Source organism: Ischnura elegans, chromosome X (assembly GCF_921293095.1).
Source record: "Ischnura elegans chromosome X, ioIscEleg1.1, whole genome shotgun sequence".
NCBI lineage: Eukaryota > Metazoa > Arthropoda > Insecta > Odonata > Coenagrionidae > Ischnura > Ischnura elegans.
The window spans coordinates 19,410,976-19,483,064 of record NC_060259.1 but is presented as its reverse complement, the minus strand read 5'-3'; the positions used below and the strand labels follow the sequence as shown (position 1 = coordinate 19,483,064).

Here is a 72,089-nt window from a genome sequence, read left to right as displayed (position 1 = left end):
TTTTTTTAATGCCTTTCCGCAAATAAAGAGGGGAAAAAATACTTAAATTGACATCTTAGAGATGATTCTGGACTTCAGACCATTTTATTGCCCGATTAATTCAGAACTAAGGTCATCGGACTATCATGGCCTTAAAATTAATGAGTTTAACGGAATCTACTTAACGTAAGAATATTTTCTGTTAAGAGAATATCGTTAATGTAGAGGGAATATTCTGAAATCAAGAATATTTTTGGAGACCACCACTATTGTGAGATCCTCTCTTAAATTAAGATGATATTCTGGGCACCTATTTAAAAGAGCACTTCTTAAATCAATCGGGCGACTTTTAATTCAGGAAAACCTCTTTTTCGATATTCCATGGAGGGGTAATACTTATCATGCTTTACCGTAAACGTTGAAAAAACTAATGCTCAATAATCGATGAGCAGGCCTCACGAAGCATCAAGTTAAGTCTGAACACTGTATGAACCAAATTCACTCGATAAATACCCGAACGACAGCATATTTGCTATTTCTATGAACCGTGCAAGCCTATTAGGAATAATACATTTCCCATACATCTATCCTGTTCTGCCGGCCAACAACATTGACGGTAAGTACTGCGTGTTGCCTAGAAATCGCCTGCGGTCGTCATCATGCGGAACACGCCTCGCTCTTTCTCACATTCACGCCTAGACAGGATTCAATGCATATTTCGGAGATTCAAAACACAATTTAAGAATCAAGAAGTATGACTTTGTTTAGTTTGAAGCCTATTAGTATCATTATCGTTATCTATTGCGATTTATCTAACAAAAATGCAATGAATATGAATTGATTATCATAGCTGTTCGCATAAATTATTCAAATATTATTTTTATGCTTTGACCTCATGAATCACAGAGAGGTCAAATTGTATAGTCATACATCGTCATAATTTCAAATCAACTCCGTTTTCTAGTGGTCTCTGTTTTCTAATGTATAACTTTTCCAGCTTCCATTTTCTGAACCACGATATAGAATAATAAAATTACCTTGTTCGTAGAAGTACAACTGGTTTCCATAGGAACGGTCTTTTCGCACCGTTCACATTCATAATTGAGAAAAAAGAGGTAATTAAAACCAGAGATATTTCATAGATTCGTATTAACAAGTTCACTACCACTTCGGTCATTATGATCGAAGAATTAGTCACTTTTTGTGGCCTCTTATTTGCACGCCGTTGACCACTTCGATTCTGCGTAATTAACGTGATCGACACGGTTCACGCAGCCGAATGCACACGAAAACTTAAATGGAAAGTATTCAAGTATTAAAGCGAGTGGAAAAAGGAATACACTTTGGCGTAATAATAGTAATAATAATATGCCTTTATTCGGGCGAGGTTGAGACTAAGAAGTCCCCTCTTCCACCTAACCCCTAGATGACGTCAATTCAGATATATTAAACAATGGTATTTAAACCTTTACAATACAAAAGATATACAGTATACACTATCAGTGAAATGTCAAAAAAGAAAAACAAGTATGTGTGCCAATTTTGTGTAAAAAGGATTTCTGTTTGTAGGAAAAAACATGAGGATAAGGGTGTATCCTTCAGCGAAAAAACCCATAAGTTTAAATTTCATGACATAAGTGTGGAAAACATAGTCCGTAGTAAATTTTTGGAGAGGAACGTAAATTGAACTTTCAGTACCCAGTTTTCCTGCTCTAATCGGACTTAAAACCTGGAAAATTGAAGGTAATAGAGAAATAATTTTCTTGAAATTTCCATTTGCAAAACGTACCAAATCCCACCAAAATTGGCGCACGCCTCTCGCTGGAGGAGAAGAAACGCCGTAAATTCTAATCTAGACGCAGTGCACCCCGAAATAAATGTTCCACCAATCGAGACTGATCGCCAAATTTTAATTATCAGTTAAAATCATTTATATCCGAGCAGAGATATGCGTGCAATGTCCCTAATGAGTGCCAGGTGCACTGCCATGGGCAAGACAAAAGGCACGAGAAAGGGAGAAATAATACACTTTTATGCGGATCAAGCCTTCGATTTTCGTCGGTTGTAGTCATTTCTCTTGTGCAAGAAGAATGGATTTTTATTTGAAGACCGGTTGGAACAGAAGCCCTCGTTTATTCAGGCTTTGTGTTTCCTTTTTAGTTCTTTCTTTCCCTAATTTACAACGTTATAATAAATTTATATTTTCTATATCACACGCGTATTTATTTAATTTTAATTACATCACTAAATATTAGCAAGTTATTTACCAAGTCCTCCGAGTTTCCAACGGTCCTTTGGTCTTTATTACTACTTATTGGATCCATGGAGGCTTTTTTCATGAAAACCTTGCAGATTTCCGTATCATCATACAAGATTGTGCATTATATATTGATGGTTTATTCTAAATGTGCAGCTATTGTACACATATTTACTACTTATTTATGCTTAGCTCCATCTATCTCCAACTTTGAAGTAGAAATTAATTTTTAAGCCTTAACTCATATAACATCGATATCACTATACACTTCCATGCCTTAGTTGGGACGAAACAGTGATCAGAATAAAAAAAACAGGCGAAAATCAGATAGAATTACGGCTTTGAGTTCCTTGACTAGATTTTAAAATTTTTCCAATGGTCCTTCACAGCGTCATGTTTTATGATAACATTCAAAAAAGAATATCACGGTTATTTAGACCAATTTAACTCAGCTTGATTCAATAATGACACATGACTTAGCTAAAAATTTCAGATATTTGTTTTTGAGTCTTCCATAGAAATAGCTTTAGCCAAGAATTTAAGTGAGTTTTGCAGGGCCTGCTAGCAGGAAATCGTAATAGGGTGAAAATTGCGTAGCTCTGAGTGAAGAACAATTTAAGGTCACTTACAACGCGTTGAAGCTTTATTCCAAGCACAACATTTAGTCCGAGGAAGTGGTATTAATCTATGTTCTAAAGATGGTGGGAGTGAGTTAGATAAGAGACGCTAATGCTTATTTCGATTGGAAATTTCATTTTCATGAAATGTATTTCCTGGGAGAACAGAACATATGAATCAAAATTGCCTTGTTGTATGTATAGTGGTATGGCCATGTTTCCTTAGGTTACCCTCTACAACTTATTGTTATGGTATGGTATTTGGAGGAAGCGTCCGATAGTTAGCTAGTCCATTTGCGCTAAAGGGACATTGATGGAGAGAAGGTTGGAGAGAAACCTGGCGTCTGCAATAACCTGCCACTAGCGAAAGGCGCGAAGGGGACCATGGCTTAACATCCCTCCCGACGGACGGAGTGCAGTATATGAAGTGCCCTCCAATAATGTACTTTACCCGCTATGAAGAAACCCTGTGCAAAAGAATTACTCAAAATAACGAGGAACTCTTAGTGGAGGATGCTAACAAAAGACGTCCATATCACTGCAATCTCCGTTGAAGTTGAACTGACCATATGAGAAAATAGGGAAATATTGACATTTTACAAAGATTAGGACAATAATTCGCTGAAAAATATGACCGTTTCTTTCAGGATTGGCATTGAAATTTCGTTTTCGCAGCATTTTTTTAAGCAGAGGCCTCGCTTTGGTCCACCAATGTTCCTGGTAATTCTTCATGTCAGTTTCGTACGATAAAAATGATATATGTCATCAAAATCAAAGAGTATCTCATTCATTTGTTCTTTTACATGAAAATATCCGCAAGTTCACTAATGTTTTCGTCAGATATACTCGTATAGTCACTTTCAAAAGTTTTAGGGCAAAGTTTGTGGCACCGCTTCTGCTTCTCACGGAAATTTAATATCCTTTACTCCTTTTGTAGTTTTCAACTGCGCTCCCCATATATTCCGCTTGTGAGTGAATATATATGCACTCAAAGGGACAAATTATTTTATAACAGCAAATTTATCGTTGTGCTCCTATTTATGCAGGGTTTAATGATTATTTCGTGTGTATTTACTGCGTACTGGCACCGGTTTTCACCCTTAGTTTCTATAATGCCTATTATTGGATGTATTATATGTGACTGCGGTGGCCTTGCTGGGTGCTGTGGTAGTTATGATCAAAGGAGCGACACTGTTTATCGTAATATTTTTCAGCTCGTTCTCTCGTTTTTCTACTCATTTACAGGTTTTTTATCATCGTAATTTCGCTGCCATTGCTTTATGTGATTATATTAATGGTAATGCGGCTTTTTAAAATTAGAAATTGGGCAAGAGTTTAGGTTTCCTTTATCCGCATGGCTACATTTTAGGGATTTGCGAAAGTGGTTCACCTAGTGCTAAATGCAGTGGATAAAATTCCGGCGTTTGGATTTAACATACAGTTTAAAGTCTGGCAAAAGGAGTCACACATTACATTTGATTGACAATTATTTTGTTCGTTTAATGACGGTTCAAACTATTTGCTAGTATTCATTCAGTACGCACTTGCCTCCGGTTTATCTGCTTAGATGTAAAACTTGTAAAGTTATCCGTGTTTATGACTTACTATGTGTGCTTCTATTTATAGAACTGGCGGTACCTCCCAGTGTCAATTGTGCTTATTTCTGCTTTTTGTGAGTAATACAATAGTAATTCCTGGAATACAATTTTGAGTAATCATGCGTTACCTTGTAGTATTTGACATTTCATTAGGTCTACGTCGATGCCACTTTCCGTTGCAATGGTTAGCTTTTAATGCGCAAGATAGAAACAAAGAGTGAAAACCAGGGCAAATATGCAGTAAATACACACGAAATAGTCATTAAATCCAACGTATATTGTAACAAAATGATCTATTTGCAATTAAAAAGTAAAATTTCCCGTTTAGTGCGTATACATTTAAGCACACACGAAATATTTTCGATGTGTGGCCTAAGACAACAAACGGAGTAATGGAAACTAAATTTCTTTGAGAAGCGGAAGTGACTTACATTAAAATGGTCCTCACATATTCTATAAAAACCTATTTCTGAAGGAATATGCTGTTTCCGTTCAGCGTTGTACCACCGCGTTCTTCGGTCTTGGTCGTTTGGCACAGCTGAAAAGTACTTTTCTGGTGTTTTACGAGAGGTATATTCACATCTCGGGATCCAACAGTATGCGTATGGTTTTCTCTCACTCATGTAAAATTCTCCGTTTTATCTACTATTCATTTATACTCGAAATAACGTATATTTCAATGTGCTCCTTATGCAAGCAATGCACATATCATGAGGTTCACACGTCATCAATATGGCGTCGCCCTAGAAATATGATTTTGGCGCGGAATTCAAGTTGAAACTTCAAGCTACTCCAGTGGCGAAATTATTCATCGCTCAGTGGTAAAATTTGACGAGAGCCTTTTATACAGCCCTTGCATTATAAGTCAAGCATAATAAAAAATTAAATTGTATATAATATTTGGTAAATAATCCCTTCTATTGCTGACTAACTCATATGCTCAAAAGAAGTGCTCGTTCGGAGGGTATTTTAACCAATTATTGCACCAAAGCTAACAAGATACGATGCAACAAACATTGATCAATTGACTATTAACTATCATTCTTTTGAGACCAAAATATTCTGGAGGAGATTCACGTTGGAAGGAGGAAAACTAGGATTTTCACTATGTAAATACGTTGAAACTGCTGTTTGAGATCGCGTCACTTTTCATGCATAACAATCGCAGTTGAATTTTTGTCATCTTTGCTTTTTCGTTCATGGAAAAGGGGGTCAAATTTCACTATAATATGAACCAGTGGCGCAGCGAGGGGGGGTTTTGGGGGATAAATCCCCCCTAGAGCTCAGAGAAATTTTTAAGTTTAATCCATTTCACTTTATTGGATTAATATTACTTATAGAATAGTGTAAATATTAATAAAATGTCCCTCAGAAGGCCGTAAAACTCACCGTTTTGAACCATTTATCTTAAAAAATTTCTAGGGGAGGGCCCCCGCACCTCCCGCTTACCCTGGCGGGTATTCTACACCCTCAGACACCCCAGTGTTTTGCGCCTGAAACCCACCCCTAGCCTTAATTCCTAGCTGCGCCCCTGATATCAACTGCCCAAATGGTTAGAGAATTCAATAGGCATGCGACATTAGGCCGGCACTTATTTTCAAAAATGATCCGATATAAGAATTCGTGTTCTTGAAATGTGCGTCGGCCTAATATCGCATGCCTATTGAATTCTCTAACCATTTGGGCAGTTGATAGTATAATGAAATTTGACCCCTTTTTCTGCGAGCGAAAAAAGCAAAGATGACAAAAATTCAACTTTGATTGTTATGCATGAAAAGTAACGAGATCTCATACAGCAGTTTCGACGTATTTACATAGTGAAAATCCTAGTTATCCTCCTTCTTTTCGCTTAAAAAGTAATTTTATAAAATTGCATTGACAAATGAAATATATTGTCGCCGGATTGTCATTAATACTCACTCTATATCCACTCCACCAGCATGTAAGGGGAAGGAGGGAAGATCCACGGGACTGAGGAATGTTGCGCGAATCGAGCAACACACGACGCGGATGGTGGCAGGGAGGCGGGGAGGGGGTCGGCGGACGCCATTGAGGCAGCGTTTCGGCATGAAGGAATCGAGACGCGACAACACGGTTCAAAATACTTGACCAAATGGCAATAATACATCATGTTTACTCTTGGAAGCGTTGAATTCGGTTAGAAAAACTAAACATTCAAAGTAACTGCATTTAGGTCCTTTCGGCGCCTCAGGCACGGCTATCCGACGTCACAATTAGGCTTAGAAATTTTTCAATAATTTTTTCCTCACCAATTAGCACATTTTGAGACTAAGAATAGTTGAAGGATAGATGTACGGGAAGAACGGCTAAGGAAAGCCTCGGATGAGATGCTTAGTATAGTATATAATAATAACATGTGTGAAAATAACGAATGGTATTGTTATTTATAAATCATGCTAATATTTTAAATATACTTTGCTTCAGTAGAGTCCAGCAGAAGGTATCCCTCTTACTTTGCCATTATCTGCTTGCTGTACGGAATCACCACATAATGAATTCTATTAGATTGCGCGCGAACTTTTATAGGCTGTTTTTATATATTAAAAAATTCCATTGGATATTAGAAATAAGTTCCACAAAGCACACGGTGATACACTGCGCATTTCTGGTACAGTGCTGCCGCGAGGCAAGACTAGGATGAGGCTGGCAATTGTCTCCCATTCTCGAGACGAGATAAGAGACGCGAGCCTCGCGGCATTACTATTCTGGAGGCCGATTGAGTACAATTCGCTGAAAATATTTCTCTCCGTCCCATAAGTTCCAAAATACGCCATTTACACTGCCCTCTAGCGGGGTATAATTATCAAGTGGCTATAATCGCGCTATCTTCAATAAAGTTGTTATTTGAATGTTGTTTGGTTGTCTGAAGTAGGTTCCTGTGTTTACTTTTACGATAAAGTCCTCATTGCCGCAAACAAAATTTTACCCATCTAATCCTGTTAATACAGTAAGATATTTATAAATGATATTGTAAAAGTTTTTATCAGATCTGTATAACGCAGGAGTTAATTTTGCAAGTTCGCCATTCCGTATGATGTGCTTCCTTACAGATTAGAATGGAGCAGTTGTGGAAGCTGTTGTTCTTTATAATCATCCCTTGGTTGTCATTTTTACTGTTATTAATCACGTCACAGAGTCATGCTACTACTGGGTTTAATGACCTCGAGTGATTATCTCAGATAAAGATTCTTCAACGTCATGAGCGATGAAACGCAGCCACTTGTAAACAGCTTCAGCGTGCATCGGATCTGCTATGGAACTCATTCAGAAATAGAATTAAGACACATTTGAACCATCTTATACTAAAATATCGAGGTACATACATCATGAACCTTCATTTTAATTATGGATCGGAAAGAGTTGAAGTGATTCGATACTGAAGGGAGTGATATGAATTAAGAGCTACGTTGCCATTTACCTTTCTCTGCTTTCCCTATTTTCTGAACATAGATTAGGTTAACTGCGGGTGGACTCAGCAATATAGTGTAGTCATACAAGGGCGTACCCAGGATCAAAACTGGGGGGCAAGCCGTGTTCGCTCAAGTTGTCACATTTTAGCTCAGAAAAAATTAATGAAACCAAAATTTCAAGAAAATTATGACAGCATTTTATTGGTTATTATTATTATTACTTGCTTGCATAAATAATGATTTTTATTTTAGTTCCCTGTTTTATACTTATATCATTTTATTCAAAAGAAAATTTGTTCAAAATATTCGTTTTGAACTAAATTTATTTTCGCTTCTAGGGGTGGAGCTGCCCCCTCCTTCTCCCCCGCTGGGTACGTCCATGTAGTCATAGTAGCTACTACTTGTACAGATAATAGTCATAGTTTTTAATTGGACGAAATAATAGATGACGTCCTCTAGTCGCCTAATTGTGGTAATTTACTTGGCTTGGTGAAAGTTGCATCCATTTTAGAGCGAAGGTGATAGCTGCTGGCCTATGAAATAGTTGCATGCTCTCTTTTGGCTAGATATAGTTGGAGAGATTAAAAAAATAAAGTGAAAGCTGCTCACTATTTATTTCGTTAATGTAGCAATGGTAGTTTGGATTTGAAATCCAGTAAATACATTTTACCCTCCAAAGGATTAATACTTTTCAGCCTTCTCGAACGAAATGGCCAATTTGGGCAAAACACAACCCTGGATTATTATATACGGTACCAATTCTGAGCATACCGAGCATCATTGAAGAAAACTCTATTGACACTCAAGCTAAAATATTGCCTTGCTGCTTCTAGGGACTCCCAGTTCGCATTTCGAATCTTCCCTTTCCGCTGTGCCTTGCAACCATTTCTTTTAATCAAACGTCGTCTGAAGTCAAATAAATGAGACGCGTTGTAATCACATTCTTTCAACCATTGTAAATCGCTAATTTTGGGATGTAAAAATTATCGAAATTCCATTCATTCCTTGAGAAAGGTGGCTGACAAGAAGAAATGAACGTTGAACGAATTTTCAGTCCATTTTCCTTTTTAATAGGAGTTTGAGATTATTATTAGTATTGATTACTGACACCAAATACAACGGCAGCGATGGTGGATTTGTTTCTGGAAACGATAGAAGTTGTAAATAATAATTCAAGTCGCTGGGAATGTACAAATTTCGATTTCTTGTGCTGCCTTTTTCCATAGTTCAACTACTGTATTCGTATTTAGTACCTTAAACATCTACATACAGTGTACTGAACGTAAATTAAAAAAAGAAGTGACCATGGTTGAAGAGTCACGCGTTACGTAGTAAATCCTTCCATGATTGATTTTTACGGGCGCTCCCACCTCTAGCACCACGCTGGTCGAATGTTGCCATCGCAAGAAAGCTAGTCGTGGGAGCAAGGCATTAGTAGCTTGGTCGCGGACCATAAGATTAGCCGCATGTTCATTGCTTGAGGTAATGACTCTAACGTCCGTTGCAGGCACCGTGCAAGAAACCTCTGTCTGGAGGAACAATGGAAAGGAGACGACCGCCACCTGGCCACCCAAAGTTTGCCGCCAAGAGCAGAGAGGTGAGCCCTTGCCACGAATATTACAATAAAGGACTCTCCAGTCGGCCTCCAAATGTGTTGCCACCCAGCACGCATTGAAATGGGTTTACAAAAGTCGTCACTCGCGTCGCTGACGGGCAAAGCGATTCGAATTTCATGGAGAAACGAACTATAATCAGGGATATAATTTATATCCATTATGGTATAATCTATAAAAGTCATAATTTTTCAATGCTATTGCTCACGGTTGTATTTATTGAGATTAAATGCATCGCTTTGCAGTAATCGCCGCGCTGAGGACACTTTTGAAAATCGATTAAAATGCACCCTGCGAAAAAAAATCAAACTTGAACGGGACGAACTGGTGCCTCCTGTATGTAGTGCCCTTGGCCCTTGAATTAAAACCCGCTTTCCGCTGCTACTTACCCGCTCCCTTAAGTTCTCATTCGTACACGTTAATAAGTACAGCCATAAATACACCATGGAGGCAGTTGGCCCCAATACTAACCCGGACCGGACCACTGGCGACGCGTCGCATTTTGTGTATATTTTCACCTGAGGGGCTCAATCAATACATGGTTTTAAGCAAGCTTTGACGAAGTTGAAGAGAAAAGTGGAATCCGACGGCCATGTTCAGGCAATATATTTCCATTGAAGCGTGTACTGGAGGGGGAATTACTAAAAGGTAGGGAACTTTGCATCATATTCATCACATCTACGAAAGTCAATCGATTCTGTCGCTCAAAAAATAGAACAAATAAATGCAGTCTATATTCCCATTGGGCTATATTTCTCCTCCCAGTTTGCTTAGGCGGTGATTTTTGATGGCGAAGAAAAAATGGTGAAGCTTGTTCACCATTTTTATATTTATACTTTCTATTTTAGAGTTTGAATACAGATAGACATTCATTTTTCCAGTTATCGATCAGTCGCCTTCATCTCTAGCCATTTTCAGCGAAAATTCAACCGCCTAAAACATTTCGCGGATAAGTTGATGATATCACGAACTCTTTTCGAGCGGATCGAGGAATCTGAGAAGAAGCGGAGGAGCAAATCAATGATGAAATATGATCTTGTTCTTTCCTGGCGTATGATGCTGGTGAAGTCTTCTCTGGTTTTCCACCGGTTGAGTTGACTGTAGGCCGACGTTCCGATTGCTGCCTCTGCCATCGTCGGGACATTCAGACAGAATTCACCTCTTCAATGCTTCTCCGCAACTCCACGGCCTTGCGCATCGATCTCCCGTGTCTCCTCACGCTCTTGTGAGCGATTCCTTCCCTCGAAGAGCGGTTCTCCCTGAACCAATCAATGAACCGTACTTCTCATGACGTCACCCAACCCGCGAAAAGTGGGCGGCAACTTTCGCGCTTCTCGTTAAAAATTTGTGCGAGACCGGCAGGAGGAGGAATTTTTTTCGTCGCAATTTATCTTTCCCTTCCCTCTCCCAATAAATTCTTTTAATGAACTGCGATTTCGGGTTTGAGTCTACAATCCCATTGATTAGGTTACGATTGGTTAAAGAAAGAGATTAAGGCGAATTTAATATTTCCTAACCACGAGAATATGCTGGATGCTGTGGGGGATCCATTTGGATCTTCATTACCTCTAGTTGAGTGCACATTGATTCATAAAAATGAATGTGGCCATGCTACTGGAAGTCGACGATTATCTTTAATCCGAATTAAAGCAATAGCTATTCCCTTTACGGAATTCGAATCAATTATTTCAGGACACGTAGGCCAGTACCTTGTAACGCCTCGAAATTCACTTCTGCAGCCAGTTTCCGCATATTGTCATGTTTCGCGTATCCGCGTTCAAGGAAGTTATGTGCGATTCGTTTTCGCCTTCTTTTATTTATTTCCAGTGTTTAATGAAATCTGCGCTGATATATATTGGGTTCCATGTTCGGGGCAGCTTTACTGCTCTAACGCGAGTTTAAGATGTGAAAATATAGCTCTTGTGCAGCTTAATAAATAATCAGGCTGTGTTTTACTGTTTCCTTGTTTCAAATTCATTCAGAAAAAGGAATCATTCTGTATTTTGTATCCTAGAGGTTATTTTCAGTTTTTCGCACGCTATATCCTGCGAAATGAGAAGATTCATTTTAAAAACTGTCCGCAAAATCTAAATTTGAACCAGGAAATAAACTATACTCAAGAAAACTCTCATACTTAAGTTTTGCTCGATATCCATGGATGATTATTAAAAATTTTGTATAAACAAGATGAAAAAACATGGTAGCGAAAGGATTCTTGAACGAGGATTCTAGCAGCATTGTAATATCTCAGCGGATCGTAACACCCGTTCATTAGAAGTATTATCAGAATTATCATTCCATTTCCATTTAAACCAGGGTTCCGTTATCGAAAATGATTATGCCTCGAAGTTGCAACGAAATGTACCGGGGGCGGTACATGTCAGGAACAGCGAGAAGCAGAGTGGTTTAATTATATCCAATTTCGATTCTGACTAAAAGAGTATTTTACGCTTCAATTACGCTTTCGTAACCAATGTTATTCCTGGGAAAAATAAAACATGAATATTTTAAAGAAGAATTTAAAGTAGAAAAAATTAGTTAACACAGTTGAAATTAATTGAAAAGTCGACTAAAATAGAAATTTGGCCTATTAAAAAATTAATTCGACATTTATTGTTCAACCAGGCATACTCATTTCTTCGGAAATTTTAACTATTTATCGTTAACAAGGCATTCTGAAGATAAAAATCGATTGAATTATCTAAGGGAGATAAGTTATTGTCCTTTTTGAAGCAAAATAGTGATCAATTGTTTTCCTTTTTCAAATTTTAAAATTGGTAATTCGAAAAATATTGAAGCGGTGAAATAAAATGATGGCCATTTTAATTTTAGCGCTGAAAAGCACGCAGCACGTATATAGGTGTCATTTATCAAAACACTGGATGCGTAACTATCGTGGGCTTTAATTAACTATGGAGAAATGGTTTTCATGGGGACATGAAAAAAACGATATTTTTCAAATGAGGCTGCAGTCCTAATGTTTCTTCGGAGAGAAACCTTCGCCAATAAAATTGGTAGGAAATTTTATTTTGGTGAATTGCGATATGAGAATTAGGGGCTGATTTCGGGGGGGGGGGGTCATAGGGGTCATGATCTCTCCCTAAATTTTATCAAATTTTTATTAATTTAATAGTATATGCATCGTCGTAGAGGGGTAAAGGGAGTGTATGTGCAAATGCATGGCTACAAGTCCCAAATATGAGAGAAGTTTGAGCTGCATTTATCGTAGGGCGTAGCACTTCCTACAAAAAAAAATTCGAGGGAGAATGCCCCTCTCTCCCAGGGGGTATTCCATACTCCCCGGATCTAGGTCAAGACCCCTCCAAATTTGATGCTGAATCCGCCCCTGAATTAAGAATTGACTTGTGCATAGTTGTCATTTGCTCGGGAGTTTTTAGCAACAAAGATAAAATTCTCATAATTTTTGGCCTTTTTCGCATTTTTTGCAATGTCGCATCACTCATTTTTGTTCGCAACCCTCAAATTTGAATTTTGCGACCCAAAAACCGGAGAGAGGAAGAAATCAAAGCTCCCCCAAAACTTGGTAAAATGAGACTGCAATATTTCCACTGGGTTTTATTTTTACACGACACGTTTCGTTGTTGCAAACAACATTATCAAGGTAAAATAAAATCCAGTGGAAATATGGCAATATCTCATTTGACTAATATTAAGAACTTCCAGCCCCTTATCTTACAAGATATCCCCAAAAACTTTTCGGGTTAAAATTTATCGGGTGGATAAAGGTTGTTTTGGAGGAGGTTTCATTACTTTCCGCGGCGCCTTGGTGGTATCCGTTAGCTCTCAGCGGTAATCTGTCCGAGGTCTGATGGACATATCAAATAGGCCTATGCGTAGACAAGTGGCATTCATTGATTCTTTTCACACATTTTTAGTCATAGCTGGTGAAGTAACAACTTTCCTTGGAGAGCCACCTTAACAAGTACAATCTTTCCAATTTTTTCACAAATTATGAGGGTGAGGGGTTGGTAGGAAATTCTTTTCATTTAAACTATGATACGAGAATCAGGGGACGATCGGCCCCCTTTGATCCACCAATGAAATATAATTCAGTAATGGTCCTTACCACGGCAAACAACAGTCGCTCACAGTGGCGTAACCGGGGGGGGGGGGGGGGGGGGGGGGGGGTCCGGAGGGTCCGGAGGGTCCGGACCCCCTCCGAAATATAAAAGCACAGTTATTTTCCTTCATAAAAGAAAACAAAATTTTGAAAAATCATGAATTTAAAAACTGTTTTTTTTTAACAAATGAAGTTTTTTTGATTATGAAAAGTATTAAAATTAGTTGAAAACCCATTACTTCGTACCTTGTTTTTAAAAAAATTTTCCCCCTGGTTTTGCCCCCCCCCCCCCCGAACGAAATTCCTGGCTACGCCACTGGTCGCACCTTAACATTTTCGAGTTTTTCCGAGCAGTCGTTAGACGCTCTGGGCCCTGCCCGCACCGAATGGCTCCAATGGCTATCGGTATTGGGATTGGTTACAGGTCTGCGGCTACTCCCTACCCAGTCAATCATAATTTCAACCAAACCTCATTTTTCTCAGGCCCCTCAGAATTCTCCAACCTTCAAAACTTCCAGATTGCTCTTACTCGAGCTTGCGACACACCCCAAGAAAATTCTAGATCCGCCCTTGAACATGAGCTACGTGCTGATTACTAAAGCTTACTTTTCGCACCCTTAGGCAATGTTGTATTTGGGGGTGTTTTTCCCACCTCTTTCTCCGCCTTAAACATTTTTGTGTTGGTCCTCTGATAGTGGAGGTTTAAAGGAAATTATAGAGGCATAACAGTGGAGGAGAGGAATAAAGGGAAAAAGAGAATGGGAGCCGGGGGCAGTGGCGGATACAGAAATAACTCAAGGGGAGCGCAAAAGATATCTTGAGCTACCTTTAACATTCTTTATTTTTTATCGTGATAAAAAATGATTAAGTCAAATGCAAAATTCAAGGACTTTATATTTAAACTGATTACACATATGGGGGAAGGGAAGAAGGGCAAGGGACGGCCCCGAATGAGTTACATAGGACAGGTCATAAAGGATGTAAAAGATAAGACGTCACTGTGGAAAGGGAAGCGGATAGGAGAGAAGAATGAAGAGCCGTGTCAAACCAATCTCATAGTTGCTGGCTAATAATAATGATGATAATGAATACACATATATAAGACAATTCCATCTTTTACTATAAAAAGTTTGCAATTATGGTTCTGCAAAGTGGTGTGTTCTACGCTCCCCATATGCATTCGCCACTGTGGGGGCCTCCGCTGGGGTGTACTATTGATACTATAAGATTAAATGGCAATTTTGCTCGGACCTCCACTTACTACTGGGAGGTTTCCCCCAAATCCTCTACCCAGCCCCCCATGTCCCTATCCTGTATCTGCCACTGATAGAGAATACCTCCATGAAAGGGAGGTGCTCTCCCTCTGGCTGCACGACTAAATTTAAATGGGCTTCAATACGGTGTCATTCAGGCCGATATATGTTTAATGCGTCTTCCCAAACCTTCTAACTTAACATATCATAACTGTTTGTTACCATCAGAATAAGCGATTCTGAAGCTATGAGTTACATATTTTCTCTATTACTGAGGGTGAAACTAATAATAAGTATACCGTCATCAACCGAAATTGATCGCTCAAAATAAATTGAAGAATCCATTTCGAATTTTTCGTTTAATTTTGAACCAATCACGTTGCCTGTTTAATGCTTACGTCAGGTATGCATGGCTAATGTCGTTAAAGCGGTAATATAATTAAGAGTAAAAAATATCATTTTTGAGTGATCACTAGGTATTACTATCATCATTTTTAAGTCCTGATACTTACGATGTGCGTGCAATTATAATATTCGTGGTGCTTGCAAGCAGGAAAGCAGGTAAAGGGGGTAAAGGACGCTCGGTACGCTCGATGGCTCCATGGGACGCATGCGACATCTATTGACCAAATTTGGAAGCACAACAAGGTATTACAAAAAGACAATCGAAATGTTCAATGTTTTGAATTTATCTCCATGGCAATTAGTGATGGGCAAAGTCGATCATTTTAGTGATTCAATCATTTTGACTCGAGTCACATAAGTGATTCAATCAATTGATTCAATCACTATGATCGAAAAGACTCAAATCAAGATTCAATCACTATGATCGAAAAGACTCAAATCAAGATTCAATCACTATGATCGAAAAGACTCAAAGGAGTCATGATTGAAAAGACTCAAAAGGAATCATGATCGAAAAGACTCAAAAGGAATCAAGATCGAAAAGACTCAATCAATGGATGTAATAAATCACTTTGAATAATCGAATAAATACTGCCTCATCTGCTAAGAGCATTGGTAACGCTGATTGCTATCCATTTTATCATTTCATATACTATTTTAATTGTGAATTCCTAGATGAGTAAATTAGATTGCAAAAATGAAGGAAGCAGTGTCATGAAAATATTTGGGAAGGCGAAACTGCCACAGTTTCTTAACACTAATAAAATAATTTCTAACTATAGTTGATCAAAATATAACACAAAATACACCACACACTATGCATGAATCTGATCTGCAGGATAATTTTATGAACGGCACAATAAAATATAACCAGCTTTAACTTCTACTTCTTAACGTTCTCCTACAGGAGTCATCTTAATATTTTCCTTTTACGTGTATTGGTGTTATTAATTCTGATAACTGCTGGAAAACATTTAAGAAAAAGATTACACAAGTATTCAGTTCTTCATAACATAGTATTTAATTTTATCACAACTATTTCTGCCCTGACGAAAAGAGATTAAGCATCGGTCGTTCCAAATTTTGAATCAAACCGGAAACCGAGATGATTGATATGAAACCGGAAGTCGGAGTGATTGATGATTGATGATCGACTTGTTTAACGAAATGAATCATGAGTCATTTGATTCACCTAGTGATTCAATCTTTTTGATCGAATCGTTCATGATCGACCCATCACTAATGGCAATTACAAAATAAGTCTTGGGCCTAGTGGCCTGACAATTGTCTGCTACGGGGCCGTGACTGCAAAATATGCGATGTGGAGCACAACTATAGTTTCTCAAAACAGACCAATTGATCGTAGTAAGGTAGTATCCGTTGTACTGGTGTTGTCATTACTTATTCTGACTGAAGGGCAATCAGGATTTTGAATCTGAGCATATTCAGGAAAAAATCGGTTTTAAAGGCACAGCCTTCATTTTTTACAGTTACCTCAACAATAATTGAAGTAAAAAAGAGGTATTTTGGTGAATATCTCATCATCAAAAGATGCAAAGTACTATTTAATGTATTAAGTGTTAAGCTTATATATTGATATACTATATATTGATTACTAATCAAAGTTCTCCCTATTGACTTTTTCGATTAAATGATATCCCATATGCTATTGTTGTTATGTGATATGCGTTAAATAATAAGTTCTGGCTGAAACCACATATTCAGCGTGTCTGTAGTCACAATATCCATTTTACAACAGGAACTTGTTGTTAAAAATTGTATTTTTTCCATATAAATTTTGCTGTCAACAAACTCCTTTTCATAGGCCAGTTTGAAGACACCCATCCGTAGAAATCCTACCTCTGCATCTGAAAGCAGTGCAATGGATGACGAAGTAACTGCAGAAACTATTCGTTTGAGGAGACAAAACCAGGAACTGAGACGAACTCTGGAAGATGAAACTGCTATTTACAAACGTCGACTGGACAGCTACCGTCAAGCACAGCAACAGCAAGCAGCTTTGGTGGGAAGGTTGCAGGCCAAGGTGTTTGAATAGTGATTGCTGTTTTTGGATTTATTTTCCTTCTCTTTTACATTTGTTTGTTGATCTTATGTTTGTGAAATAATTCTCTCAAAAATGAAAGTAAACTTATATATCAACATTAATAAAAATTACTTGAACATTTCCATTTTAGGTACTCCAGTACAAACAGCGATGTCTTGAGCTTGAAGGTAGACCAGGTGAGAGCATACCAAGCACAGTCACCCATGGAGTTTCAAGTACTGCAGATACGGTTCCTGGAACTTCATCACCAGAGCCAATGAGACACTATCGGGACTATGGAGATGAAGGAATACATGATCTTGAGACTGCATTGGCAAAACTAGAGGAAGAGAGAAAAAAGTTAGCTTTTTTCTAGAATCCTGGAGTTTTAACCATGTATTGTTTTTTTTTAAATATTTCCTTTGTGAAAATGGTTACTTCTATGGGCAACAATAACGTTTAAAGGGGCTACACTATGATTACCTTAGGCGGGATTGAAACCCTTATCTCCCAGCTGCCAGATAAGAATGTTACCACTTAAATTTCCAAGCTATTCCTCCCTGCTGAATTTTAGGTTAAATTTTCCCTGTTAAAACAAGTGTTTTTCTTCTTGTTCAGAAGACGTAGTCTGAAATTTGATTTGACGGTAGATGCCTTGGTGATGTAACTTATATTGTGCCTGACCAGCAAATGGGGAGGTCCAGGTTTGAACCCTGGCTTTGGATAATGATTTTTTCTTGGTGAATCTCATTCTTGGTGTAAGCAATCTTGCACCTGTGGGAGTGATTATATGCCAATTAACGTGTTGCTTAAAGTTCATTACATTTGGTCAATTTTGCCACCTGAGGGTGAGCATCTGGGAGAGGCACTAGGGCTGATGTGTGGCTCCTCCATACTCTATGTCAATGTTTGCTACCATGATTGAATTGTCTTGAGACTTTGTTGATGAAAAGTTTTAATTTTTTATTACATTATCAATATTTTTATGCGATACAAGAATGCAGTTTTTCAATCTATTGCTTTAATTTTTAGAATTTTTAAAAACTGAATGAGTAACTTCATTTCTTCTAAGCATTTTCATTCAATGTAATGCTTCAGTTGATGGCTTATCCAACTGAGCCTAAAGTTCAGAATGACAGAAAACTGCATCGCCAATCATTATTGCTAGCCAGTATTGACAAATAAAAGATAAATTTTGTAGAAAAGGTATTTTAAAATGTGAATTAAAAATTCATGATTGTGAGCACACTTGCTGATCACTTACGAAGCGTCTGTGTGATTAGGTGTGATGAGGTCCTTCGTCTCAACGCGCGTTTGCATGAACGCTTGGAGGAGTCGCACCGAAGTGGTGAGGCATTGGCTGCTGACTTGCAGCGGCTCACCAATGACTGGGATCGGCTGCGGGACGAAACGTCGAGGCGGGAGGAGGAATGGCGGGAGGAAGAGAGGGGATTCAACGAGTACTATTCTGCAGAGCATGGTCGCCTCCTTGGCCTCTGGCGTGATGTTGTCTCGGTTCGAAGATTATTTACTGAATTGAATGCTGCCACTGAGAGGGATCTAGCACGGCTTCGATCAGATTTGACTTCTACCTCGAGGGAAATTGGTACAGCTTGCTCTTGCCTGCTTTCAACTATTGGCCCTATGGATGTAGACAAGGTACCTTTCGATCAATTTGATTTAAAACAAGGTTTTTACATTCTTGGAATGAGAAGACATTCCTTATAAGTGTAGTCAGGTGATAATTTAAAAATGTAAAAATTCCCATTCATCGAGGAAAACTCTAGTCATGCTTGCTGTTAAGCCTATGGCTATCCCTTGATACTCATGATAATATCCCTTGATGTTATGACTCATACTTGAGAGCATTTATTGGGTACTTGCTTAGGTGGTTGATATCATTATTCTCATTTAATATGGCCATTAACCTTTTCCCTACTGTACACCTATATATACGTGTGGACGTTTCCTTGCCCGGGAGACGACGGTCGTATATTTACGTGTGAGATTTTCCTGGCCAGGAAATCGCAAGCCGTATATATACGTTTTCTAGCTCTCCCCCTTTTTGGACGGTCGCGGGTTTACGCTGTCTTTGTCTCAGGGCCCAACGCTGCGGGGTTTAGGTTTTACCCTCGGAATCCTGGAGCAGTTACCCAGACCCCTTGTCTTTTATAACCCCTCTTAGTAGTAAGGGGCAGCGGTCTTACAATTGTTTATCCAGTCAGTTTTCCAAATAAATATTTGTTTATTTCTCAAGAAAAATAAACTAAGAATTGAATTCTTTGTCTTTTAAACAGCATTTGCAATTTTTAAATGAAATTCTACGATAAATATTAACTTATATCTCGAGTTATGTATAAGCATCAACATGGAAATTGTTGCAGCATTAAATGCGTTAATATTGACCTTAGAACTTCGCTTAAAATTTGACAATGCTCAGAAAAAAATTAGGAATTCAATTCAAAGTCTGCAATTTATGTGCAAGCAACAATTATCCATATGCTAAATACATATAAGCAATACATAAGTTGACCGCGAACACATGCCGCAGGTATGGTCGTAAACCCGGAAAGGAGGGAGCACAACTACTCTTGTAGTCCAAGATAATGCGAAGTCCCTGCGTGGAGGGGTCGAAAAAGGTTCAACGAGACCCTTCTTTGCGAATGCCCTCCAAAAATGCTCCGTACCACGAGAAAGAAGTCTCTTGGGGCTCAGTACAGCAGTCATGCTAAGACGAAAACTCCGTCGTCTCGAAAGGGTTAAAATTTTTCTAATCATTAACAAAGTTTCATTTGAACCCATGTCTTTCCTATCGAGGAATTGATGACTTTTTGGTATATTTCAAGCTTGCTGTGTGACCTGCTGTTAAAATCACATTTATTGCCATGAGAAATAATTCTCCTGAACCAGTAATTGAATCACATAGCTTTGGCTTTCTGGGCGACTGCACAGACCACTACACCATCCAGGTTCTTCCATTCACATTGAAATTTTATCGAGATTCTCGGTGCTAGGTGTTAGACTTGCAATCCATCAAGGGTGGGAATGCAAGGGAATATAGGCTTCAATGAAGCTACTTTCCAAAGGTGAACCACATTCCAGCATTTATGCTGTCCATGGTGGTGAATGCAGTACACATTTAAAGCCTGCCACATGAACAACATTGAAATTCACATAATTGCCAAAAGAATTTCTGGTCCAGGGTAATTTTTTCCTTGTAAAATTGATGGTTGGTGAATTAACTTTGTGGAAGTGTTACATGATAAAATAAAATCACTTTGTACTTTCCACACAGTTTCAATATTTTGCAACCGGCTTCGAAGCGTTCTATGTCATTTTCAAGCTAGACTGCCATCCTCAAACAAGCCAAAGTTCATTTTTATAATGCAAGGTGTGGGAGGGGGAAGTAGGTAATGTGGAAAGGAGGTCGGGTGAAGGTTGGTGGTTTGAGTGGTGAAGGTCATGTACTAATGGAATCCGGGTGTCGAATTGGGAGGTATTGATGGGAGGGGGGAGGTTAACACTGAGGAGGGGTGACAACAAGTGGGCAGGCACAATGTCATTGAGTAATTTATTACCACATAGTTTTGAATGTGACACAATTTTGAAATTTTCTAAGAAGTCCATTTTTTTTCCTTAGATGTATCACTCCTGGATATGACTGTATGTATGTTGGCCAGACTGGCTGCCTAATAAAGGGCCCGTCAACATTATAATTAGTTTTTTAGCTGTGACAACAAATCTGTTTTTGCTAAACATCTATGTGACTTGTTACACGAGGCTAATTTTGATCCTTATATTTTACACACCTGTGACAAAGGAAAAAAACTGGACTTTTTAGAAAATTTTGAAATCGTGTCACATTCAAAACTATGTGGTAATAAATTGCTTAATGACATTGTGCCTACCCACGTGTCACCTCTCCTCCTCAAAGTTTGGGCTGTTGTTGTAATTTAAAAAGTATATATCAATATATTGCTGCAAAAATATCTTTGATTTAGCATTATTACTGCATGACACGTGATTATGTATTTTCAGAATACATTTTTTAATATAATTGAATAGTGATATGTGAATAATTCAGTATGATGCTTCGCTACTTGCCATGGAAAATTTGGATATAGCCTTAATTATAACGTTAGACTTACATTTATTCAGAATGAGTGCTTTGAGGTGAAATAATTTGATTTATTCCAGAAACAAAGACAAGATTGGGAAAAAATGCAGCAGGAATTGATGTCTCAGATTTCAGAATTAAAATCCAAACAGGAAGCAACACAAATGGAGGTTCAGCTGAAAGAAGATAGGATTCAACAACTCTTGAGGGAAATGCAAGGTCTTGTAAGTACGATTTCACTTGTTTTCATCAGTGAATATTTTTCTGGTACATTTTTGCCACTTTTCCTTCCAGAATTTCAAATGTGAAGTTTGAGGCTCAAATATATTTTTCAGGTGTGTTCTCTTATTTTTTTAATGTTAGGAGGTTGAAGGTATTGAGGGGTTACAGTCATTTGGCATTTCCAATTCTTACTGCCATTACATTCAGTCTGGTTGACTCAGCATGGGTAGGTAATTGAAATGATCTAGGCAGTTGGGTCTGTGAGTAGGCTTACTTTTGAAACCAGCCTAAAATCTCAGCTGATACTGATGGGGCCAATTGGAGTGGTCAAGAAATAGAAAGTTTATCGAATTACAGTAAAACTTCGATTTTACGCACTTCGATTTTACATCAAGTCTCGTTTTTACGCAGCGGCACTCAAGTCCGGCCGGAAAGCATAGGGAATTGCAATGGTGAAACTTCGATTTTACATCTTTTCTTGATTTTACGCAGTTTTTCGATTTTGCGCAGCATAACCCCAGCCCCTAAGAGGTCGCTAATCTTGATTTTACGCAGTTGTCTTTCGGCTTGTTTTGAAAATCCGACTAGAGCAATATGCAGTTAGGTTATTATTTCGTCTCAATGAGTTGCAAAAATGAATACAGGAACGGTTGAAATGACATCGCGCTGTTGAACGTGAAACTAAATACATCGCGAATCTAATTATTGCTTCCCCGTGAGCCCTCTCAGTAATATTTCAGGCTCCATTACGAACGCGAATGTCGCTCTTAGTTCAAATTCGCCGTAGAAGGATATCGAAACCTAAAACACACGGCAATCGCCGTGTATGCGTAACTACTTTTGATTAAGACATGATCGCTGGAGATATTAACATTATCACCTTTCGTTTATTATTCGACTTATTGATCGACGCTGTTTATATCCAGAATTATGAGCTACGGAATATGTATCCCCAACGCAAGGCTTTCTAGAATTTTGCCAACGCTATGTTTTCCGTCGCCCCAGCGAAATATAACGGCGAAATGAGTCGTTAAAAATACTCCCGTGCCAAAATTTTGGCTTCCAAGGTGATCTAAAAAAGATAGTCGTACTTCTAGTATTGACGTAAGTCGATGGTGATTCAACACGATGGTAAAAGCAGCATGCATTGTCTCATTCCCGGGCTAACCCCACATCTGCGGGACAAATGGAGGCGAGGGAAAATTGCTTGCGCTGCACGCTTATCAGAACCGACTCAACTTGTATCTCATTGTCAGACGGTTTAAGTTTAACATGGTTGGAACTTGAATAGCTATTAGCTTAACTCCGCTAGGTGGCAAGCGTTTTAACGGAACGGGAGTTAATGCCCTCGGAGAATAACTCGCGTCGTCAATCGTCATGTAATCATTGAAGTCAAATTCAAGACGTGAGTGATAAGGCAGTCCCTTTAAACTCAGGAATGGCTTAGTACCATACAATCGAAATACAAAAAGTGTCCAGTGTTGTTATCAGATATGGGGAAGCAAAATATTACGTGAAGCTGAGTCACACGGCTTGTGAGTCGAAGGTCCCGGCGCTGAATTTGCGGAAGAATGCCGACAGAGAAGCTATTCCCGGAAGAGTCAATCTACTAATGCTAAAATTTCATGGGGAAATGCTTTTTTAATGCGTATTAATTATAGAGAAGGAAAAATTTTCAGGACTATTAGTCATTTTTTATTCATCACGGGCGGCATGACGGCAGTTGCGCGGTCATTTAAATAGCTCACTTCAAAAAAAGTGATCTTAGCACCGGAAAAATCTGAATTTCCGAATATCCCGGGTCCTGTGTGCTCCGTATTATCTATGGTATGCTATTTGGAGGTAACCAACTACTGGGGTCATTAGCGCCGTGAAGTAAGGGCTGGGGGGATAGGAACCCTATGTTGGCATTAGCCAGGTTGTAATGATAAGCTCAAAAGGGACCAGGACTTAACTTCCCATCTGATGGACATAGTGGTGCACTGGAAGTGCCCTCCACATTAGACTCAAGTAGGGATAAGGCCATCTCTGATAAGTCTTTGCTACTGCCAGGACTTGAACCCAGGCCCACAGGGTGTAAAGCCTTTGTGATGTGTTAGCAAAATTTTGCTCCCTGTTAATGGGGTTAATTTGGATGACTATCCTCAGGTATCTCATTTCTTCAATCTCCAATCTTTGTTTGTCTGCTGGTGGTTAAACGGATATCCTGAAAACTGCTTTTAATGAGAATATTTTCGAAAATTAGCTTCTCTGTGACCATTTAGTATCACCATTCCGAAATTTCTCCTGGGTAACAGAAGTAATCTTAGTGCCAGAAATGCTGGCATTTCAACCATTTTGTTCAACCATGGGAAACACTGTTCAGGAATGCAAAGATATTTCTCTTAGGGTAACACGTCATCTGTGGTGTTGCTTTTGAGTAAATAAGATTATTAGGCTTCATTTTCCGAGCAATAATGAGCTAGTGTTATCCTGAAAACTATACTCCTCCTCAATACCAACTCTTGATTTTACACACTTTGATTTTACACAGTGCCCATATTTCGGTCCCTCCAACTGCGTAAAATCAAAGTTTTACTGTATGTGCTCATTGAAAGTGATCTAGAGGGTATAGATATGATATTTTTGATGCTATTTTCGTTCTCTATTACATTGTGGCATTTAAACTGTACAAATATTTTAAATCTCCATTTCACCTTACCTTCCTCATATTTTAAACAATAATTTTCGAGAGTCAAATTTTGAATACGACCTTATTTTGTCATGATATAGCTTTAGGTTTAAATGTTTATGTGTAGTAGCAATGATGGAATTGGATCTGATTGCATTGAAATTTCCTCAACTTGAAGGAGGAGCGGTGTGGGGATGCTGAGGCTGGGATTAACCAAGTGTCGCGCCTCAGAGAGGAAGTGGAGTTGTTGCAAGGTGCCTTGCGGGACATTGCCCGTGCCGTGATCCAGGATGCCGAGAGTCGTGATGAGGGGTACATGGGTGGGGGAGCAATGACTGCTGGAGCCTCACAGTCGACTGCTATGCATCCACCCTCATCGCAACACATGCACCTAACACCCACAGGACCAATACCTCCCAGGTAGTATTCTATTTATAAATATTGCCATTGCTAACTGTTTTCTATAGTCCCAATGAAATTTACACATAAAATCATGGAAGGGCTTCATCATGCATAATGTAAATTTTCAAGTACAGTGGAGGTCAAACTAAAGTCAGTTTCCCTATCAATCACTGTGTGATGTATATCTTGCATTTTTCTCCGTTCTACTAATTTTTGTCTCTCCATAATGCATCAAATAATATAAATATACACTGATGATAATTATGTACATGCAGTAAAAGTAACCTAATATGGCATCACTGTTGTGAGTGAAGTTTCGATTGTGCATGGCTGTGAACTCTGCTGGACATCAAGCACATAAATGGGGGAAAAGCAGGGTGTGTTTATCGTTTACACCTCGGTCATATTAGAGGAAAAAGCCATTGAGAAACCAGAACGCTAAAGATATCCTCTTTATCTTTTTCCTTTGCTTTGATGTCGCACTGAAGCTGGAGGTCCTGAAATGTGAAGGGCATTGGTGAATAGAGGGTAAGGTACACTTGGGGGACAAAGCAGTTGAGGGGAAGGTAAACTTATGCCTTTCAATGCGTCTGTGGATGGGATGGTAATGTCCATCAGAGGAGCTGTTTGTGGAAATGGACTTCCCAGGTTTAAAAGGGGATCTGCCTCAGCAATGAATTAAAATATTAACTCTGGACAATGGGCACTAGGCAAAGAATAAACAAATATCAATCATTAGGTTAGATATATATGGGCTATTCACAAAGTAAGGAACATGCCAGCCTTGGTGGTGGCGGGATAAAGTCCTTGCGTGCGAAACAAGAGATTACGGGTTCAAGTCCCACCTGGGTAAGTTTCCCCTATCCCGGGCATGGTTATTCTTGTACGTTCAATTGTTAAATTTGTTGAATACTCTGATATAAATTGGCCAGTATGAGCTGTATTTGGTGGTTTGGGAATAAAAATACATTTTGGTATTTAAAAAACTGAGTACAGTAAAAAGATTTTATTGAATACACCTGAAAGAGCGACTAAAATACCACTTTTCTGCATAGTCACTAAACAAATTGAGGCACTTCTGAAAGCAGTAGACAAGCTTCGAAATTTCTTCATTATAGAATTTGGCCACCTGCGATCTCAGAGACTCAGTGACGCACATCCGGGGCTTGTTGTCGTCATCAAAGTATGTACTGTATTGCTAGCCATTCTTGGAAACAAGTGAAAGTTGCTTGGTGTAAGGCGGGACTGTAGGGTGGTTGATGGAAAGCCTCCCATTTAAATGAATTAAGGAGTTGTTGAGGAAGTCTTGTGAGGCTGGGCATTGTCACTGACTGTACCTCACATCTGGCAGGATTTTCAATTGCAGCTCAATTCATTTTCAATGTGAGTATTGAAAAAACGGGCAGTGCAGAGATGTTCCTGCTGTCACAGCTGGACGCCACCTAAGGTGCTGAGTTCATGGACACTAAGACGTATGCTACTGGCATGAATACTGTAGGCTGCATTTTCCAGGTTTCACCGTGTCGTGGTTGCGTTGGTCACCAACGCAACTACGATGCGGTGAAACCCGGAAAATGCAGCCTACAGTACCAGCGCACCGCGGAAGCCTTCGCACCTACTGGCATGAATATTTATGAATAGGGAATGCATACATTTTATGAATGTTAATTAAATTACCTGTTTGCAGGTCTCCTAAGAGAGGCGCTCTTCGCACACCTACATCACCAGCCTTTGCTGAAAGTACCATTTCAGCTGTGCAGGCTGCTCTTCATAAGCATCAGCTTCAGATTCATGAGTTGCAGGTAAAATATAGGCAGAATAATTTTTTATATACTTTGTAGTTCACCATTAACTCATCTTCTATATATTCTACTCAATCAAATGGACACTCCTCGGTCATCCCACGAATGCTTTTCTGTCATTTTGGAAGAAAATGTTGAAAATCCTTCATATTTCATACATCTTGTGAATTATGTACTTCAAACCATGTTGATTTCTTATTGAGCCAGTGGTTATGCTGAAGGTAGAGTATGATGTTATAAAGCAAAAACCAGCATGCTGCTACTTTTGGAGGGAAGTAAAAGTCATTACGTAGTGATGGAGTGTAGAGAAAAATAAGTCTGCCGTAGTGACATGATGAATCAGATGTCAAGCATTTGATGAGCAGCACTATCACAGCACAATCAGAAGTGTAACAAACTATGCTTGCAGCAATAGTAAGCAGTAAAAATAGAAATTACTGGATATAATTTAGTCATCAAGCATTACCAGAAATATCTTTGGTGCACTATGTCACTCCTTGTGGGTATCAGCACTATCATAAAAAGCATTTTTTGGCAATAAGTTACTTTTTAAATCATAATTAAGTCCTGATATTAATGGTGGTAATCAGGTAATCTGGGTTGAAAGAAATAACTTTTTTTAGTATCAAATCCTAACATTGGGCAAGGGATACTACATATTCATCCTTATCAGTACAAAAATACTGAGGAATATCTTGTAATAGATCTTCAGTACATGCTTCACTCCATCTTTTGTCTGTGATATACTATTTGAAATCATGATGATTCTTAAACACTTCCGGTTGGGTATTTATTTCCTTTCTTATATTGCCCTTATCTCCCAATGACCCAAATCTAATTTTAGTTGTTTTCTTCAATGTACTCAACAATACGCTCTTCGGTGAGAAGGTTGAATTCCTTATTATTGCCGTAGTCATATGATAGTTTCATTTTGGAAAAAGTCTGAATAAATATTGAACTACAGTTTAAGGAAATGAGTTTTACTGGTCATGATAACTGCTCATGAGTGATTAATATCTTAATGGTAAATTCTGTTATGCTTCCCCTCTCTGGGAGATTAAATAATCCCTTATGTTGCAGGTTAAGTTGCAGTCAAGTAAGGAACAGCTGCAGGTTGTCAAGAAGCAAGAAGAAACATCAGAACAAGCTCAGCAGGCTCTTGAACACAAACTCTCAGAACTCACCCAAGAGCTGGATAAACTTCATTCCGAGTGCAACTCATTGAATCAGGACAAGGATGTCTTACAGAAGGCTTTGGATTTGTGTCGTAGTGAGAAGGCAAATCTGGAAAAGAACAGACAAGATATAAACCAAATGGTAAATTTTTAATTTTTGTCTTTACTATCCTTGATCTAATCACTGACATTGCATAGTACATCCATCCATCATCCTTTTCGCAAACTTTCTTAATTTTGATGAGTGTTTTAATGCATTAATTTTTGTGATGAACTACCCTTAGTGGCTGTGTGTTTAACTTTTTAATTATGCACTGCATGAAAAAAATAGGAGTTAGAATATACTTACTGAGAAACGTTAATTGAAAATTTTCATCTCCTAAAGTATTTTGATAGGAAGTTCATACCAACTTCAGCTGATGTAGGATTTATTTTGTAATGATTCATTTAAACTCATAATTGGAATAGAAGTTTCATTTTGAATAAAATTTAAGCGTGGAAGCTTTTATATGCCTAACTTCATCAAGGATAATTTTGGTTTAGGGAATCTCCATCCCACTGTGTGTCTCTTAATCTAAGTCTTGCCTATGCTTCACCTACTACCTAGGGTACTGACTTGCCATAGTCTTGGACAAAACACTATCTGCTCTAAAGTGAAGTTTAATTTTATTTTTAATATATCCCTCCTCAATCATGAGTTCCGTCCACCATGAAGGCTTTGCCACCTTCTGTCTTTTGGAGTCAGAAGTGTGAAGGGTTTTCACTTTCCTCTCGGATATTATAGATGCCGTGCTGCGTGATGACCAAACCCCATCATTGACTTTCTGCACCTTTTGGATTTTTGATCTTGGTCTCGTAATCCTTTGGCAAAGCTTATCAAAATGGTTGTAGATTGACTACACTATGATTCTGGCATCTTGGTCTTGCTTTCCCTGCTTTCAGTGGTACTTTTACTCTTTACTATCAATCTTCATTTGTCTTACTCTGCCTTTTGACTCCAATTGGGTTACTTCTTATGCGTGGCTTTGCAAAAAATTTTGAATGGAAGAGAAATATGTAAATGGAAACTGTTGTGTGCCTAATGTAGTCACCAATTACATATGCGACAGCTTTATCTTATGAGTCAGGGTGATTTTTAGCTTTCCTTATAAAGGGATTCACAACTGTTGCGCAAATTGTTATTCAGATGTCAGATAAGGTTGCCTTTAATTTTTGGCTTAACTATGTAATTTGGAATTATCTCCATATGTAAGATTAGCTAACAAATTCAACATCAAATATATATATTTGGAAAAATTATTCAAGGTGGTACAATATAAATCTGCTGTCACTTACTAATTACATACATAATCATCTGCGTTCCCTAAATAATAAATTTATCAGATTTTCAAGTTCTTAATGTAAATTACTTATGTGTTGTACATATGTATTTTCAGGTTGAAACTTTGAATAATGATTATGAAAAAATTCAAAAGTCAAACTCAAAATTACAGAAGTTATGTGATAATTTAGAAGATGAAAAGCTGTTTCTCCAGGGGGAACTTGATCGACTAAACAAAGATGCTGAAATAAGGTGATAAGAATTTGATCTCTGCTTGTCATTTAATGGTAGCTTTCTCTTGAAGTTGAAATTATTATAGATGGAAAATATTTAAGTAGTTTTGTGTTTTTGTTATCATGGTATTTCATTATTCCTTGATTGCTGAGTATGTACTGCAAGCACCTGTTTTCACTGAAACTATTTTAATTGATTAACCTCAATGAGTGTATTGTATTCTAAAGCTAATTTTTGAGTAATTTGTTTTGTTTTTTATTGTCACTAACATCACATAGAGAAATAAGCCTAAGAACTGAGGAGGAAAGGTGTAGCCGATTGAGGGAAGATCTTTTGACTGTACGTGAGGAATTGAATGGGGCACTTTTGGCCAAGGATGTGTTGGAGCAGCAGAGGAGTGAAGCCGATTCTCTCATGTCCCAAATTGAGAAAAGTCGTGGTATGTGTGCATTTGAGCTGTTCAAGTGTGTGGATTTCCAAGTGTGTATGTTTACCTTGACATGATGGCTTAAACTAGTATTACCATGCACAATTTCTAATGGAAATGAGTCTAGTCTAATCAGAATGCTAGTTTTTCCATTTATGTAGAAGCAATAACATCAAACAACCAAATTCAACCTACAGTCCAAGGTAAGACCCAAGCAAGAATGGCAATTTAAACCTTCTCCCCAATGTAATGGTACTTCTTCAAAGTAGACTTGCCTATGCCCAAAATCGATATCCTCACAAGGGCCACCAAATTTTGAACGGACTCTCCCTCATTTAAGAGAACCTGATTTGGTGGCATTACTGCTGCTTGTGCCCACCTGTGTACATAGGCATTTGCAATTAACCAGGGTAGATTTCTAGGGAGCTGGTGAGTCCATTACTTGTTTATCATCTTTTGGCCAACCTTGGAAACTTTTTGATTGATCAATGCTCAAATTTTGACCACATGTAGTTTTGTCACTTGTGAGGTTCAAGACTTGAGGCTTTATTTTGTTGATTGTGGTTGTATGCTCAAAATTTCTGATTATTTAACATTATTGCTTTGTGTGCCAGATACAGTTTGGTTTGGATATCGGCGATACAATATCGTGCAATAGCTTGTGTGGAAGGAATGTGTGGTCTCATTGAAACCAAACCCTTATGTTCATTTTCGTTAGAGTAGAAGCTGTTAATTATTCAAGGTTGCAATCAGTATTCCTTTCAGTGAACAATATACCCAATCATTAAATGGAAAAAGTTTGGTGATTTTGTAACATTTCATTGATTTGTCATGCTATTGAACTAAGCAAAACTTTCATTTTGTGGACATTATGGAAAGGATTAGTTCTTCAACATAAGTAATTATAGAGAATTTTTTTATAAATGTATTAATAAGTATCCTAGACTAGCAGTATATCTTTTGCTGCTGAGTTCAATCAAGATTTTAATCTGTTAAAGAATTGATCACATTTTTTGTTCTAGAGAAAGTCATGTGATACAATTAATTATCCATTGATAGTATTTAGCTCAGACTAAGGTAAAGGCTTATGAATATCATATATTTAAGGTAGAGGGGGTCAGTTCCTTACTCTGGACTACCTCACTTTGTAAGGATATTCTATTTGGGATACCCAGTGGCTTTGCCTTGTATTTGGACCTTGGGACCATCAGCCAAAGGCCCTATCAGGCTACCATGATCTCCATTTTTTTAGCCGATGCGATAGCATATTTATTCCATACATCTTACTGTTTATTTTACTGAATACACAATTTTCTTCCTGTGCTTTCTATTAAAATAATTACCTTCTGTTTTGCTAATGAATGCATTGGAGCTGCTTCTGTGCTGCTTTTATGTTGTTTATCTTTTTTACCACTTCTCAGACAATCATTTGGGGAGTATCCATGGGAATGAGAACAGTATTGTGTTTTGGGCAAGCACTTTCTGATTTGAAGCATGGCCTCTCACTATATTTTATTGCTCAATTGTGGTTGAATTTGTGCCCATGTGAAATTGATCCTTGGTGTGATTGAAATATAAAGACCTTAAAATGAATGTGGCTTCAATCTACATACCTGTGAGTTAATTCTAATGAGATATAATTTTGACTCAATAGGTGAGTTGGAGTTGGAACTTGAAAGAGTGTTGCTGGAACGGTCGGATGCTCAGGAAGCATTGGTGAAATTGGAGTCAGTTTGCAGTAGTCTTGAGCAAGATAAAAGGAAGTTACAAGAGGACCTAAAAAAGGTGAATCTCATTTCATATGTATGATCTTAGGTTTTCCCGGCATATCAGGTGCAGAAGAGTTTCTTGGGTTTTCCACTGGTTGATGTCGTCCATGTCTCCCGACTTTTCGAGCAGCAAATTGATGCTCAGCAAGTTGCAGCTCGAAACGTTGGGAGACATGGACGACATCAACTGGTGGAAAACCTGAGAAACTTTTCTGCATTTCATTTCATCTGTTTTGAGCTCAAATCTCTGATCTTCCGTTGGTGTCAGTGAGTGAGTGTTCTGATGGGGATTTCTTCTCAGGTGGAGGAAGAGAGGGCCTCTTTGCAGAATGTCAACTCAGACCAGCAGGGGGATTTGGGTTCGCTACGCAAGGAGCTTCTACAGGCCGAGCAGACTCGACTTGATCTTGAATCAGACAAGGTGTCTCTTCTGGAGCGGGTGAAATTTTTAGAGCTGGAGAAGGAAAAGGTGATTAAAAGAGGGTAAATTTGATATGTATTGTGGAAAGATTGGATCAAATTTTCTTTGTGGGATTCGTAGTTCACAGATGTCTAATGTGTAATTAAAAGTTATGCTATGCTGAGAATACACATAGATACATGCTTGCAAGTACATATGTATTCAATTTTGCTCATGTTTATGAGTTGATGCCATTTGGATGCCAATAAAGAGGAAACATATAGGTATGTAATGTAAAATAATTCCTTATAGACAGAGGCTCATGAATATGACTGTTGCAATAATCACCATTGAATCCACCTGGTAGTTAAACTTTATAGCATTGATGTAGTAAATATGGAGAAAACTAAAATTTGAGAGCCTTCAATGTAAATAGGACAAACCCCTTAGTCACGATGCTGTTGCTAAAATCCAATGAAGGAAAGTATCGGTGTCTGTTCCAAACCCCCTCGTAAAGTAATGATTTGGATTCAACCAGTTGGTAGCTTTTATAGCTGAAGCTACGGTTTTCCATTTAATTATCATTCATATGCTTCATTGATCTCTACACAGCTCTTTATTTACTCACTACATGTTTGAGATAAATTATAAGTTAAAAATGTGTTTCTATTTTATTGTTGTACGAATATTGTTATATGAATACTAGATATTAAACTCTTCAGTTGATAATTATCTTAGATATGGGGAGTTTTTAAACACTTGAAGCTAGGTAAAGGTAGAAGAAAGCTTGGAAGCTAGGTAGGTAGAGCTATTGGTAACATTGCTGACATTCCTAAATATGTATTCTGATTGGGAAAGTATTTCATCATATTTTCACTTCATGGCTACTATTTCATGGCCTAATTATTGTTGCCCAGTAAATATTCATGGAACAGCAATTCCAATTTCCAAATTGATAGACAGCTTCTCTGAATTCAGTACTTCTTTTGTGAAGCATCTGTGGGAGGACTTTGGCAAATTTGGTTTAAAGTTTAATTTTAATATAGTTGTACAAAATGCTTCCTTGAGTATGATTTCATCCAACACAGTAATATTGAGTTACTGAACTCCTTCACTGAGGGAAGCTTCTCTGCATATTCAATTTCCCTCTTGTAGGGTCACTGAGCCCTGATTAAGTTAGTCTGGGCCCAACATGGTCCAAAACACCATATTGGGCTCAGGCTAACATTGGATAGGAGATCATTCGTAGCTTAACTGTGGTGCTCTGGTCTACTGTCTGTTAGTGGCATGCAGGGTAAACATAGGGTTGGCACAATAGCCCAAGGAAGGTCTAATTACCAGGGCAGCTGATGAAAATCCCTGCAATTATGCAATCAATCATATCTGTATATGTATTTATTTATCCTTTTTACTTAATGTTACAGGTAGAACTGGAGCTTGGCCAGGTTTCTCGGGAGCGGTCTGAGTTGAGTGGCCAAGTAGTGACTCTGAGTAGGGCTCGTGAGACACTTCTGGAGGAAGCAGCTCGTGCTCGCCAGCGTCTTGACCAAGCTGCAGAGACCAATGCACGTCTCAACCGGGATGTTGAGGCCTTGATGAGGACCCAGGAGGAGAGAGGGGTGGCCCTAGCGGCTGCTGACAAGGAGTGTCAGCGACTGACAGAGCAGCTGGCTGCGCTTCGAGCCGAGAAGGAAGGAGTGGAGGCTGCGCTCTATGAGGCGCAGGCCGGTTTGGAGGCTGCTGAGGAGAGGCGAGAGACAATGGAAGTGGAGCGTCAAGCACTGATGGTGGAGCGGGAGTCGCTGCGGGGGAAAGTGTCCCGTCTGAGTGCTGATTTGGAGGCAGCTGAGCAGCACACCAGGGATACCAACGCAGCAAATGCGAGGCAGATTGCAATGAAGGATGCAGAGTTCCAAAGCACAATCACAAACTTGAAGAGGCAAGCAGAGGAGACTGCTAATAAACTCAATGAAGAAAAGGTCTGAATATATTTGGTTCAAAATACATTCATTTCAAACGCTTACCCTCCAATATTACATAGAAAATTCAAATATGATGAATTTTGCTCTAGAATTGATAAGTACTGTTCACATCTCTCACGTTATGCAGGTTAAATGTTGAAAATTAAACTAAATGGAATAAATTTAAATTATGGCTCTGAAATCTTACGGAAATGCTTCTGCTACTGTGGCTTAATGTTTCATGATGGCATTTAAGGTCCCAAAAATGGTAATTTCATGTCATCATGTTGTACAATAAGTGATTTGGTTGGTAGATGTTCCATATTTCACTGTTTTGTTCCATGAAACATCAAATATGGCTTAAATAGTTTTATGGAATGTGGAACTGAGAGATGTGGAAAAGTTCCATTGTGGTATCATCACATCAGCAATTTGAAGTATGCCCCCTCCTACTCCTCGCTGGGTATGCCCATGCTTTTCAGTTAAGTTCTTTTCAACTCCCATGTACACATCATGATTAACTAGGTGATATTCAAGCCTTTCCTTAATCCATTAGAATGCCCTGGGGGTTTGAGTTGAGCATGTCTTATTTCATTTAAGTGTTTCCTTTGTATTGCACCAAATTTATTTCCTTCTCCTTTTCAGGAGCAAATGCGTGTTGCAATGGAAAGGCGTTTGCAAACTACTGTCGCTCAAATGGAAGGGGATAAAGATGGTGAAATTGAGAGGCTGACTGCTCGGTTGGAGTCCTCTCAGCACCACATAGAAACGTTGGCTCAACAGCACGAAGAAGCCCTCCTAAGAGCAGAAAATGACAAGCAGCAGGCACTTTTGATTGGTAAGCTGGGACGTCGTGCTTAAGAAATAACACAAATGCTTGATATAATTGTTGGGGTAAAATGCAAATGCTATATGGATGTGCTTCCTGGGAAAAATATATGCCCCCATATTCCTCCACCTTCCCTTTGAAAATATTCAAAACAGGTTCATTCCGGTTATTCTATATGTACATACATACCTGAAGTTTATAGTGTGTAATACAGTAACACACTTAATAGCTGTTATCATTAAAGATTTGTTTATGAGTCAACCAAAAAAACTCCTTATTCCATTTTTTTTGTTTTAATTGAATCACCTTTGGTTTGCACAGTTTGTAAAAGCTCACATTATATAGATAATCACTTGGAAAATATGAGTGCATACTGGAAGTATCCATGATAATAAACGACTTTCAGGATCTGTATTAAATTTGAGATTTGCATAGCTATTTATTGAAACACCGGGAAAAAGACCTATTTTTAGATTTTATCGTGAAACATCTTACATCTTTTCTTTACTTGCCTATCTTTTGGAGTGTTTGTATGATTGATATGAAGTTCATGTGCTTAAGTCAATATATTGAATGAGTTTGTGCTCCATTGGTCTGTCTTTTCTTGTAGCTCAGCATGACCAGCAGGCTGTGCAGGAGCGCTTGGATGAAGCTCGGCGAGAGTTGGATGAAGCACGCTCTCTTTTGGAGCGATTTAGACGTGAATCAGCGAATAAGAGTGAGCAAGACCGGTCAACAATCAATCAGTTGAGAGAGGAAGCTGCAAGACTCAAGTCTAAAATTGAGGAAGCAAAGTTAGTTTTTATTTTCATGGATTCTTCTTTTCTTTCTTGAAAAATCTTTATGTTTCTCCTTTAAATTCTAAGGCTGGATGTATCTGGGAGTTTTTCGTGTGGGATGTGTAGGAAAATTTTTCCGAGTTAGTCCCAATGAGTTACTTTTTGCCGAGTAAGATCGTAGGCTTTCTGGGTGAGCTAGTTGAAGGTGGAGAGCTCAAGAAGGATTCCTTCATCATGTATACTAAATTATGCCAATCATGTTACATGAAATGAAAATTTTGCATTAGGGAAAATTTTGTGTGAATCTAGCTTATTTGACTTTTCCAAATCATCATGAATATTTCAATTGGATTATTTCATCTTTGAGTGATGAATTTATTTGTCTTCTATAAAAATTTACTGAATATTTGCTTAGTCAAATAGCAATTCATATAAAATATAAATAGTTATGTATTTACGTCCAACTATGATACAAATGGAGTTAAATTGTGACTTAGTAAACAACGGTTACAGATATACCAAAAGGTAGGCATGTTCCATAACTATCCATTTATTTTTCTTTCATACCGGCTTTTTATTGAATATTTCATAATCCCTTTTTATATTCAAAATTACGTGCATTACTGGCAATACCATTATGCCATGATTCAGGAAAATTATGAACGGCTATGTTTTTTTAAGGATGGCATCAGAAGAAGACAAAACTCGATCCGACAATAAACTTGAGGAGCTGAGGAAAGAGCGTGATGTTGTTCAAAGTGAATGTGAGGAGCTGAAAGTACAACTTCATTTAGCTGAAGATCGCCATGATGCTGTGCAGACTCAACTCCATGACACTACTCGCAAGTTGAAGGAAGGTAAATCACATCATATACACAATGTAGACCTATAATCAATACTTATACGATTTACAGTGCTTGTTGTGTGAAATGGATGTGCTCTGTGTTTAAAAAACAGTTATTTTTGTTTTATTTATTTTTTCATTCATGCATTATATGTAGGACCTTAAACGATAATTCTGCTTTCTCTGTGCGAGATTTATTATAAATGTAGTGCAGATATTACTTGCTTGAAAAAAACTTTTGAAACCTTATATGTACATATTTTGGATTACTGGAGAAATCATTGCAGACCAATGGTAAATCTCAATTGGTTAGCAAAGGATGAGCCTATCTGAATAATATTTACCTCCTCATTGATGGGGTTAGCCATCATTCTTTTATAGTCTGAAGAAGTGTGATGATTGATAAGCTTGAATTTTATGAAAATGATTCCTCTTCAATCTTAGGCATAAAAATTTGTGCTATTATCATATCTTGATTTTCTTGTGTTATGTATATTGAAATGTTGCATGAAGTTTTAATGCATTTTGCTCATCCCATTACTTGTGTAAAAATATTAGGCCTTAATCTGGAACTGGGTTGATTCAAGATACCTACATTTAGGAAGAAATAGTGGTTCAGACCAGGTTGGTTTTTGACTTTGATGAAAATTAAATATGTATGTATTACTTGCAGGATTAAAAATTGGAAGTGATCTATCTATATGTGATATGGGTATCTCTCATGATATTGTATATTCAAATTTCAAGTTTTCTCTGAAGTAGTATAATTAATAATATATGTACACTCATTCATTCCTATGGTCACACAATCCTCACTAATTGTTGGCCTCACCGGCAAGCTATTGCCAAGATTTTTTCTCCGCCATCTCTGTGTCAAAACCTAATTTTATGATGTCATTTTCCACTTGATAATTTTATCTCGTTTGTTTACTCCCTCGTGGGAGCTCCATAAGTCCTCTATATATTTGTCTATTTCACTTCTTTTCACTTGTCCAATTCATCTCATCCTCCTGCTTCTGATTGTAGACAACACAATATCAGCCCCTCTATAGAATTCTTTCAGTTCTATTTTTTTCCTCTCCATGTTTCTGTTTGTACATTCATTTCATTTAATGTTTGTGGCTTTCAGGATAAATGGGAGACTTGAATAGTATTCGTCTTAAAATGCTGCTATTTATTTTCTCATTTCAGTTGAAAATTTGATTGAATCACTTCGTAAGGAGCTGACTGACACTAGAAGACAACTGAACGATAGTAATTATGAAAAGGAGAAGTACGGTGTATCGAATAAAGAGTTGAGGGAGCACGTGAAGCGAATTGAGGGAGAAAAGAGAGAGGGAGGACGTGCTCTGGAGGAAGCTTTCCAGAAAATCAGTGGTATGTATCTCTTCTAAGGATATTTTTCTCCAAATGAATTGCTCACTCAGCACACGACCTTGATAAAAATGTGGTGATTGATTGACTCTGGTACAAAATGGACTTGTGGTGATGTTCTTGTATTCCTTACCTTGATATTTTTCTTGCAGCCTTGGAGGATGCTAAAACAACCTTGGAAATGGAGCGGTCAAGGATACAAGCGCAAGTGAGAGAACTTGAACGGGCACAGTTGCAATCTGGGCAGAAGATAGCATCCCTCACTGAAGAGTTAGAAAAAGCTCAGAATTCACAAACTCATTTGCTTGGTGAGCAGCGGGAGCTCAGAGCCAGGCTTGCTTGTGAATCGGAGGAAAAGGATCGTTCTCACCAAGAGCTTCACCGTCTCAAGAAACAGGTCTGTGACCTATTGCAAGTATTTTTACCTCGTGCTCATATTTTTATTGATTTTTGTGTTATAAGCCCTCTGTGGTATTCTATGCACCCTATATTTCCTGTGGATAATTTACTTGCAGGGCTTCAACTAATGTGTTATTTTAATATTTCTGATTTCCAATTTTCTTTCTCTGTCTCCAATTTTACACAGTTATTAAGATTTGTATGATATTCTAAAACTGATAGTGGAGGAGCTAAAGAGATTAAAAATCATTAGACATCAAAATCAAGGATAGGTTTGAAGTGGAATATGGTAGGAGCTGAAATTCATGTGTTTAAAAAATGTGTAAAAATATAGTTTTAAGGTTTTCGCAGCGATTAGATGCACTATTAAAAATATAGTTAGATGCATTATTAATAGTGTAAAAATATAGTTTCATAGGATAAATGCCCCTTGATTAATGGTCTCGTCCACAGATATGTATGGAGGGTAGTTGCCTTAAGGGAAAAAGTGAGGGGCCTTAAAGCCCCAAGGAAGGTGCATTAAATTGAGAAGTGAGGCTAGAAGGCCAGAAAAGTAAGAACTAATTGAAAATGCTTAAGGGATTGAGTCTATTTTATAATGTTGAGGGAGAAAATAAATTCCAGTCAGTTAATACTTGTACTATGATTTGCTAGATTTTGTATCTTTTAATAAAAAATCACATCGAAAATACCATGAGGGCATTTTTCACGGAAAACAATTGACATTCAGTTTGGTCGCACGAAACTACAAGATAGGCCTCAAATTGTTTTGCCCAAAGAAGGGGCACCCTACTATAGGGGCAATCCTTAATTTGCAGGTGGCTGAGATGGATGCCAATTTGGAAGCCACGCGTGGTGAGCTGGCCCGCATCCGAATGAGGGGAGAAGCGGGTGAGGAGCGTTGGAGGGCCAAGGAGCAGGAGCTGGTGGGACGGCTGGAAGAAGGCCGTGTCAGGGAACGCAAGCTTGAAGACCGAAGACACAATTTGGAAGTCTGCCTTGCCGATGCATCCCAGCAAATACAGGAACTGAAGGTACAGTCTGTCTTTGCTGCAGAGCTGCTCTTGTGATGTATGCATACATATTATTTTTGGGTGCAAATTTTTCCTCACTGCTGCAGATTTATTTTGAAACTTATTATTTTAGTTCCTGTTTTTCATCTGTTATTGAGATTTTTACAAAGCACTTCAAATTACATTTTTTATTTGAGGAGGGAAACAGAAACATACATGTACCTATTTGCATCAGAATCTGATAGATCAACTCCAATCCAAGTTAGCATGGAATGACCTACATGTTTTCATTTAGATAGTCACATGTGCTGCTACAGATGTCTTCAAGCATACATTTTATTGGGAATGGCCTAAACTATGATTTTCAATAGTCAAGAAAATTATAAGCTCTCTTAAAAGTAATGCATATATTTAAATATGGAAAAATGAAGTTTTATTATATTAGCTTCTAATGGCTCATGTCTCTAGGAAAGATGCATTGAAAAATTTATGAATTAAAGCTATGTACACATATTCAAAGGATTTTTTTCTAATCATTGCATTTTAGATTGATGTAATTGTGGTTTTTGCCATGTTAGTACTGTAATTTTTTCTACGACGTCATTCTTATTTCGCTTCTTTTGTGTCATAAAAATGATTTCAATTAATTTTAGGCTAAACTTGGTGCAGCTGAAGGTCACCTCAGAGCTCTGGACGCTCAGTTGCAGCAGATGGAGAATGCCAAGAAGGAAACAGAGCAGAAGCTAAGCAGTGTTGGTGCCAGTCTTCGCCGTTTTGCAGGCATTCAGCCTGATGGTTCTGTCAGCTTACCATTCCGTCTTGTTAGCCCATCACGCTCGAAGTGGGGACAAGTGAGGAGTAAGCAACATCAAATGCATACTTTGGATTTATGTTTATGAAAGATTTAGAACATTGGATACTCAGCATTAAAATTTTTGGTTATATTGTTTTTCTGATTGTTAGATTTTTTCAATCAAATTCCTGCATGCTACATAGATACATGTAACGTGCAAGAATTATTGCAAATAGTGGTATTTAAGGGATTTGATTCGTGTCTAATATGCCTGTTATTCCCTCAGTCCAAGACGCTGTGGATGGAAGGGGTGGTGGTGAGACACCAGCTGGGCTGGTGGACTTGGACCCTGAGTTGGTGAGGAAAGGAATTCGCTCATTGATGCAGCAAGTGGCTCAAATGGAGAGGGAGAGGGTAAGTGAAGCCTTAATATGTACGACAGGCCATATGAGAGAGATACCTATACAGACTGTCCCACAGGTTGTGTGTCATTTTTGACCTCTAATTTTAGTAACTTCGCGTCAAGCAATATTCATGAAAATTGGCATACCTATGGGGAAAGTGCTGTTGAGTGTAAGCATCATTTAACAATTTTGACCTTTTGACCTCACAATGTGGGTCCAAACAAAAAATTTGAATTTGCCTTATGGGGTTTCAATGTTAAAAAAATTGAGATTGAAAAAAAATCTGAATTTCATCGAGCCAAAAGCCAATTCTTAGGTTTTCGGGCACGAGAAAACCTAGAATAACACTTTTATTTATGAAAATTCAACTGTTGACCCAGTTAGGTCACAGTCAAGGTCATAAGGGTGGCAAAAAGAATAGTATACCAACAAAGGTGTCGATCCATGGGCTTTAAAGAGTGCCCAAGTCAATGGTATTGTCCTTATACCCGTATTATCCACTAATTGACCTCCAAGGTTAATACAGAGGTCAATGGTCATAGAGGTAAACGTCGGGCCATCGTAACAACCAACGTGTCAGACCATGGGTTTTAAAGGGTGCCAAAGTCGGTTTTGCAGTTCATAGATCCATCGGTATTGTTGATTTTTTGACCTCCGAAGGTCATAATGGGGTTCAAAGGTCATAGAGTTAAATATCACCATGACAACCAATGTGTGGCACCATAGGTTTTAAAGGGTGCCCAAGTCAATAATAATTTGGGTGTACATAATTTTATTTACAAGCATAATTGTGTAATATGTAATTTATAATAATGTACATTTTGGGTGTACATAATAATTTGTACATGACCTCTACTACAAGCTGTGTAGCCTGTCATTTCTTAATGGTGGCCAGTCATTTTATCTACTCCCTTAATTTTATAAAAGCTGCTCTTTGTGCACGATGAATGTTTTTTTATAATATGTACAGCAATTAATAAGTCTCGCGTTGTACCTATTTACTTCTTGCATGGATTTTTATCCAGAAAATTCTGCTATGGCATGTAGCCCTATGATGCCATTAATTTTGTGACAGTGCTTCATTTTCTGTGTTAGGATGATTACAAGACACAAGTGGGCAATGTCAAGAGGCAGCTTCAAGAAGTGCAGGAGACTCAAAATAAAGGTGACACAAAAATGGCTCAGATGCAACATTCTTTAAGGACCCTGCAGGACGAAAAGGGAAGTCTGGAGGCATTGCTTGGCCAGAAGCAGACAGCTTTACAATCTCAAGTACGTTTCTTTCCAATTTTAAATTTATTAAAGCCTATGGTTGGAATTCTGCAAAGAATCCAAAGTTACCTTGGTGTTGAGGTTGTTTGAAGGTAAGGTGGCAGGGGTTGAAGTCCCAAGTCCATGCACAATAATTTCTTGCCCATTTGATTTTCCCAGAGAGCAATTTTTAAGCGCTATAATGGCTATGAAGCATTTTCATACCAATGGTCATGCCTTGAAAACTGCTAATTTAAGTGCATTGACTTGCAGACCTGCTCTAAAAAGTCTACATTAACAGCATAAAACCTTATTTCTATAGCTGGAAACTTGAGAGAGTATAGAGCACAGTGGATGAAGAATGACTGACTGACATGCTAAAAAATCAATTTACATTTATAGATGGTCTTGTTGTGCACCCTGGTATATTTATGTATTGCAAACCCTGATCAGTATCAATGAGAATGATTTATTAGTATCAACTTTATTTTTATGTTTCTTAGCTCTTCATTTTGGTGAGAAATGGTTCTTATGAAAGGCCTAAAAAAGGTAGAGAATGGTGTAGGATTTCATTTATTCTGGAAATGTGTAGGAAAATGAAAAATAAATCTTGAATAATCCTATTTTCTAAATAATGAGGATATTTATTCATATATTCTCAGAGATAGCTCTATCTTCAAAATTTGAACATCATACTGTTGACTGACCGCAATTTCAATGCCTCTATGTGGTAACGCAAACATTGAGTTAATGTAGTAATTCACTAGGTTTACCAACCAAGCTGAGATTGATTTGGCCAACTCAGCCTGGGCTGGTAAGTGAAGTGGCCCAACAAGACTGTTTTGTGAATGAGCCTAGTGAGTTCATTTTCCAAACCACTCTGAAATCTCGGCTGTGACTAATGGGGCTGGTCTAAGTGGTAAATGCATTGAGCTTATCCTGCACAGTTGTGCATTGCGATCCTTCTTTGTCATTCAATGGTTACTTTGTTTTCTTGAAGGCATTGCTTTTGGTGTGTAATCCTCCATGGTACACAATTTTGGCTCTGAAATGAGGCAGAAATGTTCAAGGGTGCCCCAGCTCATTCTTAATTTTCTCATCCTATCCTTTTTAATTGACAGCTCGTTCATCCTCATCATATCATGTTTTTTTAATCGGGGGAAGAGTCAATTGTAAAAGGGTAAAAACAAAGTATGTATGCAGTCAGTTTCTCTTAAAATCCTTCCTTGTTGTTCCTTTATACTGCAGGGGGTGTACAGCATTTCTTTTGTTGAATCACTTGAAGTCTGTTCTTGTAATGTAAAGTAAAAAAACTTTAGCATGGTGGACTACTCTTATAAGCTGTTTCTCAGAAAAATGCTTTATTAAGTTTGCTGGTACATCACATCTAAGGATATCCTGACAAAATAATAAGTAATTATGTATTTAATAGGTTGCCAGATTAGGGTTGGCTACCTCCTTAGAAATGACTCTGAGTCATTGAAATCATTCAGGATACATATATGTAATGTGGTCTGTGGAAAGCACGCACAAAGTTATTTCATTAACGATGTAAAATTGCTTTTCTTTGGTTAAGTATTAGTAAAATCTTATAGGATAAAAGATCCCAAATATTTTTTCTAGTCTAGATCATTTCTTATTTTACTGATACTTTTAATTGGGGAGGTGTCCTGAAATTTTCATGGACGTATCTGAAGTGTGAGTAGTGTGGTGAATGAATTGGTCAGTCATGTGCATATTTTCATCGCTAGTAAAGATTCACCTTTGATGATCTTGTTAATATTCTGTGAACTACATATACACATAGGTATCATAAATTTTATAAAATAGCAAAATTAATTAGTAAATTTGGGAAATTTCTGGGTGTATCAGCGCCATACTGCATGACTGATAACTGAACACAGTACCATTTACTAAGATGGGTGCTTGTGATTTAATTTTAAAATTTTAGGCAGAAGCTCTACAGCAAAAAAGTGAAGAAGCACGCCAGATGAAGGAGAAGGTCACTGCTTTGGAGCTCACTGTTCGTAATAGTTGTGACGAGAAGTCTCAGTGTGAGGTAAGTTGTCAAGTTTTCACTTTGTGATATATCAGATTCTTACAAAGGCAATATAGTGCTCAATGTTTAGAGCCAAAACTTAATTGTGCTCGCAGTTTGGTAACTATATTGTATCAGTGGGTAAAGTATTATGTATCAGAGATTAAAGAGATTTGTTGTGCTCTTGAACTTTTTACACCTTCCAAGGAACACACTCCCAGCTATTCCGATATTTAACTGAGTTGAGCCCAAAATTTCATCTATGTCAACTTACTACCCAACAAGCTGTTTATAAGCATAGTTTTTGTTGTTTTGAATGATATCATTTGCATTCCTTTGTTAATTTTTATCAAATAGGGCCATCAAGTATTGTTGTTCACTAGAAAACTATAATGAAATTAATTATTTGATTCCAAAGTAATGCATGGAAAATGTATGCTCCTGAGGAATTTGTACTAGAGCAATACATAATAACATTTAACAAGGAGGTACAGTTTTTAATTTGAAACGTTTTTATTTGTAAAGAGATACTTACATACTGATGATTCCAGCATAATTTTATTGAAGTCTTTCAAATGCTGAAGTGAAAAATAGTTTTGCTGACTTGTCAATGAGCATGGCCATATATGTAGTAGCTTACAGGGGTTCATTGTCAATAATTTATGGTCACTGTTGATAAGTAAAAGAATGCCAATTTCATTAATTTTTAGAAGACATCATACTCAATAAATATCAAGCCACATAATTCTTACCGTATGGCACAGTTGAAGCAATGGTTACATTTAGATAAGTTATATAAGTCATCATATTTTATCTGTGTAGTATTAAAAAGTTTAAAAGATAGAATTAAAATTTTACTTACTGTACCTCCCTATGTTATAATACTCCTCACAATGTGATATACTGTTCAGTGTATAAACATGAAACATAGGAGAAACTTCTTGATACTGCACATGTTTACTTTGTACAAACACCAAATTGTGAGCTGATAACATTTCCCCAGGCTGCAGAACTACCTTCATGTAGTAAAATAGTATTTGGTGCTTAATGGTGCTTTGGTGGTGGATTCTTGTTGACCCTGATTTTCTGATTACCTTTAGAAGTTTTACTGCTCCTGTGAAAATTATAATCCATCTTTTTAACCTATCATTACCATTGACCAATTGAAACCATTGAGGTAAATGTGTTTAAACCTAACAATGCCATGTGAATTAATATGTGATTTACATACCTGCATGCAATGATTTTTAAAGGGCTAGGTTCTCAGATCTGTAAATAGTAATTTGAAAATAATGCACAAAAAATTGAAGCTTATTCATTTCTTTGCGTAATGATGGCATGCAAAATTTGTTCCCTTAATATTAATTACATATTGTGTTCAGAAATTGAATTTCAGTTCATTTTTCTGAGTATTTGAGGATACATTGCATCCATAACAAAGTGCTGTATTTATTCAGGCTGTTGCTGTACCTCATTCATTGTAAAATTGACATCCCTGTGGATTGCTGCTTTGGACTGTTTTGGTGTTAGAGGCACATATGGCCAATTCTTACGTGTCAGGGACATGTCAGCACTTGCTTTAGTTAATTGACATTTTAAGTTTGAGGAAGAAGGAATGCACTCAAGGATTCAATGAATGAAATTTTCCTTCTTTTTTAGATAGGGTCTTAATCATACCTTTGTAATGGATGCGTTTTTGTCCTACTTCAATGATGCTCATCTTTTCGTTCAAGGATCGCCTTGAGAAATTAAGACAGGCTTTAGCTCGCCTTGAAAGTGAGAAGCAGGCAATGCATGATGAGCTTGGCCGTTCAGAAGGCCGTGCCACCAAGCTAGAGTTGCAACGCTTGGCATTGGATGGAGATCTTCAAAGAATGCAAATGGTTCTGCAGGAGAAGGATGCCCATATTCAGGTACAGGAAACATGGTTAATGAAATAAATTCCTTCTTTATTCTCAATGTCTTTTGCTGTTTTGCAAGCAACCTGGTCCTGTAGTGTAATGAATAATTTAGCGGCTGCATGTGAATAGACTGTGTTTCTATGATGGGATTTTTTTCATAACAAGTGTCATGTTACATTGTAATGATTGATGAGGGTTAACAGAAAACAAAACATTGCTATGCGTACTTACTGGTGAAATCTAAAATATTTGGAGAAATTTTCTTGTGAATGCATATTTAGTGATTAGTACAACCTATCATGGTCCGTTGGAATTTGTGATAAATTTCTTATCAGTTTAATGGTATGGATTTTTTCAATGTAACCAAATGCTGTGATCAAGGTAAAATTTGTGATTCAAACCAGTTTAGCTCTAATCCTTACCTGAAGTTGGGTACTACAAATAGAGAAGGACTTTCAAGCAAGTGTATTTTTTTCATTTAGAAAATTCAAGAGAAATCAGAAATGCAGGGCAGAACTGTTGCAAGTTTGGAGGAGCGCTGTGGATCTCTTAAAGCTACAGTAGAACAGCTGCGTCTGTCATTGGAAAGAGCTGCTGCGGCCGAGTCAGAACTACGCTCAGAGGTGCAGCGTTTGAACAGAGCTCTTCTGGATTCAAGTGTCTCTTCCCAGTCTGGCACTGATAAAATGAAACAGGTATTTTTCCTATGCAGTAATAAAAAAAATCTGATGACTATGGATTTTCTGCCATACTTAATGCTGTGCCGGGTTTTTATAATCTCAATTATAGTGCTCACAATGATATTGATTTATAGTAAGATGAGATAAGAGCTTAAGACATATGTAATCTTTTGATTATTTCATTTTTGAGAAAAGATTATGAAAAGATACCGCTTGTATTTTTTTGTCACTCTGACATGTCATGGATGCAAAGGGCGTACCCAGGATCAAAACTAGGAGGGGGGGGCAAGCCATGGTTGTTCAAGTGGTAGGTAAGGTTTAAGCATGAAAGAGGTGAATGAAATCAACATTTTAAGGAAACTGTTACAGCTCTCGATTAGTTTTTAAAATTATTTGCTTGAAAAATATTATTTTCCTTAAAGACAATTGCGATTGTTGCTTCTGGGGGGAGGGGGGCAGTTGCCACCTCCTGCCCCTCGCTGGGTACGTCCATACATGGATGCAATTTCATTGAATCAGATTCGATGTCAATTCTTTCCAATGAAGAAATTAAAGCCAATTACTTTGTTTGAAATATTCACTCAGCTCCAGAAGTCCTTAAGTAATAGTGAGAATGAAAGACGTGTGCTTGCTGAGCGCTTGGACTCCCTACAAAGAACATTGGCTGACGTTCGCCGGGATAGCCAAAATCTTCTTGACCAAAATCAGCGGCTCCAAACCCAATTGGCCAATGCTGAGGTCCAACGATCAGGCCTTGAGGCCAGGCTGCGCTTGTCTGCTTCCTCTTGGACTGGTGATGGCGGACCTCCAGCTGGTGATGGAGCAGGTGCCAACAATGCCGAAGAACTAGCCTCTCTGAGAAGGGAGAGGGCTGAACTGCGGTCCAAGGTAAAGCCTTCTGATCATAAAGCTGTGTTATCCCTTTCATCTCTTCTCATGAATTTGGGGATAACTCTTAGTTACCTCCCTGAAAATTGTTACAGTATTGGTACAGCATAAATGCTTTGGTAATTTTTTTGCCATTCATCCATTCATTTGTTTTATTTATACATATTATTATGGCACATCCTTCCATGCAGGAGATGGTAGAATTGCTTAACTTTTTCAATACTGCTATATTCAGTTTTTCCCTTCTCTTTGAAAAAAGACAAGCAATAGGCATGAAAAGTCAGGCAACAACCTATATATGTAGTACATGTCGTACACCCAAAAGACTAAAAAAAACCTAAAATTGGTTTTTAGAATTGGTGAAATTGGTTTGAGGCGTCACACTGTGAAAGCGATTCATTTTTCATAAAAAAACCTAATAAAAACAGCTGTAATTACCTGCAAAAGTTTGAGTCAGGAAAATTTTCATTGCTGACTGCATCCAATACATATTTATTTATATGCAAATGAACACATTTTGGCGAAATGAGTTCAACACAAAGAGGATAGGGTTATGTATAAGGAGGTTCATGAGTCATTTACAATGTGGTGGTGATCAGGAAAAACCAGGGGAATCTGGAATTGTCAGGTATTTTTTCATTTCTGCCAAAGTGAGGGAATTTTCATAAAAGTCAGGGAAACATTGGAAAGAAATTCTCATTATTTTCATCTACCAGTGCATTTATCAACCATCCATCAGGATTAACTGTTAGAATATTTTTTTCCCTCAATTTGCATTTTCCTGCAAATTCACCTTTATCCTATGCCTCACAAAATTGAAATGATGTGTTTAAACGGTATTCCCTGTCTGCAAGCTTATTTTCCCCAATGTTTGTTATGGTTAGGGGACTCACCACAATGCAACAATGTCATATGCATCAATAGCCTGTTACTGAAAATAACTTGTGTTTTGGTAAATGTTACAATTTTTGTGGACAATAAAAGGGCTACTGCGATGGCTTAGTGAGGGTTAGGTAATAAGTGGATGTTAGAGGATAAGAAAGGATTGCTACTTAGGGGATGGATCGTTAAGAATTGGCATTTAAATGCTTTTTCCTCTCTGATCATTCCATATTTTAGAGAGGGTTTTAATTCATCTTTTTTTCAATGTCCAAGTTTTGAGGGAAGCTTATCAAATATTTCTTGGTGATTATAAAATTATTTTCAACTAAAGCTACTTGTGTTGACTATACTCTATGAAGCCTTTCCATAGTGGAAAAATAAAATATTACACCTCCTATGGGTTCACCATTTATACTTAACCCTCTTAGTGCTATCCTTCTTCCTGGGGTACCTACTGGCAAGAAATGTGGAGGGTATTTTAATAAACTGTAGCAATTATGAAAACAATGCAAAGCTATTTTATTACAAATCCATGTGTGTTTTTTTTATAAATTGATGAGACTAAACTGGTTAATATTGACAAAATATTTTTAGGTTTACTGAAATGAGTTATAGCAAATTAAGTAAATAATGGTCTACGTAAGAGGCGATGTATCAGCCCTGCGCACTTTTTGCCCGATTGTCAAAAGCTGATATATCGGCCTTCCACACTAAAAGGGTCAATGGACCTGACCCAGATTTCAAAACAGTTGCATCCTTTGGTGGAGGTGTAACTATTTTAATGCCTATTAAACATAAATAGAGTACAAACTGTAGCTTTTATTTCCAATACATTTAAAGTTGCATCTGGTTAGGGGTGGGTGTCTTTAATATTGTTTCAGTGTAATGATTGTACCACTTGGGAGTTGAAGTAATGAATTAACTGAGATGAACTGTCCTGGCAGGTTGACTCTTTGATGGAGAAACTAAGGCAGATGGAAGCAGCAGAGCGCAGGAGGGAAAGGAGTAAGAGCTATGAGCGGCCAGAAAAGACCATCATGATCGGCTCCTCTGGTTTGACCTCAGAGGCTGAAGTGGTGGCTGCCTTGGAAAGAGAAAACCAAGACCTTCAGTTCAAAGTACGGAAACTGGAGGTTCAACTGGCTGAGCGCGAGGCTGAAGTGTCCAAGTTGCTGGAGAAATTGCGAAGCATGGACAGCTATGGTGGGGGCAGCTCATCTGAAGTGAATGCAGAGATGGAGCACTTGCGTGCAGCGCAACTACAAGCAGAGAGACTGTTGGAGGCGAGGGAGCAGTCACACCGACAGCAAGTTTTGAGACTAGAGAATCAGGTACCGTGGAAATATTTTAGCTTAAGCTTAGAGAATTTTCCAGATGTTTACTTCACATGCCTGGCCTGAATTTTAATGTTGAATTTCTCTCCCCAGGAAAATAGGCTTCTATCCCTCATTGATTTCGTATGATTAAGGGAGTCATTGTGTCTACTTATCTTGTGTTTACCTAATATTTTTCTTCTTTTTAATATAGATTTTTAGGATTTGGTTAACTTAGTTCACAGCCTCACCTTGAGATGGAAGCTGTGTCTTTAGTGCCTTAGAATTATCAGTAAGAATAGTTGAGGAGCCTTCGATAAAGCACTGCCACTTCAACTGAGCATCGTGAGATGACTTGTGAATGCAGTGAATTTAACCCTATAAGAGTGGAGTTTATTTTCAGAGTTTTATTTTGTTTTCCCATTAAAAACTGCGTAATTACTGCCCAGGTATTCAGATAAACACTTAAAAATTCTGTTGGTTCGTTCTTGCTGGAGGGGGTGTGCCCATATGGGCACGCTAGCCGTATAGGCCACTGGTCTGTATTCTGCAGAAAAATCGCTCGTACCTTTATAATTCTCATTTTCATTGCCTGATATGACATATATTTTTGCATTCACCCATAATAATTCCTTTATTTGTCAATTTGAAGTAAGTTCAAATCATTATACATACTTTATTTTTTCTGTTTAAACATTTTTTTAGCTGTCCAAGGAACTTAACAGTATAAAACTCAGTTTTGGAAACTGTTATCGAATGAAAACACTCATTATCAATGAATTTATTAACAAAATTAGTCCTATATTGCTGGTAGAGCCTTTGAATACTATAAATTGGGTTTTCAGTTGCCGAGGATGATAATCAGAATTTCATTGAAGGCAAAGACCTTACGTTGCACTAAGCACATTTTGAGCGTGCGCAGGAAGAATATTCTTTGTAAGCACATTGGCATCTATCACAAGGGACAAATTGGTGATCCCTGCCATCATACCTTATGTCATCAGACACTTTGAATGGTTGCACTAGGTGGCGAATGTCAAACACGACCACCAGGTTTGGGAAAGGTACATTTTCGTTGCAGAAACACTTGTGTAATCCCTCGCCTAAAGGCTTACTGCGGTAAATTTAAACCAGAATTTTCCATGCAGATCCAGGCATATACAGTAACAGCATCAAGGAGATATCTTCATGTGGACCATCACCATTTTTTTCCTCTGATTACATTCCTGTACCTGTTGATATTTTGATCTGTGAGATCAGTTCTGCCCTTGTATATATTGTAGTTAGAGAACACTGCTGGCTGCCTAACTTGTACCATTTTTGAGGTAACATGTGGGAATCTTGTGACCTTTGCGAGTGGGTGTACACCATGGCAAGATGACTAGACAGTCACCACCAAATAGTCATTCTATCTAACAACAACAATATTCTCGTTTTCTCCTGTGCAAAAGCATGGGAGCAGGGGGGCTGCTTAACTAGCTGCCTTTTTTGATCAATGGGATACCGTTGGGTAATTTTTTTCTCCGAACTGTTCCAGTACCCTCATATCCTTGAGATTTAACTGACTTATAAGAGGAAAGCTAGTGAACAAATTGTCAAAATAAATGGAAAATGTAAGACTTATTGCTTGCTCTAGTAAATTGTCTAGCAAGATAAGCACATAGGAAGAGCATTTAGCTACGAACTTATGGTAGTTATTATTGTCTTCAACACTCTGTCCCTGCTCTATGCTGAAGTCCACCAAGTGCTCTTGAGGAGTATTCAAGCACCACACTTTAAAGCCGAAACTTATAGATTCACCCCAAATAAAGTGTTTGCAGCCATGATTGCTAAAATATTTTATCATGGATTCATCGTAATATAGCTGGTGGGTTGGCACATAGCTTTCTGAATGAACAAGCTTTATCGTATTTATGAATGGCCTAAGTGTGCTCATTTTACCGCTCTTAGTGATTATTATCTACAGAGTGTCTATCTACCCTCATTATATTTTACAACCCTGCGAATGGCATTATACACAAGACTGTTTCGGATGTCGTTGCCACTCACCCAAAAATACTCTTCCTGTGGACAGCAATGACCACTCAGAATAGAATAGAACAGGGAAAAATAAAATTTCTTCTGTCATGAACATTTCGAACACCTCAACTAGGGATTTACCGGGAAATCCAGCAAAATTCATTTCAAAGAATATTTCCTTTGTGGATGACACGTCATCTCGTGCCTATGTGTACGTCTAGGGCATTTTGCAGTCTCCTCCATCCTGTTCAGGACTAAAACTGACGGAACTCATAATGGTTGCTTGTTCACATTCTCCTTGATTGTCTCCCTGCAACTTATGACCAGGGGTTGGACTTTGTTGGAAAACTTGGATACGAGTTCAATGTGGTTGATGTGATCAAGGTTCGATTTGGTTGTTTTGGAGTAGGACCATCTGTGGAATGGCTAACATTGCCTGGCTGTTCATCTTGTTCATAGCCTGCTGTTGTGTCATAATTTTTCTTTTGGCCCTTTCCGATTTTTTCATTCACTATTATGACAACTTGAAGGAATTAGAATAGTTGTTTTATGTTTGCAGCCGAGGACCACGGTAAATATTTGTGAGCCAAATTCTGATTACTATGATTTTTCATATTCCATCGATTAAATTAGGTAGAAAATTTAACGGAAGACAAATTGTATGAAAAAAGAAATGCTATCGTCACATTATGATTGATTATTTCAGGCTTCACTATGTTGCAGTAACAAATATACCTATATTTTGAATGTTAACAAATCTACTTTTTATAGTTTCAAAGTTTTGTACGTGGTACAAAGTGCTTCACCATGAGCTTCATCATTGTACTTCATTTATCAAACATCCTTTCCCCTTCCACCATGCCCCTGATTGTTGCGTAGGTATACCAGTGGTAGAAAATAACCCTAACATTCTTCATACTAGATAGTTGAATAAAGTAAAATGCAAGCACCACGAATAAAAGTGTTGAATAGTATAAAGTGTATTTTTTGTACTAAAATTTAATGGAAATATGACAAAAATATCGAAGTCGTTAAAATCAGATGACATGAGGAATAAATGAAAGGTTGGCCAAAACTTAGCATTTTACATCAAAATTATTTGATAACGGACCCAATAACGACGTTTGTAGCCATGAACATCCGCCAAAAAAGACATCCCTGGCTACTGGCCAAGGTGCCCATATGGTATCACCTAAAAATAAATACAAATTCCTTGTCTTGGACAAAAGATATCACAATGCTGGCAAAAGAAACCAAAGTTGATAACATTCATTGCAAGAAAAAGATTAAAAACATAGCCGAGCATCAAAAATAAAAAGGAAAAAATCCCATTTACTGAAGACACTTTGCCATTTTTCCTCTTTTGCCGCCTCGAACAGAGTGAGTAAGAATACCTATCGTGCCACAGTCAACTGCTGGTATAAATGCTGGCCGTAAACACATGAACCGAATAAAGTGATGCATTGTAATCATTTCTGGTGGAGACAGCATGCTCTACAATGTTTGGGTCGGAATTTATACGTAATTCTTTAGACCATTGCAGCTGTGCCCATAAATGCTGGCCGTAAACACATGAACCGAATAAAGTGATGCATTGTAATCATTTCTGGTGGAGACAGCATGCTCTACAATGTTTGGGTCGGAATTTATACGTAATTCTTTAGACCATTGCAGCTGTGCCCATATATGGGCACGCTAGCCGTTCAAGGGTTAAATCTAAAGCACCATCTTTGCATGACTCTATGCTATGCTAAAGCAAAACTTCAAAAACTACAGAAAAGGAGGATGAATAAAGAAGTGGCCAATAAAACTAAAACATGTTATTTTTCTGTCATTATTCTCCTCTCCTTAACAGGTTCAGTTGCTTCGAGAGCAGTTGAACCAAGAGGTGAAGAGGAGGCAACTCTATGTACTTCGAAGCTCGAGAGCCGGGAGGGAAATGCAGCAATTGAGGCAAGTTCTTGGGGATTCATTGCGCACTGTTGCCCAGGACCCTGCATTGGATGCAATTCTGCTCCACCAGGAAGCCCGCAAGCTTGACTCAACACGAACAGCATCAGCTGCACCTAGCCCTCTTCCGGTCTTATCACTGCCATACCATTCAGATGATGCTCAGGGTAGAAGTATTACTCCTACCCCAAAGTAATGGCATTACCTGCTTTCCTCAGGTACTCTGAGAAGGTTTAAGTAATTTTTGCGTCTGAAAAAAGCATGGGTTTCCTTTGATGAGGTTACCGAGAGGCTTAACTTCAGATTTGAAGGCATTAGGTCAACAGTCTAGGGGAACTAGCGTTCAATGTGGTACAGCTAATTCTTGCCTGGAGTTCTAAGAGTGTTGCCGCAAATGCAAGGTTGTTGGCACGTAGTATAACTCTAGAAGTAGAGAAAAAAGAAGGTCCTTTTGGGATTTCTCTACATTTTGATATTTTGTGAGAATGCATTTGTTAGGAGTCACTGCTTTATGACTATATCCAAGTTGAATGAATGCAATGGAAGTTACCATAAAAATGGTAATATTTCCACTGATGCATGAATTTACTACTCTACTACTTATCACGTAGGTTCACTGTTGTAGTTGTTCTATTCCATGTTATGAAGATGAGAAGTATATTTCCAAGAATTAATACCATATCTGATGTGACTTATTTTTTATGAGCTTTAGAAAAATCCGTCCAAAGTGAGCAAATTTATGAATTTTTTCCAAAATACAACATTCCTTTTTCTCCCTTTGTTGGAGTTATTTGTATTAGATTTTACTTGCCTCATGGTTGTAATATTTTTATACCATGTTGAAGAAAATATCTAATTTTTGTACTTCATTATTATGTACTTGGCCAAAAACTGCCATTCGCATTTTTTACATTTCTTATACCTACTTGAACTAGTTGAACGTTGAAACATGTAAGAAATAAGTGTGTTTTATATAATGAGTTAATAATCCTTAAACATTCATCAACTATTCTAAGCACATCTTTTCAGAAATAACAAGTATCTTATATACTGCCAACTCTCATTTTTGATACTCAAAGAAATCTTATTGTCATTTATAAATTGAATGAATTCAGCAATCTAGTCAAGTTGTATTGACATACCACCGAATTAAAGTGATTAACTGTCAATGATAAAAATTAATATTACGACTCTCTTGTGTAAATTATTTTGGCTTATAATGTTTGATTAATCGATTCATCCATCCATTTATTCATTTTGATACCTATCATTTGAATTAAATTTTTACTTCTCCACTTTAATATGAACTCTTTGGTTTTATGTGCTATTTACAAGAGGTCTTGGAAGCAATTTAGCAGCCATTTTTGCATTCTATTAAGTTAAAATTAACACTAGAAAGATGCATCTCATAAAATGACACACATTTTTGGAACAGAAAGTGGCAGAAATGGCTGTGTTTGGTCTAATTTTTAGACCAAACTCTTAGTAAATGATAAGTGAAGTAGATGAGTTTCAAGGCACAAGCAAGAGTCAGGCAAAGGACTGCGTCAATTCTTAAGTATCAAGAATGTTGACGTGCAGTCTAAAGTCAGATCTTCTATAATAGTTAGAAAAAGGTGGCAATGGGTGATGAGTATTTTTCAACACCAAATTTTATGTATGATTCAGCACAATCACGAGATAATGTTAATAAGTTGTCGGGATAGTCTACTACACATGCATATTTATTGTCGAAGCTTTCTCAATCTGTTCAATTCTCTGTGGCATAGAGTGACTGTGTGATGGAATGCCAGTGTTTATGAACTTAATTTATTATCAATTTATGCATGCAGAAATACCTCACTCATCATGGTGATGAATGATATGTTATCATTAGCTGAAGGGAAACTGATGACCAGAAGGGACTAAAGAAAACATGAAAGACAGATGCATAATAGATATTGTCATTTAATGCCATAAATTTGAGCTTAGGTGCATGTTGGCAATTTAATTTTGAAAGTTAATGTTCAGGAGTGAACCTGTTGCCCTAATTTTTGCTATTCAATGAAAATTTCAATTATAAAATTAGTGACTCGAAAAGTTAGCGAATGAATTTTTGTTTACATCATACCACATAGCATTTTTGGTGCTGTCATTTACCATCTTAATGAATTCTGTTATCAAATGAAACCTTTTTTGGTTAATTCATATTATGAGCATTATATTATCACCCTTACCTGCATTGTCAAATATTGTGAATAAATGACCAAAAATTTAATGCATCAGTACAAATGCATTTTTAATTCTCTCCTCATGATCTTTTAGCCTTACACAAATTAACAGCCCCTAAAGCTTGACTGCTCTGATGATTGCTCATTGGTGGAACAAATTAATTAGTGGAGGTGGTGAGCAATTGTTGAGATTTCCACAGGAAAAACTATAAGAGTAGGCTGGGGCAATGGAAGAAATTTCTGGGTTATTGTTAGAATGCCAGATTGGCATTGACTTGCTTACACTAGTGTGGATCTAAGTGGTAGTCGCAGACTTGTATTGTTTAATGGCTTCAGTCCTGTGGAATTCCTGGAGATGTTTTGACTACTGGAGGCTGTCGTCTTGTTGAAATATGACCCAGTTGGCAAGCTAATGGTCAGCCAATGATCTGTTGCCATCCATTCAGATGAAGCCTTTGTGAATTGGCCAGGATTGAAGGTCATCAGAAGGTGGTCAATGTCCGGAGTTCGAATTGTCATGGCCAAGTGTACTGTCAACAGACCACAATGTATGATAATGTCAATGATGTTTCTGTAGTCCTGTGAATGGCTTTGGGTTGAGGGAATAGTGACGTTGAAGCCTTTTCTTCATGCTCATCTACATCAATTCTTGTCTATTGGATTTTTTTACCTAGAGTGCCAGTTAGGATACTTTGTGTTCAAATATTTTGGGACTATGATTTGTGTGATGGTCCTGAAAAAGAAGCTTGAGAGCATGCGTCCAAATTTACCATGTTAATAAAGAATATGCTGGAATGCATCGAGGCTTTTTGTTCTGGTACTTAAGTGCATATGTGGGCTTCTTTGCAGTCACAGGGGTGCTCATTGATGGATGCCCCCAAAACCAACAATCTTAAAGTCTGGGGTGAGCTCAACCTTCATCTATCCAAATCAACCTTCGGTGGGAATCACTTTATTAGTGAGTCAAGTTACACAAATGAAGATTGGCTGATTGATGGAGAGGAATCGGTCTTATATCCGTCTCTTGTGTAGGGTGCTTTCAATTCATAAGGACACGGTTTCGTATGCTTTAGTGCAGGAGCGCGTGAAGCCGCTTGCCGAAGAAAGAATACTTGTGCTGTGGGAGTAACTGCCGCGGTACTCGCCGGTCATCGGTAGACCGGTTGTGAGTCATTACCTTTGAGGTCTTTTCGACGGAGAAACCGGTTTAGAGCCCCCGCTGTCGTGGAGTTTATTTGAGACCCTGGTCCGAGTGCGGCTATATCCTGCCGCTGCACCCGTGTGTTCAAATACTCTGCTGGCCGCCTGAGAAATCCTGCTTTGCTCTCGCAGCTGCAGAGGTAACCTCTAGAGTTTTATGTAAGTTGACTCCGTAGATATTCGCGTGCTTGTGCTCATCAGTATATCTACGGCTTGTGAAAGAAGAAGTTCGTGGTAATCTCTCAAACGGAAGGTATTCTTAAAAAAATTGAATGAGTTTTAAGCATTAAATATCTTGTTACGGCAAAAATTCAGCGTAGCGGATAACATCACTTCGAAGCTAAATGGATTAATAACGAGTTAGTTATGGATTATATGTCGCAACGCTTTCTTAAGTTTCTTTTCCATTAGAGCCACTGTTTGTTCCTCAAAATTGAAGTTTCCTTCGAAGCACTAGCATCCAACGCAGCAGTTCCATACCTTTTTTTTCCTCCCGTACTCCTCTATATGTAGGTGGAAGAGGGGACATATTAGTCTCAACCTCGCCCGAATAAAGGCATTTTGTTATTATTATTAGTATTATATGTATATAACTAATATTGCATCCTCAAAAATGTAACGTGCACATTTTATTACATAATTTTACTACGGGTAGGTTACACTTTTAGATATAAATAATTGTATGTTTAGAGGGAACGTAGCGTCCGCCATTAGCGAGTATTTTCGGCGTATTTGTTTGTTCACGGTGTTTGTATTTACGTACATCTCGCTGAGAAGCAAGTTGGAGTTGAATTATTGCCATTATTACTAGCATTGGCGGTTGAAAATCATGCGATTCATGATTTTTTGGTATCATGAGTAATTTCACGTAAAGTGGAAAAATTTCTTGATTGGCTGACCCTTGAGGGCGTTGATTGGAATGCGCGATATCAAATTTCTTGCTTCCCACTGCTGAAGAATTACACGAAACCAAGTCGTTACGCTCCGCCTGGCCAAGACAGACACCCAAGTAGCTACCGATTGTGTTCTTACCACATAGTCTATATTCAGGGTTCATATACTTGGTGATTGACCGTGGACTCGTGGTGGCTGAGCGGTCGGGGATCCCCAGACCCGTTTGACTCAAGGCTCGCGAGTGTAAACATTCGATTTTGGCTGCAACCGTGTGAAAGCGGACGAGTAGCTGGGCTGGAGAGGCCGACCACTGGTAATGTCACTGCCGAGGACATTGGTGATTGCCCTCAAAGGCTGCTGGCTGAGATCAGGAGGCGAACATTGTTCCTTCGATTTGCCGTAATGCGGGAACGTCGTCATCGCTAGGAATTGGTAAGTGAAAATAATTTTTATTTGAGGCGAATTTGTATGATTTATTGCGGTCATTTTCGTAAAATAATTCCAATATTACAAAATATGTACTCGATTCTTTCCGTATGTTCATTTAATTTCAAGCGAGTAGATATTAAGTTTGCGATTTCGTTTACCATGGAGGAAACCGTGGGACGCCTTGTATTATCTCATGGTATTCTTAATTATTTAATTAGCCTTGGCTGTACTGACTGAGCTAATAAAATGAACTGTTTCAAATTTGTACATAACATTCTAACTAAAAGTTGCCTCAATATTCAATTTTAAAAGAGGAAAGTAATGATATTAGTACGAAGTATCCTACGAATATATCAAACTTAGGTAAATAATTTATAAATATTATATGATATAAAATGACGGGGAAAAATCATGCTATCTACGAACAAGTTATTGCTTACAATCATGAAATTTTAATTTACTTTTTCTGTGAATGTCAACGAAAACGACGCAAATGCGGCGCTTGTTATCACTGCTGCAATTATTCTTGGCATTTCAATGGTAGATAATAATAAAATAATAATTCGTAATATTTCAAAATACTAATTTCAGTTGAAATTTGTGATTCGGAGCCCATAGAAATCAATATAACAGGTGCAAATGTTTTGAATTCAAATGATAAACGAAAGAATTTCAATGATACTTATTGTTTGCATGACGCCCTACTGGTGAAATTTAAATGTAAAGTATTTGATGGTATCAGATTTGTCTTTCATTCATTTGCTTGTATGAAACCGTTTAATAAAAATATTTTTGTCACTTTCATTATTTTTTTTGGTATTTTTTATGCTCATTTGTTAACTTATTTTGGCTACTTCATACCGTTAAGATGGTGTTTTACGGTAATATGTTTAGCATCAAGTTGCATAAGACTAAACGCTCCAACGAATTTTACGCTTGCTATTTAGGTCGCTAAGGTGACTGTGTCCGCATTTATTTCAAATGTGACTTCAGGAATACTTACAATAAAGACTTGCAGTTTTACTTACTTCATTCATGTGAATTTTCCTGAAATCACGTCTCGCAGGTAGTAGATACTGATAGACCGTCTTTACTTACCTAGTTAAAATTGTTAGTATTATAACCGAAGTTGGTTCAAATTTCTTGCCGAGTTCGTCAAAATAAAAGCAATAGTATCTAAAATTACGCCACCTCAGCGTTCACTGCCGTGTCACGGGCAGAAGCTCGCTTTCAAAAAATGACCTCAAATGCCGAGTAAATAGGGATTGAAATTTCCTTCGGTTTATAATTAGCTGCTCAGGAATTATGTGGGAAGTCATGAGTGTGAAGAATTTGGCTAATAGTTATCATACCCAAAACTTTAAGGTTAAGTCCAAAATTTCACCCTGAATTATGAAAAATATCTAGGATAATGGTGAAGAAGATAAGTTTACACATTCAATATCGATATTTAAAAATTATTTATGGATATTTAAAAGCCACTTTTCTACGCATATCAGACCTGAGACGTATTGCATACAATCAAGGCGCCGCGGAGATTGATGAACCACCGCGGCGGTTCGCCGATTTAATAGGGATTGAAATATCCCTCGGTTTATAATTAACTGCTCAGGAATTATGTGGGAAGTCATGAGTGTGAAGAATTTGGCTAAGAGTTATCATACCCGCTGTACTGTCGCTGTCTGTTATTCCAGGGGAAGGCAACGGCCGTACTGCCCAAGTGATCTCGCTGCAAGAATACACATATTTGATGAGAGATATATTCAGATGGTTGGAGGTGATAAAGACTAAAGTTGTGCTAGAAAGAAATGCTTCATTGTATTTGACGACCAATGCTGTCTCGACACTGATACTCACCTCATGAAAATGGTTGCGAAAAATTACTAAATAATAACCACGAATCGACCTTAAATCTCCGTAAAATTGAGGTGAGACGCACGAAAATAATACTGAGAGGGCGAAAGCAGTGCGTGGCAGTTCTCTTTCCAGATTTCATAAAAGTCGTCGAATGAAAGTCAAATATTGCGGTTTCGGACGAATGAAGTTGATGAAGGGATACCAGATCAGACGTGCACGTCTCCAAAGTTTGGGTGGTGTCACTACCATTAAGAAAACTGAAACACGCATTACGCTAGTTTTCCGAGCGAAAGCAATAGAAATACAGCCGATGGTTTTTTCAGCACGTGAATGCTTAGTTTGAATGTTACAAGTGCCTAGGATCTTATTTGGATGCTCAGAATCAGTATTTAACCATATGCAGAAGTACATATTGCCGTTACCTCATATGTAAAGGCCGTTGTTATAAGAAAGACATGCATGATTTATTCATGACATCCCGCAGCGCCTTTATTGTATGCAATACCCCTCAGCAAAAATACTTCTGAGGCCTGTGCGTAGAGAGTGGCTTTTAAATATTCATCAATAATTTTTAAACATTGATTTGTTTAATATGTAACCTTGTTCGTGGATTAAAGGTGTCTATTTTTCATTAATCAAAAATAAATGTGTGGCTTATATTTCCGATATTTATTTTTCTCTCTAAATTATTGTGAGGCATGAATATAACCTCGTACCTTGTTTACATCATTACGTTTTATCACATCATAATTCATGCATTGAAAATGGAAAAAGGTATTCGCAACGCTGGCCACGCACATGTTCTTCATTATTAAAAAAATATTATCTTTTACTCCTAGCTCAAGTTTACATATAAATTAAGAGGTCAAGACTTATTCTTTTGTATTAAAATGCGGTGAAATTAAAAATTTCATAGGAGAACCACCGTAAATATTGAAATATTTTTAATTGATCCAGAAATCATCGATGGGGCCACCCCCCGGCCTCTTCAATCAGCCACTGGCTGTATCTGCGAAATTATAGAACTGATTTCAATATTAGACATTGGCATTTCACGTTTTAGTCGTCCCCGAGATTTTCCAGGCACTCAAAGCTTTAATTGAAAAATTAGAGGCATCAATAAACACATCTGGTTTTCGTTACCTAAATATTTCACCACTACAGTGCTTTCGTACCATTTCGTACCATGAAATTACTTCATGAAATGAACTTCATGGTAAGTTTGCATTCTGGGCATTAAAAATCCATTGCATTACCATAATTATTTTATATAGAGGTACTCGCAGGATATATGTGGGTTGGTACCAAGGGTAGATCCAGGATCTTTTTCTGGGGGGCCATAAGGGTCTGACAGGCCAAAGGTCTTCTCATATTTGAGATTAAAAACAATGTACAACAATTACTGTACGAAATATTCTATTTATTTTATCAAGAAAGTTATTAATATGAAACGGAATGATTGAGGCTCCGTAATTCACAAAAAAAGAACGCTATGAGAACCTTATTATTTTTTCCATTTTTTAAGCGTCTGGGGGGGGCACGTGCCCCCTTCCCCCCTAACTCCGCCTATGGTAGGTACCGTCGTGTTGTCTATGTTCTATAAATCATGTGGTTTCTCGTTTCTCTTTTAAAACGCAGTGGTGTTATTGAATTCGCACAATTTTATGATAAATTCTATACATGACAGTGTGTATGATTTTATAAATATTATGAGAGGTCTTATTAATGGTGACGGAAGCACTGGAGAGGTGAAAAATTTTGCGTGACGAAAACCACTAATTTTGATCCAAGAATTAAACATTTTATCAACAAAAGCTCAAATTGAACTTTACGGAACTATTTGAAATCCAAAATGCCGTGCCGATTCTAAATGCCACGATGGCGAAATGCTCTTCTCCTCCTCGCCAGGCACATCGCCAGAAATACGTTTCGAGGAGAGCTTGAGTGGTATGAGGGCTGTCTACACTGATATATTGTTACCAATTTTCACACATCGGAAATCATGCATTTTGTCAAACCATTGTGTGTGTGTGTATTTAGTTCTCATGGTGATGAAAGTCATCGTTGATTATTGGCGGGTATCATGAACGGTGAGTACATCTCTTAGGTGTTCCTGAGAAAGTGGTCTGCTCAGCAGATGCATCGCAGATAGTCGCCACGAGTGAAATAATTTCGGGCCCGAAGCCCCTGATGTTCCCTCCGGGTTACTTGCTTTTGTCTTACCTTTTCCTACGAGTCCACCCTCTATTCAAATGAGTTCTGTGACGTTGCCAACCCTCCTTACTCTAAACTCAATTTTTTTGCGAAAACGATAAGTTTTTTTTTCAAATGAATAAGCGAATCGAATTTTTATCCCTGGCTTTGACCAAACCAACTTCAGATCACGCGATTGCTATTTGCAGCTAATATCGTGGACATATCATGAGGTTATTGAAGCGATACCTCTGCTGCCACTACGGGGAGAACTAATGGAATGATCCAAGGACGGTTGAGGTCGCGTGGGTGCTCACCAAACGGAAATCAGGCCAAATAGGGCCCGACCGCGGCGGAACTTCTGCTGGTGCGTGCGGATGGTAGCTCTTATGCGTGATACATCCGTACGGAGAATGGACAATCAAATCCTTCGCTTTAGTCAAATAGCATCCATTCAACTTCCGCCTCACGGGGCGGACTATGCCTCCCATCTCCCCCCTCCCCCGACTGCTTCTCCTTCCCGGTCCACTGCGTGCTCCTCTTGCTGCGTCTGTTTTCAAAAGCATTACGAAAATGATGATTAGCTATCAAACAAATTTTGACATGGTTTACTCTAGCTCTGAGTGGTGGCTCGCCGGAGGTACACATTTACTTTAGAAGCCCAATGGTGTGTATTTTTTATGACTAAATAGTCACACGCTTCTTCTAATCCAATGGTATTCTCGAGAACGATACCTTCATTTCAGCCTCCAATACGCACTTAGTTATTTTTTTGGTATATTTATGATGAGCCTCCAAGCACTATTTATTTTACAGTATTCTATCGATAAAGGTAGCTTTTCATGGACTATTTTCGACGTATTCTGGCAGATTCCCCTTCCCTCGTTGACTTCTCTCTTCATTTAGCAATATGGCCTACTCCCTTTCACTCTATCTAAATATCCTATCCCCACATTTCTCTCTCTCGTTTACCCACCATTTTACCTCCTAACACTGTTTTCAACATCCCCTCCCCGCTTAGTACTCTCTTCATCCAAACCTTTTGTCTCCTCCGTATCTACGCATCTCTGGTTGGAACTGCCTCTCATCACCCACCATGTCCAGCACTTCGTCGTTCTTCCTACCCTGCGTCCACTTCTCCTTCTCGGACCTTCTTTTCCGTACGAATTTCCATTTCCATCTCGAACGTCTCCAGTTTTTTCTCGCCCTCCTTCCCAAGTGTCCATTTTTCCGCACCCTAAAGCGGTACACTCCTGGTCACACCTTTCATTAGACTTTTCTTTAAACTCTTACATAACTCTTTTTTCTATTTTTGGGCGATTTCACCGCTTAAATTTTTATTTATTAACATCGTTAGAGGAGAGAGTAATTTTTCAGATGGCTCATTCATCAACTCATTACAACTAGTTTTCGGTCCAAAGGAGGTTCCAGATTTCATTCATTTAATGCCTTCTAAAGTATGTCTCGGAGACTTCTAATATATATCCGTGAGTTTTAAAGACATTAGAATCAATTCTTTATATTGGAGTATATTTTCTTGGAGCAAATCTTAGAGGTAGCTTCTTAAACTGCCAGTTGCGATGATTCTTAGATAAATTCGATCACTTTTCTGTTTTCGTAGTATATTAGTACGTTCCATGCCTATATTAATCGTTTTATTCCTTCGATACTATCTATTCTTTTACATATTTCCCTCCATTCTCCAACTGGTTTCGTATTAACTTCCTAAATTTTACCTGAGTTTCTCGTACCACATCTCATCTTCTATCTTTTTACTCAACGCATTTCTCGTAAATTTCTTGTTAGGCTTGTTTCGAGATTTTTAATTCTTCATTTCACCGTCTTATGTAATTTTACATTTGTGTCTATACTTCATTCCGAGAGCTTCTTAAGCTGACGTGGTAATAGGCTTCACAATATGACCTTGTATCTTTTCTGCGGATTTGTTTTTCATATCCTCATTAGCATTATTATTTCCCAATATGTTTCGGAGTTCAGGCTATCTAAATTAAAGCGTGCTTTAAGAGATTTATCCTTGGCTTCGTCCTCCGCTTTATTACTTCTGTGCTTTGCTATCTGAGGACAGGAAAATTTGAGCTTTAATAGAGGATGATCACAACTACATTCCACACCTCTGTGTACTTGCACGCCTTGCGATTTCCATATCGTATCTTGTTTCATAGTAACTTAGTCCGTGATGGATTATCGTTGCCGGATTTTCTTCTCGTCTTATGTATATATGTTATGTTATTTTTGGCAAACCATCCGTTCATTATATCCATTGCACGAATATCGCAGCTTTCGATCAGTCTCCGACCGTTGTTCATGTCATTCTCTCCATATTCTTCGACTTCCGGGCGTCTCTGGTGTCTGTCCGGTCTCGCATTCTGTCACCTCGCACAATTATTTCCAGATTTTCGCCACCTCTCTCTCAAATCTCTCTCAAAATATCAGTCAAAATTTTCTGAAATTTTCTTTTTCTTCTAATTCCATATTCTTCATCTACTTTAATCGCCATTAGACGCCTGTTACTGTGAGTCTATGTCCAATTTAGTTAAGGCTCACTTTAATGATTCTTTCATCTATTATTTGCCGGTTAGTAATTTTATATTCCAATTTTTCTTATGTTGAAAATACACTCCTCTTTTTGCTTTTGTTTTTGGACTCCACTATATGAATGAATGAAACATAATCACATTGAAACGCTTGCATGGTCTACCGATTTATTATTATTTGACCCCGGAGTCGAAATATATGTCATTTTTCACATTTAGCAACTCAAAAACGCTAAAAAAATATTTTCGTATGAGGCGCGGTGCATCGGCTCTTCCATCACAAATACATATTGTGCACAAATACTATTCGGTCAATGAATATACTTACTGATTGCTCCAGAACGTGGTAATACGTATAACCTTCAGCTTCAATGGTAAAATTACGAGAAAAAATTGAATCCATCTTAATTTGTACTCGTAAAACGATCTTTTAGTGTATAGATTGAGATGAAAATACAGGCAGACACAGGTTATGCTCAAAATATGAGACCTTTAAGCCAAGAATTTGTTGAATTTAGGTTACGGTGTGGTGAAGTGAGATAGTAAGAATTAAATTTTTTTTAACATAACATATTTGATTCAGTTTTAGAGTCCATACGACACGCAGCATTAGGGTGGTCCTTATTTTCAAAGTTTTCGAATTTATTTTGGGACGCCCCCCAGTTTTGCTCCATTTAGTAAGAAAATATATCGTGAAATTTTTTTTCGCAAACGGATACCGAGAAAACGTGCCGCATCGCACTTAAAGTTTAGAAATTTTGGTATTTTTGGGTGTTTTTCGGACATAAGTGAAGATAGAAGTCACTCTCGGATTATTCCATCACATTTTTATCTTCTACAACGATTAAGTAGACATTTTCAGAGTATCACTTCAAATTTCTTCCAATTCTGCCATTTGGTTCCAGAGATACCGCAGCGAGAGTGAGCGCGCGCCACCCCAGTCAGACACTTTGGGCGACACGCGGGTTGCATACTCTCAATATTTGTTGATCATTCTCACTCGTCATAAAAGTATAAAATTCTATAGATAAACTTTGAAATTCGTCAATATAACCTTGAATGTTATATTTATCACTGTTAATGACCAAAACGGGCTTATTAGCAGTGGTTTTTTCTCCATATCTAAATCTTATATCTAAGTGCTTATGTCTAAATTCAGTGTATCATTTCTGAGAGCTAACCCCCTGAATGGTATGTGAAGGTGTTTCTTCTTGCATTTATTTCTTTGTCATTGTACAAGCTCTGGGTTTCAACTTATGAGATTTTATTTCTTTTCACCAGGAAAATGTGGAGTTAGTTGAGAGATAATAGATAGGTGGGGGAGGAGCGGTCTTAGGTTTGGTGGATTTCCCAGTTTTGATGGATCTTCGACCAGCAGAGGGAGAAGTAGGTGAGGAACCGAGGGGCTAATGAGGGTAGGATTGCAGGAGGAGAAAGGAAGGATTGGCGAAGGCACAGGGCACAATAGTAAATGGTACATCATGGGTCCGGGCGTTGACGATTCGGGAATAGGATAATGAATTCCCTAAAATGAGACCCCCCTCTTTCCCAATCCCATAAAGAAACTTTTACAGTGATATTTCTCAGTGACCATCCACCTGAGTGCATTGACATATTCCTGGAATTTGTTCCAATCACTGTCACTTGAGAGAAAATTCCCCTGTGATCCATGTACACCATTTTCAAATACATCCCTGGATGTATTTGAAAATGGTGCAATAGCCGAAACCGGTAATAAATGGAAACTCTGTGAATTTTGTGGAAGTAACAAAGTGTATTTCATTATTAATATGGAGCCCTTCCTCCACGTAAAAGCTTCAAGTTTCGATTTAATCCCTGTGATCCATGTGTAAATTGTACCAATGCAATTCCTGTGATGAATATGATAAACTACAAATCAGGCATGCAGGCTCAATTCGGTTAACATCTGGGTAACGCTGTCTGTACGCCCGTAGCTGTTTCTGACGAACCGCGCAGCCTTCCTTTGTATTTTATTCAGTTCACGGATTAAGTTTTTCTGCACTGGATCCCATATGCTCTTTGCATATTCAAGGTGCGATCCGACGAGTGCGAAATAGCACCTTTCATTTACTTCTCATCCGAAAATCTTCCCACAATACACTTGACAATTCCTAACTTCTTTAGAGCTATGCCGCAAATATTCGTATATGTGTTCCCCACGAGAGGTTCGAAGTTATCGTAACTCCCTGGTACGTCATTTCGTATGTCGCCTTTATGTTAATACTATCTAGTGGGGCTATGACTTTTTGACTTTTTGTATAAAATTTGATTTCCTGTGCCACAAAAGGATGAACTTTGCCTCAAAAATAACGTCAGAAGTCTCCGTTTTGTTCCATTTTTTTTTACAAAGGTATCTAATCCGCTATCTAACCCTTGGAACATCTATCAAAAGAAGGAGGGAACGACTGAAAGAGATTATGAAAGAAGTTATAAGTTTGTGGCGAAAGAAATTAAATTTCCTAACTTTATCAAATCAAGTAGTGCAATTAAAACTAGAGAATGTGCTAAAACCTATGATGAATGCATGAAGCGAGGAAAATATTATTCTTTGAGTGAAGTATTTGACATAACAAAAGATAATGGTGAATGGCTGTGCAGTGAGGTTAGAAAGTTATATCATCCACAAATTAAGAGTAAAGGAAAAGTAGGTTATTCTACTGAGAAGTCAGGCAGTAATGAATCTATCCATCCATCCAAAAGAAGAAAAATGCCTTTGGCATCTACTTCCTCAACAGCAACTGCAACAATAATGTCAGCTTGTGCATCAGAGAATGAGAGTGAATATCAGGAGTCCAAAGAAGAAGAATCCACAAGCACATGTAAGAAGTACAGCAAAGCCAAAATTTTAAATTTATCTAGCAGCAAAGCATCAGCAGTTTGTAAACAGCTATTTCAAGATGAGATTTATGAGGATATTCTTTTACAATCGGGTATTTACAGATCCACTATTAAAGAAGGCGTTACAAAAGAAGAAGAAATGAAGAAAACGATACAATTAAAAAAATTTAAGTTAAAAAAATAATGGAAATTAGAATCGAGAAAAATGGAAAATTTATGGCAATGTGTAAAGATGATTGGCGCTAACACTACAAATGTGAATATTGGAAGAAATAATACCGTTGTCATCAGTTATTCAGAGTTTGCTGAAAAGGAACTAGGAAAGCCAAAATTCATTGCCTGTCAGCACCATATTCTTGATCCAGTTCTTTGCTTAGTAATGGATAGTGAAATTGAAGGAAAAGAGACATTTACCAACATTGAATATCAATTTATTCCTGAACTTGCAAATAATTATGAACAGCTAAAAATGAAATTCAACAATCGTAAAGAAGAGATTACTGAATCAGCTGGATGACGTGATGATATGGAATTTCTATTTCATTTAACTCCGGTTTTCTGTTTTTTTTTGAAGAAACTGGAAGATTTTCTAAAGTAAAGTTTCAGAAAATACCTTATTTAAGTAATGTCAGGTGGTATTCCCGAGCAATACTAGCCCTTTTGTCATGTATTCTTTTACCACAAAAAAGACCTCGCTACTCAAAACTTGTAGATTAATCTCCGACAGTTGGGCAGATCCAGTGGGGTAGCCATGAACTACGTTAGGGAGGAGAATTTTAGGAAAATGGGGTTCTAAGTTCTATTTTAAACTACTTTCAACACTTTTTATAATTGGAATAACTTCATTTGTCAAGGAAATATTTCGTAAATTCATGATTTTTCAATATTTTGTTTGCCAACTGCCTAAATTTCAATCTTTTATGAATATAAATAATTTTGAATTATATTTCGGTGGTGGAGGTTGGTCCGGAACCCCCCCAACATCCCCCCCTCGCTACGCCATTGCACATATGTGCGTTAATATATAAGTGTTATAAAATTGCATCATTATAATTTAATTGATAATCTGTATAAAAAAACTGCTACAAAATGATTTTTTCACCGAATAAGTTATTATGGTAAAAGTAGTTTTTTCGGATTGGGGGTGACCTTTTTCAAAAAGAAAATAGAAATAATGTCTTTTTCTTTAGTTTCGAACAAAAGTTCATCAATATATAGCACAGGAACATGGGGTTACTTAAAGTCATAACCGTAATCTACAGCGTAAACATGGTTATAGTTGGACGAACTCTGCAAAAAATGTACTGCCGTGTATTTGCTCGTATTTAGTTTGAGTCCCCTCTCTTGGCTCCACAAATGAACGTTGTTTAAATCCGATGATTTAAACAACAATATAATGAACAAAAGGGGGCCGATTACACTTCCTTGTGGTACACCTTATGTCACTACATCAGAGCTAATTCCGTCAAGAAGTACTTTTTGTTTACGATCACTCAGAAAGTCGCGTATCCAGTTTACCACTGTTTCGTTTAATCCGTATGACTGTCATTTGTATGAAAGTTTGTTTGAGGTACCGTGTCGAAAGCTTTCTTAAAATCTATTAATAATGTAATTTGTCAGCTTGTCTTTTCGATTCACCAGATTTGAGAACGTCGTGAAGAAAGAGCGTGAGCTGTATTTCGCATGATCTAATTTTCCGGAAGCCATGGAGGAATTTACGACTGTCCAAGAAAGTCATGATATTGCCAACGACGATATGGTCAAGTGTCTTGTACCATCTTGTACCATGTCGTGCCCAAATGGTAAATGAAATTAAGATCCATCAGCGAATTAATGCAATTAAGTTCCAAACGAATGTTTTTCCAACGGTCAAAGGCTCAATTAGTGACTTTTTATGACTTCATGTTGCATTTATAAATGATATTCCTATTCTTTGATATCCTAGAGGATTAATAGTGAATAGCTCGATGAATTTCTTGCCATAAAATGGTAAATCTTTATTTTCGCTGAGCAATCAAAATTTTAAAATTATTGTATAATTTTATTTTGGCGATCACCGCGTATATGAAAAATACATACATGCTTCCAATTCTTTAAAGTTATGAATGCATTCCCGTGCTGAGGGTATTTAAATTCACCTCGTTGCCAAAGACGAAAGAGCCCGTAAGTAGAGGTTGACTCAAAGGGAATGCTTAGACGTAGCCCGAGTGCGAGGGATGGTGCTTATGGTCACAAGAATAAGGAATGGAATAGTGAAATGGAAGGAAATTTCGGCAGTAAAGTCAAATCAACGTTTTAAAGGGATCAAACAAGGTTTGTCTAATGCCCCACCCTTCTGGTAACCAATGAAAGTTACGATCAGAGCAGGATGGCCGCCGGCATGCGGCCACTGCATGAACGCCAAGAAAATGAAGACAATGCGAAGTGTACGAATTTTTCTTGTCTTCAAAGAATATTCCATCAGAAAAGAAACTATTTTTGTTGCTCACCGAAAGTGGCGGGCCCCAAAGTATGTTGGAATATTTTTTCCCTTTATACATTCCTAAAGAAAACATCCTTATTCGTAATTTGGGTCATATGCATTCACCGAAACCCACAGACTTCACATAAAATGCATTGATAAAAGGATTGAAAATTCGTGATTCAATAGAGGGTGGGAATGCTCCTGATGTAAAAATGGGACTGAACGCAACAAGCGCCCCAACTGCGGAATCTACCGCTGCAACTAAATGCTCTGCTGTTAAATCCTCCTGCTCAACAAATGGCTCTCTTCACGAGTGACCAACAAGTCTGAAAAAATGAACGCCAGAAACATTTCCTGACACCCGAAAAAATTATCGCCTCCGCTACGCGGTAAATATGCTTTGGACAGGTTCAAAGGTCAATTGAGAGGTGATTGTAGGGCAAGCGTTTGGATCGGGGATGGAGGACGGAGGCGGTGGAGCGGGGGCGGTGGAGTGCGGGGGCGGTGGAGTGCGGGGGCGGTGTAGTGCGGGGGCGGTTGTGCGGGGGCGGTAGAGAGCGGGGGCGGCAGAGAGCGGGGGCGGAGGAGCAGAGGCCGTTGATCGGGAGCGGAGGAGAGTGGGGGAGGCTCCGAAATCAGCATTCCAAGAAAGAAAATTCCAATAAGTTTCGAAAAAACACGAGATATCCGGTGTAGTGTTGCTATTACACACGGTGCATACGGTAATTATTCGGTAGTTGTAATTCAATCGATAAAGAAGACTTCTGCGGAATTGGGCGATAAAAATGCTAACTTTCCTTCCAGCAACCTGGTCTGGTAGTTTTTATAAAAATTAGGCATGCAAACTCATAGGATGGCAGTAATACCGAGCATTCCCTTCCTTGAACGTAATACCTGGCCCCAACAAAGCTTGCTTTACTAATAGTCATACTCAGTGCGCCTCTACATTGGTTTAATAGAATTCCTTTCGAAGTACTTTCATAATACTTTTTATGTTATCAACATTGAATCGAAGAGTAAAAATGTTACTTCAACCACTTTTCATAGCGTAGTAAAAGGCACTTTCTTTTAGAGTTCTACAGGAAAAACTTTCGATCAAATATTGTGAATACATAGAGTGCGATGAAGTTAATAAAGAGAAAGATAAATACGGTAGAAGAACAGTGATCAAGTGCTTGGATGAAGCAATCAAGGGCGGTCGTTGATTTCGGGGGAGAGGGCTGATCGTTACTTTCCGAGGTGCCCTGGTGCTATGCAAAACCTTTTGGCGATAATTCGTCTGAGGTCTGATATACGTAGATAAGAGCTTTTCAGCTATTCATCAATTATTTTTTATACTCTTTAATAAGCTAATGAAGTAAAAACTTTCATTTGAGAGGCTCTTTAAAAATTCCACATTTTCAACTTTTCCAAAAAATCCGGGGGGGAGGGTGGGGAGGGGGACGAGACGGTAGCCGCCTTACCCCGTGCCCCTCATCAATCCCTCACTGGAAGCATGGTCCCGTCTGAATGGGTCCCACTGAGATTTAGGGCTTTGTATTTTGCATGCCCAATTAGACCGAGAGTCAAATTAGGGAGGAATAGCCCTCACTCTATTTGGTTCAGTTGAATGGAACCATGTCTTATCCTGTGACCACGATCTCGGCCATTCATCTCTGAAGTTGGAGATGAAATGGTTGTCGCTCAGCGACGGCTTCTGACGCCTCAACGAACTTTCCAGGAATCAATAAAGGGGATTAGCCGTATTTGGGTGGAAAGAGATGCGCCGCGATAGGCAGCAACCGATCCCAATATTATGGGGCTTATCCCCTTTAATTCCATTGGAGTTTTAGAAAGCGAGGATGAATGCCGCGAGTCCGCTATTCGAAGAAAAACACGGGAGGAATATGCGAGAATATGGACGATATTTGAATGTTGGATTCGATTTTCGGGTACTGCGTCGCAAAATTTTCCAGTAAGCTCAATAATCCGCTTCAACTCTGACGCTCGCGTCTCGCGACTCACTTGTCGTTAGCGCAGAAAAAATATCGAGGGCGAAATTAGAGTCGATGATGGAGTTGGGACGATTTTCGGCTCAAAGGCACGACAGCCTCCGCTTCCGGCGCTCATAAAGAGCGATGCGAACAGTATTCGGTGAGATTCGTGAATGGAAATTCAAAATTGTGATTCGGTGCGGTGAGCAGCGGAACCGTCGCGAAGCGCTCGTGACGTTGCTTTGAAAAGGGGTGCATTGACGTAGGCGCCAATGGGGAGGGAGGGAGGAGCGTGGGCATCGTTTCGGCGGTCCAAAGT

At 38.2% G+C, this 72,089-nt stretch overlaps 1 protein-coding gene across 1 annotated transcript; it reads left to right on the top strand.

Annotated features, from left to right (window-relative positions):
- The first annotated feature begins 16,485 nt into the window (after window positions 1–16,485).
- Window positions 16,486–55,403, top strand: LOC124171013 (rootletin). Its single transcript, XM_046550142.1, has 28 exons — window positions 16,486–16,604; window positions 17,060–17,278; window positions 17,430–17,638; window positions 18,562–18,937; window positions 21,476–21,619; window positions 24,467–24,708; window positions 26,378–26,492; window positions 27,573–27,809; window positions 29,104–29,240; window positions 29,501–29,661; window positions 31,304–31,434; window positions 31,720–31,887; window positions 33,243–33,797; window positions 34,425–34,617; window positions 35,219–35,402; window positions 36,069–36,244; window positions 37,423–37,608; window positions 37,758–38,002; window positions 38,823–39,038; window positions 39,671–39,875; window positions 40,097–40,224; window positions 41,310–41,486; window positions 43,417–43,524; window positions 45,237–45,416; window positions 45,887–46,099; window positions 46,670–46,972; window positions 48,799–49,185; window positions 53,042–55,403. The coding sequence occupies exons 1-28, from the start codon at window positions 16,554–16,556 to the stop codon at window positions 53,330–53,332; spliced, it is 5,937 nt and encodes a 1,978-aa protein (XP_046406098.1). The 5' UTR covers window positions 16,486–16,553; the 3' UTR covers window positions 53,333–55,403.
- The last annotated feature ends 16,686 nt before the right edge of the window (window positions 55,404–72,089 follow it).

What these genes read in the sequence shown, in the direction of transcription:
- LOC124171013 (XM_046550142.1), top strand. Translation starts at nt 16,554, where the DNA reads ATGTGGAGCACAACTATAGTTTCTCAAAACAGACCAATTGATCGTAGT. An exon ending in AACAAAGATGCTGAAATAAG is followed by an intron (nt 29,241 to 29,500) that starts GTGATAAGAATT and finishes AACATCACATAG; the next exon opens with AGAAATAAGCCTAAGAACTG. An exon ending in GAAGTGGGGACAAGTGAGGA is followed by an intron (nt 39,876 to 40,096) that starts GTAAGCAACATC and finishes TTATTCCCTCAG; the next exon opens with TCCAAGACGCTGTGGATGGA.